Below are 71922 nucleotides of genomic sequence, written 5' to 3'. Positions count from 1 at the left end.
CACCTGTAGCAGACCAGGAGTACAGCCAGCGCTGCAGACAGGGAGTTGCAGCGCTGGCTGAGCTTTGTAAGTGTGGACACCGAGTAAATTGCAGCGCTGTAACCCCCTCACCAGTGCTGCAACTTGCAAGTGTAGCCAAGCCCTCACTGATTGCTGATTTCTCCCTTGCAATGGACAAAGATTAGATGTCTGCTGACTTTCTCACAAGTCAGCAAACCTGTGCTATAAGCAACATAGCCCTTACTTGAGTCATTTTGTTCTTTCCTCTCCAAATGTCAAAGCCTGTTCCCATTGAGCTCGATAGAAAAACTCCTTTTGATCTTCATGGGAACAGGATTTGGCCCCAAGAGATCAGAGAATTTGATTTTGATCAATTGCTTATCTGTCCAGAGACAGCTCTCATGCATGTTCTGCCAGGCTGATTTTGATTGACCGTCCTGTATGTCATGCTGAAGAAAATAATAAAACAACATGGCACACACAGTTCTGTGCCTCTTTTCCATCAAACCCAGATGGCGCAGCATCTTTCCTTTCTTAGTGCCTGGCAGAGAGCGATATTTAGGCCTTGTCTACGCTACCACTTTACAGTGCTGAAACTTTCTCACTCAGCCGTATAGACAGTACACCAGTGCTAGGAGCCATGTTCTCAGCACTGGGAGCTACTCCACTCATGGGAGTGGATTTTTTTATAGCACTAGGAGAGCTATCCCCCAGTTCTGGTGCCACGACGACACAGAAGCGCTTTAACGTTGATAGTGAACATACCCTTAGATAAAGGCAAGCTGGCAGACACTTAGTTTGGACATAAGGGAGGCGCTAATAGTGTGTTAAGGGAAAGTGGGGTGATTGTCCTTCCTATCCTTCTTTCATTTAAGAAGTTTTCAATTTGGGGTCCTGCTGGATCCTCAGTGATACCTGGAAGTACAGATGGCACCAGGTGCCGAAAGCATCATTTTACAACTTGTTGAACCGATGCAGTTGTAAAATTTTAGACAGGTAAGGGGGGGTGTCGGAAGGGACAGAGTGAGTGTGGGGACCCCAGGCTGGGGGTGGAGAGGGGAGGAGTCACATGGCGGGTCACGTGGGAAGGTCACGTGTCCCCCCTTGTGTCCCTCCATGAGTGCAGTACCAGCAAGAAATGATTTCTACTTGCACCACTGCTTGCCAGACCAGCTTTCATCATTCATTGATAACAGCTGGAGAGCAGAGTCTTTAAGGTAGAGTCCTTGCGCTGGCTTTGAAAAAATAATCTACTCAATGTAAAGCATTTCATGGGTGTTTGTTGCGTGATTAAGGGCAAAATTCTGCTCTTGGATCTGCACTGCAGAGCTCTGTTGCATATTCCCCCTTGATTCCCCAGAGCAGAAGCCCCATGAAATCAGCAGGAATTCCTCATGCAGAACAAGGGCAGAATATTTAATGGAGTTTGGAAGAATGGATGTGAATTTTAACAAAAAAATCAGAGGAGAATTATGTCCTGAATCAGTCCTGGCCCCTCTCTCCTCATCTCCTGAACTGACATCTCCAGGTCACCATATAATTTTAATAGGACAGGATGAATCATTCAGAAAAAAGTGTGAGCCCAACTCAAACCAGCCCTTTTTGACTTGGCCAGACTTAAATCTGAACATCTCAGGTTTGAGTTTAATGGACTCAAATGTGTGACATCATGCCTTGATATAACAACACTTAAATCGCAGCACTGCCATCTTTGGTAGGATCTAGGGTTTTGAATTTGCAGCTAAACCTCATACCTGTTTGGGTTCAGCCACCCCAAATGAATAATTATCCTAAAATGAACTGCTCATCAACCAGCAAACAAGATCACCAGCAGGCATAGGCTGGCTCAAGGAACAGGTAATGATACATGGAATCTTCCTCTTCTAGGCCACCACTTCAAATCCAGCCCAAGGGGTCAATGGCCAAAAGTTGTTACCATCTGATGGTTATTAGCTGGCCTATGTGAGATGAGTTTGAGTCTCTGTCCCATTCCCAGTGGCTATATGTCCACCTCCCAAAACCTGCCACTGCAACTAGAGCCCTTGTTGGTGAGTTCAGTTAACAGTTTATACCTTCCAGTGAGCTCCTCCAGGTCAGGCTGGAGGCACGTTGGCAGACAGAGCAGTGTGGAGTATCTTTCACTGCTGCTGTTGCCAGTGCTATACTTGGTCTAGGGCTAACAGGAAGACATCAGTCTGCAAAGCTATCAATCCAGAGCCTTTCCACAGCACTAAATTCAAGGAAAACATGGCTTTGGTGAATCATATCATTGTCACTTGACTCACAAACCACTAATGATGTGGTAACTGTCAGAAACAAATCTCATTTCATTCAATATATAGGCATTTCTATGGCACTCATCAACAAAGTATCTGATAGGGGTTTATTAAACACAATACTAAACCGCGTCTTGCCGCCTGAAGTTTAGGGGACTCATGACACAAGATACAGCTTTTCTGAGTTTGGATGTTGGCAAGGGAGAGCTTTGGAAGCTACGCAGACACACTGGGGAGACCAGTTATAAAGCGTGGAAGCTTTGACCTGCTCTCAGTTACACCAATATAAATCTTGCATTTCCACGGAAGCCAATGGACCAGAGCAAAACTGCTGGAAGTGAGATCAGATGTGGCATCTGATCATGGGCTTTAAGCAGATACTGCAGCTGACTGTGAACCATGCCTTTCAAAATATCAACAGCCCCTGAGCATGAATAATATTTGATCATTTTTAAACTGAAATGCCAGTGTTTGTTGTTTAATCTTTATATGCCCCAAAACTCAGATGTATTATTTTTATCAACAGCCTCTTTTTTTTTTTTTTTTTTTTTTTAAAAAATTTTTTCTCCTTAAGTGTCCTGTTTCTATGGTGGTTTGTAGCAGGGCTATAACTAATCTGTGTATGGTTCCATATGTGAAGCCCTTATAATTGTCTTTGCTAACAGACTTTGAAGCATTGTTCAAACAGAGTTAATTTTAAAGATTAATGGGAAAAAATCAATGTAAAGAAAATCAAATGTGACTTTCAATTATTCATATGTCAGACAGCTGTGCACAAGCACTGTTTATAGCCAGAGCTAAAGACTTATGTTGAAAAGTGGAGTACAAATGAAGAGGCAAAAGTTTGGGTTTCACGTCATTGCACTGGAGAGAGAGCAGACAAGATCCTATTTAGGTTTCAGAGGATGTTGCATGTCTGTGTGCTAAAGCTCATTTATTAAATGTTTTAGAATAAAGTGGAGAGAAACATGCACACCAACGAAAGAAATTAATTTCAGAGGGCGTGCATGGCGGTCTGGGAGGTATTTTCATTTTTTTTTTTTTTAAAGATTTTTAAGCCCTGAAAAAAACATTAAGATGATCAAGTCTGACCTCCTGCATAACACAGGAATTTGCTTGAGATCCTTATTTGTGAATACAAGTCACTTAGTTTGGGGCCTCAAGGACACTTTGGAACCCTTTCTAATCTGGGAGCATTGGACACCCTTTCCCCTCCATCCCTATCTCCTTGCTCTTTTTGTATTGCTTTCAGTGTTCCTTAGTTAGGGCCAGGGTGACTCAGTCCTTTCCTCTTGCCCTTGTCACTTCCAGATGCCAAAATCAGCTGACAGCACCTCCTGTTTCTCATTGACAAGTGGTGCTGTTTCTGGCCAAATGGCTCCTGTCCACATCTTTTTATTTCCTTCTGTTTCAGTCTCTCCTCTCCTGCTTTCTGCCGGTCTCTCTCTGCGCTCCTCTTCTGCCTTTACTATCTCTGTCATTGTCTCTCACCTCCTTTTTTTCTCCACCTCAGTACATTCCAGTTTTTCCTCCTCCATTCCCACCTCCCTCTCTCCCCAGCTTTTAGACAGTAAGCTCTTTGGGGCAGAGACTGTCACCTGTAGATGATTGTACAGTGCCTAGCCCAATGTATGATCTCTCTTGGGGCCTCCTGGTGTTACTGCAGTACAATAATAAAGAATAACAATTGTCTCCTCTTTTCTTCTCAGCCCTGTTGTCTCTCTTCTCCTTGCTTGTCTCATCCTGCCAGCGCACTAGCTGCTGAAATGAGTCAGCTGATAAAATACATCCTGCCAAGGGGAAGTCCTGCATCTGGGCTTAACCCATGGCCTCCTGACACTGACTGACTTGAGCTACGCCATCCAGCTGAGTCCCTTCAGCAGGACACATCAGCAGAACAAAGCAGATGGACCAGTACAAGCTACAGGGGGCATAAAATGTTCACTCCAGTTTCTAAGATAGCAAAGGTTTCAGAGATATTGCCTAGAATACCTCTGTAGATATAGAAGAAGCCTGGCCCAGAGGCTAGGGCACTAAATTAAAGATTGGGATTCTAGTTCCTGCTATACCACAGACTTCTAAGTCACTTAGAGGTTTTGTGCCTCAGTTTCCCACCTGTAAAAAGGGGATAATAGCAATTCCTTACCTCACTGGGGTGCTGTGAGGATAAATATATTAAAAACTGAGAAGCTTTCAGATGCTGTGATAATGGAGGCTATATAAGTACCTGAGAGAGATGGATTCCCTATTCTTATCCACTAACATCAGTAATATCTCTAAAACCACAAACAACTTTTAAAGCACACCCACTGCAAAAAGTGTTTGGTGGATTATAAGGCTCCTGGAAGCTTTACCATATGTGCACCAATCAACCATGTCTGCTCACATCAGGAATAACTCAAAGGAAAGGAAGCAAGTAGTACACTACAGCCTTATCTATAGTAAGGTTCTGTCTTCTAAAATTTTCCATCAGTGCTATTCGCAGTCCAGCTCCACTGATGGCAGCAACCGTGGGAGTGCTAGTGTATGCAGGGCATCACCAACCACTGTCATTTTAACCTCCATGTAATGGACACCTGCTCTGAGAAAGGTCAGATAACACGATAGTTAACACACCAGCCAACAGCACCAAAACTTTAGCAGCATCCCCGCTGTTACTATGCTGTAGGGTGGTAGCTGTGGTGTAAATGATGCAGCCAGAAATACTGAAAAGCTGGAAATAGGCCCCAATTCTCATTATATCTGCTGATATGAAAAATCAGCAAAAAAATCATTAACTATGATTGTTTCTAGTAAAAGGCCGGAAGCAGCATTCAGCGGCAGAGGATAGATGAAAATGTGGCCAAACTCTTTTGCAGCAAAATAAGCAAGCATTATAATAAGTACAGAATTGTATGCAGAGTGACTTTGTCATACAGTTCATCATTAAGTGGCACTCATTTTCCAGTTTTGTACCTGTATGAGGTCATGTGTCCCAGATTGGTGAGACACCCCGAAGACTTTCCACCACCTTTGTGTAAATTTCAGGCACTGAAAGCTGAAGAGTTTGCTGAATCTTAAACAATGAACACACTGGATGTCTAAAGCGTTCAGGATCTTGGCATCTGACGAGCAAAACTTTCATGTAAAACTGAATGCCAGGAAATCTGCCTTCTAGCTTTAAACTGATTATTCAAGGGTGCACTATGAGATGATCTAATAAAGCTCAAAAATATTTCAGAAGCCTAATGATCCAACACCATATCCATTAGTGGGCATTCTAAACTTATAAATGGGGTGACGGGTACTCTTTACAAGCTATTCGGAGTCAGAGGTTGTGCCATATATAATTTGAAAGGTGATTTCCTCTAGATTTCAGCACAAAGTTTCAGATTTTACTAGAGATAAAAATCTAGTACCAGTTCTACCATTGCATAACCTTGGGCAAATCACTTCACCTTTCTCCTTGGGAAAGAGGTTCTCTCTCTTACTATGGGTATGTACATGACCTAACAGAATGATGTCAGTAGAGCATCTCAAGCCTCCAATTTCCTGTCTTCTGCAGTTGGCCTGGTGACATAAGGAAGATGGATCTGGATGGTCACACTGTTTAGCAGTGCTTAATATAAACAATGTCATAGATACCAGGATGGTAGCTGACAACAGAATTCCAGATCCCCACTTTCTGTGTGTGCACTGGCAGCACAGGTCAATGTGAAGGGAAAGAAAAATCTGACTTGGTGATCCTGTGGTCACGTAGTTCGAGAAATTTCTGTGTAAGTTCAGCAGGCTCTTCCAGTCCATGGGCTTGTGACCCCCTGTAAGCTCAGTCAGTCAGTTGTACCAACAAATTCAACACATGATGCTTTTTGGTATGCTAGGGTTTGGCATCTTTTGGCACTGCTGAGTGTAGTTATTACTGTACATTCACTTACTGAGCCACTACCTGCTTTCTTTAGTCTATCAAATTATTTGAAGAAACTTGCAATATCTTGTTTAAAGAACACACCTGGGAGACTGGATGGAACAGAGGCCTGGTAATGAAATGTAGAGTCTTATACCTCTAGCCCTAGTATGAAACCAGCCCAAGTTGGTAGTGACTGAAAATTGCTACTCTCTGCTGGGTATTCAATGGTCTGTGTGAAGTGAGTTTGATCATCTCATGCCACAAGTGTCCACAGCACAAAATTCATCACTTCTGTTGACACTAATTGGACCCTGGGTAGCAGTCTCACCAGTGAGGCTAAGAATCGACTGAACCATTGGACACTGAGCAGCTCTTTCATACCTAGATGTGGTCTCTGCTGCGAGAGCAGGCACATTGACTAGACACAACTTACACTGCTGTAGCACATGCTGTACCTTGTCTGTGGGTAGATAGAAGACGCCCATCTCTTAGAACACAGTTCTTACCATCCTAACGGATCTAGCGTTGCTATATATTCTATATGAAGGCTCTGCATATTTTTTTCAGTACATAATGTATATACATTTTCTTCCCTCATGGTGCAAGATTTAAGCCCCCGATACCAGACATCAGTCTTTGGCGTGAATGTTCATTTCCAGTTAACTGTAATGTTAATCACAGCTACAGTTTCTTCCTTTGCACCCTAAAACAATGTGCACAAAGGGCAAATTCCGCCCTTCCTATGTGACTTGAGTAGACCCAATAGAGTGCACAAAGGCTGCTCTGCATGTGCTCCTTGCACAGTGGCACAAACACACAGACAAAAAGCAGAGAGACAAAGATGGGCTGAGGGAGAGGTGGGGAGGAAGAGGGGCATTGGATACACTGCTGCATTGATCATCCCAACCACAGGGAGAGAGGTGGGCTTTGTAAAGACTTGCCTAGGCTAATTTAGCTATTGTGCATCAGTCTTATTGTTTTATTTATTTCATTTTCCTGAGCAATGCATCAGATATTTAGTTTCCTCTTACAAAGTTAATTCTAAAACAGAAAGGAAAACATCATCATGTCAAAGTGTCATCATGTCATGATGCAAAATCTCCACCTGAGATTGCCTCATAAGCCCCAGAAGATACCCAACAACATCTACAAGCAATGCTTTCAGGCTGTGGGATCACCTTCTTAAGATAAGAACAATCCCAGAAATAATGGAACTGGTGGCAGTCCTAGTTCACATCTCTCTTGAGTGACTCCATCTGGCCAATTGTTTCTGAAGGATTATTAAGACAGCTACTCCTTATTATAAATCATAAGAATGGCCATACTGGGTCAGACCAATAGTCCATCTAGACCAGTAGCCTGTCTTCGGACAATGGCCAGTACCAGATGTTTCAGAGGGAATGAATAGAATAGGGCATTTAAAGTGATCCACTCTCTGTGGTCTAGACCCAGCTTTTGGCAGTCAAAGGTTTGGGGATGCCTTAAGAATGGGGTTGCATCTTGGACCATCTTGGCTAATACTCATTGATGCACTTATCCTCCATGACCTTATCTAATTCTGTTTGGAATCCTGTTATGGTTTTGTCCTTCACAACATCTCCTAGCAATGAGTTCCACAGGTCAACTCTGTGTTGTGTGAAGAAATAGTTCTGTTTGTTTTAAATATACTGCCTGTTAATTTCATTGGGTGACCCCTGATTTGCATGTTGTGTAGGGGTAAATAACACTTCCCCATTCACTTTCTCCACACCAGTCAAGATTTTATGGACCTCTATCCTATTCCACTTTAGTCATCTCTTTTCTAAGTTGAACAGTCCCGTCTTTTTAATCTCTCCTCATATGGAAGGTGTTCCGCACCGCTAGTCATTTTTGTTGCCCTTCTCTGTACCTTTTCCAATTTTAACATATCTTTTTTTAAATGGAGCAACCAGAACTGCATGCAGTATGCAAGGCGTGAGCATACCATGGATTTATGTAATGGCATTATGATATTTTCTGTTTTATTATCTATCCTCTCTCTCTCTCTCTCTCTCTCTCTCTCTCCCTCTCAGTTTTGGCTGGTGGTGGGTCTACTTCCAATGCAAAGATTTTAGCAAGTGCAGATACACACAGATATTCAATGACATTTTAAAACCCTGCACTGTCACTTTTGGCAATGTACGGCAATGGAAAGTTACAAAACCACCTTGGTCCAAATTCTCCACTGGCATAAGCAGGTGCAACACTATTGACTCCAACTGAGCTGTGCCTGCTTATGCCAACAGTGAATTTGGCCTACAAATTTCATCAGGAAATCAGTCCCAGGTGCTCAGCAGCTGCTGATTCTAATGGCTTGGCTGCCCACAAGACACAGGGGATGAAAGAGTGCAGCAAAATCCCTGCAAAACCATGCCAGACACCAATACATCTTCTAATAGTCCAGTGTATGAGTCTTATGAGTGTGGACAATATCAGAGATCTGTTGTGGCCCCTCATTATGTGAGGGTTGCTGGCATTGTCTCCTTCATTACTCTGCTGTATTTGGCTATTTTAGTTTAGTGCTATTTTGCTCCCCTCATTTGTATCCAAAGTTACGGCTGCCCAGAATGGCATCAACTTGTTCTTTGTTAAGTATGATGATGACAGTGATATTCCAGCTGTTCTGGTGATGGTCCAAAAGGCTCTTTGTGAATGAGTCCACTATCTTGCTAGTGATCATGCCCCATTTGAGCAGCGTGTCTGGTATTTGTGCAGAATTTGTGCATAGCTAACTTTTGAGGTTTTCTTGACAAGGGTTTAAAGCCTTCTTGTATTAGAGATGGAACCTGAGCTCCTAAATTTGACTCTGGAATCAAACTATTTCACATTTTCATGGGGGGTTGGTACAGTGGTATGTCTGGGGCGGGGGGGAATCAAACATACCTACCGGACTTTCCTATAGACTTTCAGTAAACTCAGGCTCCTATGTGTCCTGCTTTTGCAAAATTTACCCCTCATCAATACTGAATCACATAAAGAATTACACACGTGTAGCTGAGAAAATAGATAATCTTTTTGGATTTATTTATTTGTATACATTTCTTTAGATTAAAAATAATAAAGATGCCTTTCCAGCGTGCTAGGCATCCTAACTTAATTAATTTACACTAATACAATTAAATGACATCTCCGCAGTATTAAAATGAGTGGAACTCTGACAACCAGCCACCAACCTCCCTTCATCGGCCAGCCAGCACACCCTCCCCCTCCCTGTACCCATCCTCCACACACACACACTTGTGTTATTTTCACTTGCTTGATAGCATAGCTAGATAGAGCTGGCTTTATCTATTAGGTAGGTTTGTCTTTCATCTCCACCTGGGAAACCTAGAGGAAACACCCTACATCCTTTTGTTAATCATCCCTTCAGCATAATTCAGTCTGATTTTCTCAGCTACAAAATGCGCAGACAACACAAAACTAAGCGGGTCTGCCCATACAACCTGACTGTAGGACAGAGCTGCTTTCTGGGGGCAAACAAACCCGTTGGACGAGTGCCCGCTTCTTTTGCTCTTAATAATTTCAGCCAGCTGCACCCTACACGCAATGTCCAGAACCCCCTAACTAGGTTAATCCTGCTGCCCAGCGAGCATTCCTTGCTCTGCATTGGCTCTCGCAGTGGTTGCAGTCGCTGGAGCAAGGCTGCACTCGCGAGCCGCCTAATAATCCCGAATCTGAGAGTGGGACAAGGTCAGAGAAAGGCTCTGCGCTGCGGGGTGCAGCCCCCGCAGAAACAGCCACGAGGGGAGGATTGCTGGGTGCTCCACCAAGCAGGATCACCAGCCCCGGGCTTTGCGGGAAGCGAGGTCCGCACCATCCAGGGCATTGCTGCTTCCCCGTTACCAGCAAACGGCACCAGCATCATAAATTCAACTGCCGCAAACTGCCTCCGAGCATGTCAAAGGAAAGTTGCGCTCGCGGGTCAGAAGGATCCAGTCCCCTGTAGCCAGGGTTAACAAATGCAAGGAGCAGCACATCGCATATCTAACGTGCCAAATTTTGGCAGCATGCACTGGCGGGGCGGAGGAGGGCGGGGTCGCTCTGTGTTTTGGTGGTGATACTGGAGAAGGAAAACGAGAACGACGGGTCACCCAGTCATTATTTAGGGACAGTTTGTGAGCATCTTGCTCACACTGGCTAGCAGTTACTCACATCCGAGTAGTTCCACTGGTTTCGCGTGTGTGTGTTTATACACGCACGTACACTCGGCTTCTTAATTCCGTTTCCTTAAATCATGCTTATACAGACGATTCCTTCTCCTTTAGCTCATCAGTGTAATAGATTTTCGTGCACACACGTAGTGATGAGTTGTACTGGTCCAGCCATGGGAAAGGCACTTTATAGCCCCCACTATGGTCAGAGAGCGAATGTGATTGAAGGAAAGGGACCGTGAGGATGAAGCTCTCTGTTGTGTTAGCCTTTAAACGAAAAAGCCCATTTTTGGCACTGATTTTATATCCTGCGGTATCTGGCTACGGATTTCCCTTGATTAAGAGTCCCTCTTTTCAGCTGTGAACACCGAAGGGTAGTTGATGATGGGGGCTGCGATTTGGGGAAGGAGTAAAGGTTTGGAACTGCTGTGGCATCTGGCATGAAAAAATGTCCCGGGAAGCTGTTACATTAAATTGTAAATCGATTTATTGAATGGCAGGTGTGAGCTACAAACAGATGGAGAACATAAAAGCATAAGTAGGCATTTGTATGGAAAAGAAGCCATCGATTTGGAGCCAAAGCTTCAATGGTAATCGTTATACCATTTAATAGAAATGTTCTTATTTTATGGGTCAAGCTCTGAACAACAATAGGTGAATTGACACACCCACGTGTTGTAACTAAACCCAGCCCGAGTTATACCCCGTGGCAAGAGAGAGCTGTTTCAATTGTTAGAATTTTCTTGCCGGGTTTATATCTAGACAGGTCGCTTTCTTCCAGGGGGCACTTTGGTGGGGGGGGGTGCTACTTGTACCTATCACGCTATCAGCTAGAGTAAAAGGCAACAGGGCTCGAGTCCTGATAAGCGGATCGAGCCCTAGGTCTGCAGGTGCGAGGTAGGGGAAGCGACAGCCGGTGAAATGCAGTCTAAACTTCCCATTCAAAGGCTGGTCACATCCTCCGTCCGTGCGATATTTACATCCCTTGCTTGCTGTTAAACAGACACAGATCGGAATAAAAAACACAGCAACTCAAGCTGGGATGGCTTTAAAGGGGATAAGTGGCAAGTGTTAAAGGAAAGCTGGCTCCTCTTCTAAGGTTTGCTGTGCTCCCTGCAGCTGCCGGATCTGCAGGTGCCCTTTGTGCCTCGTTCCCTTGCTGCTGCTGCCTGGTGTCTGCATGCCAGGCTGGGCTGGGCCTTGTTGTCCCAGTTGGCACGTGGCGTGCTTGGCTGGCTCGTGGCAGCTCCCCTGGAGCAGATGAGGCACGCGCCGTCCTCATTACAATGAGAATGGACAGAATGGAGGAGCCATGTGGTAGCAACAGTTTGCAAATCTCCCCTCCTTCTGTGCAAATCAGGAAACATTTCCAAACATTTGTACCCCAAATCGACCACATTAACACCCCTCGGAGCTGCTCTCCCCGGAGAGATGCTGTGTGCTATGGACATTTAGACAGAAACAAAACAAGCCAGTGGGACTTTTCCCCCCGTCCCTCGGTGTATGTCAGCACGGAATAGATGTGCAACTTTTTAACTAAGGGGTTTAAAAGCCATCAGGGAATCCAGCTCACAAAGTGAATCTGTGCACATGGAACTTGGTGTGTGAGCACTGAATAGATGGGCAACTTTCTAACTAAGGGTTTAAAAAGAGATGAGGAGAGCCAAACCACAAAATGAATCCATGCATAGGAGAAAGAGGGACTGGTACCAATAAAAACATTCAAGGTACACGACAAAATCTAATCTTCATAGGGAGCGGGTGCTCTATTAGATCATTGTGACTAATTTGATTAACCACTGCTGAAAGAGGCTGCTTGGAATTAGTTTATTCCTTCAGATGTCTCAGAAACCTACAAATGTAAACCTACAAAAAATGGTATTTACAGAAGTTATTAGAAAAGTATATTCTATGCACCTGTTTACATCATTTACCTGTATAAGCTTAAAAGTCGGTCTGCCTCACTGCTTACTCACTAATGGACCTGCCTCTAATTACCCACGTGGAACAGAAACAAATTATTATAGGAAAGAAACGTTTAGTAGATTTATAAATTTCCAAAAAATACATATTTTTAAATGTTACGGTTACATGGAAAGATTTTACAACTCTGGCAGGAGACCAGCATGTGCTATTTATCTATTATTTAGATAAAATGTTGTACCAGTTTAGACAGAAAAAAATTAAATGTAGGCAAGGAAATCTATGTATTAGTGGGATTCTGACTTTTTCCATGGATAACCCCCACTTTCTTTGGGAAGAGATTAAAAATACTAATGATTTGTTCATTTCTGTACGGTCTGGTGCTTTGGGTTAGCATTTTTCACCTTTGGAGAGCTAGGTTCAGAAGGCTAGTAGGAGTGAAAATGCGTTTGATCTACAACTAGTCCCAGACTGAGCACATCAGAAATCGACACATAATTTTTGTATAGTCTCTGCTCAGGAGATTCGGAGGATTGACGGAGCATCAATATTGCAAATCAGATATGTAATGCAATGCCAGAGTTTGCCTTCGGTTACACCTGTGCATCTTCTTTTGCAACAGCTGGGTCTGGCTCTCGTCAGAGACTGGATATTGAACCAGATAGACCACTGATCTGGGATGGCAATCCCTATGTTCCTATAGGGAACTTCAGTAAAGTCCATGAGGTTGCGGAGGGGCAACCAAGGGCAGAATGCGTCCCTGGGAACATTTTCCAACCACGTTCTGCTAGGGTTAACCACTCCCTTTCCCCCATGCAATCCCACTGAGCCCAATGATGTACAGATGGGCAGTACAACAGGGCAGAACGTGGTTCTAGGTAAAGACGTTTGCTTGCTACTAGGCAGGTTCCTGGATCGAGACAGTGGTTTTAGTCCTGCACTTTCATAAACATTAAATCTGCTCAAACATGGTTAAAAATGTGGAAAGCTGATTGTGCACAATCTTGCACAGGAAAATAATGTGAAATATGAGGGCATAGTTTTCCCATCTTCAGAGTCTCTGATCTATAAAACTTGAAAAGGACTCTGCATCCAGCGAGCTAGCAAAGGAGAACACTTTATTTACTCCCCGAAATCTAACAGAAACCTCTGTAAGTACCGATTGGAACTAATAGAGCCCTGTGCTCTCCTTCTATGGAAACCCTGAGGAAGGGAAACAGTGACCAAAATATTCTGCTTTATGTTATAGAGAAAGCTCTGTGCTCTCCCCTCTTGTGAGTGAGATTAGCGGGAGAACCGAAGAAATGTGTCAAATCCTGCTAGGTCCATTTAGGAACGAAGGTCTATTGACTTCACTGAGACTATAGCTTCCCTTTTAACCACCTGGAGCTGGAGCCTGAAGCTCTGCGTTGAAAAACTAGTCCCAGCCACGTTACTTATTATCTGCATTAGAGCAGTGCCTGCAAGCCCCATTGAGTGTTGGGGGCCCATGTGCAGGTGACTGTAAAAACACTGAGTGGAAAACGAGCCTTGCTTTAGCGGCTTTTGGAATAACTACACCTGGCAGCTCTCCTAAGTGCTGCTTCCCAGCACACCCACGCGTTGGAAGCAATGGTGAATTCAGATGCTGTGCTGCCCCTGGCTTCCCTCCACCCCAGGTCTCTCTTTGTGTCCTTTAGCAATCCTATAAGACACTTCCAGAGGGAGAAAAGTATCCCGACCCAGGGAGTGACCTGATTTACCCTTTCTTGCCATTCTTTTCATTGCCCTCTGAATTACAATAATGCCTGGTTTAAAAGATATGGGCCCCACATGTTCCTATTCAGGTTATTCCCATGTAGATCTGGGGGACTCCGTGGGCCCGATTCCCTTTCTGCAGGATACAAGTAACCTCCATGCAAGGAAGAGAAGGCTCCATGAGTTTGTTCTCATGGTGTTTCCTCTCCAGTCTTCTTCTGGGCAAGGGTAGGGGGGAGAGAAAGGGGGTTGCCTTGCCTGCTTGCCACCACCAATGGAGATAACTGGGGGCTCAGCGTTTGGCGGATCCTCTAGCGGCCAGAGCCGTTTGTGCAGACCCCTGCGCGGCCTCCTGACCTTTCAGTCCCCTTGGCAGCATGAAAACGGAACGAGTAACGCTAGCTCCCAATCGCTCGGGAATGATTCAGAGCGCGGTGGGGAAACCTGCACATGGCATCAGAGTTACCTTGTGCTGCTTTGCCCCACAGGTTTGGAAAGGGATGTGTCTGTCCCCCGGCCCTTCTGACCTGTGGATCTCGATCCCTACAGAAAGGCTTCACTGTGGTTAAGATTGAGCTACCTCTTCCTCCTTCCCAACTCCTTCCCCCAGCCGACATCCCTGGCGTACAATGAAGTGGAGCAGTTGGACCTCTGGATACAGTTGTGTCGTTTTTCAGTGTGTTGTACCATAGAGTATCAAGTTTTAAGCATGTTAAGCAGCATGTTGTTTATTTCTGTCGGGAATATTGGTCAATATTGTTGACACAGTCAAAGTCCCATTGAGATTCCAGCAGCCCACTTGAGATATGACGGAATTAATCTAAAAATTTAGTAGTCCAGTATATATAATAAAGAAGATTATGGCAACACAATACTAATTTTGGTGGCCCACATAATCTTCAGTGAGTGTCTTGGGGGAATGAAGGTTAGTAACCAGTGCCCGGTCTAATACTGCTCTTACTCTCCACGTTTTATGTCATTTTCCTACTTCTTTTTCAGTCTCTCTCTCTCCCCCCCCCCCGTTTTGTCTGGCCCTCTCCTTTTCTTTTTCCTCAAGGATTTCCAGGCTAATCATAGAATATCAAGGTTGGAAGGGACCTCAGGAGGTCATCTAGTCCAACCCCCTGCCTCACCAACAGGACTAATCCCCAGACAGATTTTTACCCCAGTGTTCCCTAAATGGCCCCCTCAAGAGTTGAACTCGCAACCCTGGGTTTGACAGGCTAATGCTCAAACCACTGAGCTATCCCTCCCCTAGTCCAGTAGATGAAGAGGAGACAATGCTCATGAAACTAACTTGGATACTCATAACATTCAATATAGTTATACCTGTTTCTTTGAAAATTAGCAAAGGAAAAATGCAGCCTTGGAATTCGAATTGTCTCTCCAGCGCATGCCAGAAACAAATTCTGATGGGCCATGCATGCTAGAAAAGCAAAGACAAAACAAGCTCTTATCATGGCTAACCTAACCCAACCGTACCTGGTTATCATAGTATACATGTTGGTGATGTCACAAATTCGTCGGGTTTTGTTTTTCAAAGTAATAAAAGGCCTTGCTACATATTAATTATTGTCTTGGCAACTTTGGCTTAGAGGTTAAAAAAATTCACCCGAAACCCCGAGATAAGTATATAGCCAAAAACAAATAATACTGACTGGGTAATTCAGAATACTGTTACTGAGAAACATCATTTCTCACATCTAGGGCACTGGTGTGATTCTGCTGAGTGATCACAATGAAGAGGTCAGTAGTAACCAGTGCCCAAATAGTGACCAGAAGCTGATTTTTTAATGGTTATGCACTGACCTATGTGAAATAAGTTGCTGAGCACTCCACATTACATAACACACCGAATCCGTTTACATCAATGTCAGCGTCAGCACAACACCTCTGTATTACTGAAATGCCATTTAAACCCTCAACATAGGGCTTAACCTGGACTTAAATGATGCACAGGCCTTATGCTTCCCTCAAAACAGAGGTGAATTTCACCCAGAGAGGAGGAGGAGATTGAAACTGAACACAAAGATCCTTGGGGATGAGAAGGGCAGCCTGGGTAAATTTACATTATTTTTCTTTCCCACTGCTATGATTACTTGCTCTGTGAATAGAAAACCTGAGAAGTCTGGTACCTTTCACCAGTAGTAGATTAATTAAAAGAACAATTATTGTTTTGTAGGGTAAATGCATTTGGCCTGGCAACTAATATGCCAAGTTTGAACTTCATCTGATATAAAATGGCAGCTACTAAACTAAAAGTCTAACATTGGTGAACAGTGCTCTAAAACTGTGAATGGCTGAACATGCTGGATGCTGGAGATTGGTTACTCCCCTGAGCTTTAAAAATAATTAATTGTTATACTTTAACAGTTTTGTATATAGCGCGTCACCCAAGGATCTATAAACGATAAATGTAATCCGATTGGCTCCACTGGAATTTAATAGTTTACAAAACATTATATCCTTACGTAAACTTCTACCCATGTATTGTGTAAATAACAAGCCAATTATGAAAATTAGTAAAAATGTGCATAATGTAACTAGTTTCCTATATGCATTGTAGCTATTCAGCAAAGTAAACATATCTGTAATTTCAAAGCGCTTTCTCCTCACCATATTAATTGACTCCAATTTCTTTACATAAAAACACTTTCTGCAAAAATCATTTTTTAAAAACAAATTAAGGCCACGAGCCTACAAACACTTACCACATAATTAACTTCAGTGGGACTTCTGCTTAAAGTTAAGCATGAGTGTAAACCTTGGAGGGATAGGAACCGAACTGATTTTTTTTTAAAAAAAAATACATTTGGGAGATAAAAAGAAATCCAAAATCCTTTCTTATCCATTTTCCTAGTCTCGAGCTTTACAAGGGCTTGAGCAGTAGATTGGAGAAAGTGGAGGAGGAATAAGCCACCTGAGATGAAAAATGGCATTCAACGACCAAGTTATAAACCTCTGAAATCAGAGTTTCTAAAATGCGGAGACCAACCTATAAGGGTGCTACGAAAGCTACCGTATAATGCACTCTAAAATGACCTAAGAATGCGTGTTAATAGGTATGTAGAAAACAAACAATTAGATAAAACTCTGCTTCTCACCTGCACTCTGTAAACTTTTAGACCCAGCTGCTTGATACTATTAATGCAGCTTTTTTATCTAAAATTTTTTGTCAACATGCAGCAGGTGGTCTGTTATATTTCGTATTTATTATTTTATTACAACCTCGTTTATGGCTGCAATCACAATAATCCCTGGCGTTTAGGGAGGATTTTACATCTGTTTTGTACCAACAGGATTCCCGGAAATATTTATTTTGTGGGGACACTGGGGAAATATGAGCAATTCCAGTTTCTGGCAGTTGGGGAGAAATAAGGGAAAGGTTTGAAACTAAAAATAGTGGCGCGCTAAGTAGGTAAAGACAGACCAGTTACATTTCAGGGAACTGGAAAGTGCACTCCCATCACAATATTTTGATCAATGCAGGGAAGCTGATGCCTAAAGCATTCAGATTCAATGTGAAATTCTATCTGCAAAGGTGCACGTTGGGAGGATTTCAGGGAGCTTTGACGGAGCTGTGAAAAGAAGAGATCAGCTTGTCTTGCTTTAACCTACATTAGCTCGGAAGAATAGACCGAGTCCATATGGTAGATGCTGCCTGTGGATCTTCAGCACCAATGCGATGCCCTGTTCCTGCACGCCGTCCTGCTTGTGCCAGATGGTGCCTGGGCCAAGTGGCCATGCGTGGGGTGGCTCTGGTTAGCCTAATAAACCTCTAATACAAGTCAAAAATCAAAACACACACATACTAACATCTGCTAAAGCCTGCAGTACCCAGCTAGCCTTTCAATAGTGAATTAAAGAGCCCCACAGCCCTTCTGTTCCCCCAAGTTAGGCACTCATTACCATTTATCAAGCACTGATGTTATCTGGCCTCTCATTTTATTTAGTACCGAAGCTATTAGCATCAGATTTGATTTTGACAGTTGAAGCTGCTGCTGGCGAAGCTGAGCGCTGCTGGTCAGATCGCTGCAGAATTCCGCCTTCATCAGGCGCTGGCACATTCCTCCTTCCGAGTTGTTTACTAGGCAATTTCATCTGGAGAGACAAAGGCTTGTCCTCTTGCAGCCCCTCTTATGCGCCTATGCAAGATACCTGATATATCTCTCATCACAAAGACGTTCTCCCTTTGCTTTGAGGTGCCTGATCAAACATCCTCCTGTAATCCCTGCACCGTGCCATAGCCAGAGAGTCCTCAGAGGACTAGAGTGTACCCAAGGGACACTCAAGGACAAAAAAAGAGGAGAAAGCCGGTCTATAGTTCACTGGTGCAGTAGGAGAAAGCAGCTGCTGGACCACGCTCGACTGAGGACAAGAAAAGAACAACAGTCATAGGTGCTACAGGTGCGGTGTAGAGCGGCTCCACTCCTGGGAGTGTTTGTGCCGAATCATTCCGGCCTCAATTCAAGAGTAAACGCCACGGTTCGAATTTCAGCGAGTCTTTATTTTCAGTAGCTGACTCTAAACGCAGCAGAAGTTAACGCCAGTTTTTGAGGCGAGCATTTTTTCAGCACCCTCCTGGGATGCCGGAATTATAGTTCTGTCCATTCCAGGCATTTCAGCAACTCTCGGTTGCACCAGGGCATGTCTAAATTGACGATTTGCTCCCTAGAGCATTTCAGATTTGTAATGTAGCCGTGATATTTCTTCACAACAGTTCTGTCCCCTCCTTGCCCTCCGCCTTTCGCTGTTCCAAGTTCTAAAGCTCTTCTAAAAACAAGTGAGGATGAAAATCTAAAAATGAGACTAAATAACAATCTCAGTTTAGATCGTATTCCGACATCTATTTATCGGTTTCCTCCGATCAAAATAAGCGAGGTTCCGGGCTTTTGAGAGAGAGTGGATTTGGGAGTTCGAATTGTATTGAAACACCTTTGTATAAAAGTGTATCACCAATTGATAGGACATTTTCCAAATGATTGGACCAACTGGTTGTTATACAGGTGATCTGCAGCAGAAAGGGTTATAGCCTTACGCTAGGCCGTGGTGTAAAGGTGGCAAGACCTCATTATCATACAGCTGAAGGTTTATCTTCCCCCAACCCCCTCCTTTTAACAAGCTGAAATAAAAAGCCACATGAAAGGCCTTCTCTGTGCTTGGCTTTAATGAGGGACACGCGACCCAACAATAAGCACACATTGCAATCAGGCGGCTTTACTGGCACACGCCAGCCTTGCAACTAGCAGGGTACACTCTTAGTCCAAAAATAGCTACTAAAAATCTGTTTTACAAACTTTGCAGTGATGCTAGGTTTGTCCCCAAAATAATCCAAGTTGATCTTACATGTTCCCAGTTCCAATTTGATTTAACTTTCCCTGAAGGTCACCCTCACCTGAGTTTATCTTGTCAACGTGAATGTGGCCGCGGGCAAACGGATTCCAGGCTTTTGAAGCAAAATGGCTTGCTTGATTTTGTAACCGATTTGCCAGCATTGTGACCTGTTACAGGACCCTCCTTTAAACGGTTAGGCAGAAATTAAAGACATAATCAAATTGAGCTTGAGAGAGCAAAAGAGAATGTGGATGGAGGTTTGTGGTTGGTTGTTTTTTCTGCTCCCTCTCTTGACTGCCTGGTGAATTTCCTTAATTGTGATTAAAAATAACTAAAAGAGCGAATTCAGATGCCCAGAGGCCTTCCGCACATGTACCTCAAGATTAACATGTATGATCCAGGACGGGGAAGGCAACATTGCAGGGGTTTATAGCAGTGACAAAACTTACAGTGTTTCAATTTTTTATAAGCACGATTTTACTTTTACTTTCTAGCTGCTATCACCACAAGTAGGCAAGGCAGGTAACTTCGTCACTAAAGGGCTGTACTACTTGGTGCAATGTTTGTCTTTAGCGATCATTTGTCTGGAAGGAATTTGAAGCTGAATGGCGATAGCGTAAAATAAAAAAACATATTTTTCATATTTTAGCCTCTATTGTTTGGCTACTTTGGAAGGTTCTCTCCTTGGACAAGCGTCTGCTTTTCGATGGAACTCTCCCAGTGTGAGTGCTGTAAATATCTCAACAGATGCTTGGCTTGTTAATAATCAGCGCGACTCCTTGGTGGTCAGTGCAGCAGCAGCAGCAGGGTATTAATTCTGGATATGAGGGCTCCCACAACATTTGGTTCTTTCTCCAGAAAGGAAAGATGAAAAAGGGGGAGGGATCGCCTGTGAGTCTGACTGACAGTTTACATAATGAGCTTGCGAGGACAAGAGGCAACTATATAAACAGCTCGAAGGGAAGCAAGTTTTCCATTTACTGAGCGCTGTTAGCTCCGGTGAACGAGGAGCGGTTCAACACTAAACACTCCCCCTGTGCGTCTCTCACTAAATCCATTCGGTTTTGGAGTTTATAAAGGCGACTAAAGCAATCAGAGTTTGGTCGTTGGCTGCAGGATTAATTCCCAGAGGGGGATGGTTTAAACACCTGGATTATACCTTCCATTTTCTGCTGGTGCTTGGGGAATAATTGGAAGGACAGGGTGTTCTGGCTGAATTGTCGTGACGACTTTTTGTCTCAAGGAAGAAGCATTTACTTGGACCAATTGAGGAATATCGGAGGAAAATTAAACCCAATTCCCACTAAAAGTGTGAAGCTTTGAATAACAGGAGGATGGCAGCTTTGCGCATCTTTGGCTTGACGTTTCTGTTAATGATTTTGCAGCAGGTAATCGCTCATTGAAAAAAAAGGGGGTTCACTGAATGAGTGGTCCTAAATGTAATTGGGTGATGGAAGCCAGTTGTATGGCAAAACCTGGGGTAAGCGCTGATGTGGCTCTTTTGTATGTCTCCTCTTTGTGCAGAGCGTATCCGGCTCTGGCGTCTTCCAACTGGAGCTGCACGAGTTTGCGAATAGCCAGGGGTCCCTGGCTAGCGGAAAACCGTGTTCGCCCCACTGTAGGACCTTCTTTCGCGTCTGTCTGAAGCATTTTCAGGCAGTGGTCTCTCCGGGTTCCTGTACTTTCGGAAGCATCGTCACCCCAGTTCTGGGAGTAAACTCCTTCAGCGTTAAAGAAACGGAGAGATTTGGAAGCCCCATTAAGTTACCCTTCAACTTCACGTGGCCGGTGAGATCCCACCTTAAACATGATTTAAATTGTGTGGAGGGGGGATAAAGGGTTAAACAGAGTGTGCTGTTAATCTATAGCGAAAACAAACTACTTTCGTCCTTAGACTTATTTCCATAACTTCCTTGTAAAGAAAAAAGAGATGGAATATTGCATCCAGTCTATAAGCATAAATGTCGGTATTACGTGAAGAGAGATGTAAATATATCGAAGCTGGGAAAATTTGCATTCAACAAAACGTGTGTGGGTGCGGGAGGCGCGGGGCAAGGGGGTTGAGAGAAACCTTCTAACCATCAAAGGAGAAATAAAATGCCCTTGTCAGTGAAAGACAAGAGAAACGTTTCCCCAAGAGATTAAAACAACCCTAAGGAAGCTCCGTTTCATTGACTCGGACAAAGTAATGCTATCTGCAATTAGATTAATTAAAATGTGTATCTCCGACCTGGCAGCACTACGGTTTCCTTGTTTCACCCAATTGTTTCAGCTGCAAGGAAGACTCTGTGACAGACCAAAACCTTTTTTGATCAATCTAATTCAAGATCTCGCTTGTCTTAAATTCTGTATCTTCCTCTCACTTATGTTTTGTTTCCATTTGCAGGGAACTTTCTCACTGATCATTGAAGCCTGGCATGCTCCTGCAAATTACCTTCCAGAAGGTGAATATGACACTGCACTTAGCAATCACGAGGGGGCGACCGTTTCCTAAAATTCGATACTTGTCTGTAAACTAATCCGAAATAGTTAACCTGTGAACGTCACTAGACAAGTTTTAAAGTAAACTAAATTGACCTCATTGAATTCCGATGTTTATACTATAATCTCGGTGCTAGCTTTATCCTACAATCGGGAGCTATTCCCTAAATGATATCCATCAGGTTTGCTTTGATTTTGTCCCCTACCTAATCTCCAACACAATTGCGTTTCCTCCAGTTTATTTTTGGCGTGGGAAAGAAAGGAGCTCTTTGGTGAGAAAACTACAAGGCTGCCAAAAAGTCATGACTGCCTTTTCCTGTATTTTACACCTTTTTCAAATTCCGCCCTTTGGAAAAGAAATAATGGCTTTGGGATGTTTTTCTGACATAGAGGAAAAGGATATTTCAACAGCACAACTGTTCTCACTTTGAAAAGCTTTCTGCAAAGCCTCTTAGATTCATGATTAATAATCATTGATACTAGAGACAATAGCTGAAGTGCTGTTCCTGAACTCCACACTGGTGTGCTTTGCATTAGCACATGGTATGTGCCTTTTTTCCCCATATCGCATGCAAACAAATGGCAGAATGCACCGTGCTTCTTTGAAATTGTCCTTCCAGTTATTATCCCTTTATCTGACGTAAACCATACAGTGATGTTTACGTGTTGCTATGAATAATGCACTGTTTCCGGGCCCGACCTTGGTCCTTTTTTCATTTAAACGGAAAAATAGTAATGCTATCACTGGGATCAGGATCGGTGCCATTGCATCGATAAAGTACCGTGCATTGTCTAGTTTTTAGAACTCTTTAACATTTTGATCTTTAGCCGAAGTGGTGTCACTAGTTGCGCTGAGCAGTTGTGGGTGGCATTGGTTGGGGAGGTGCCACTGTGGATTTAGCATAGAGTCAGGGCACATCACTGGGAGGGCAATGAGATGCACGGTGGGGTGGCACTGGCTCTGGGTTGCAGTACGGGGGAGCTGGAGGGGGCTGTGTCTCGCAGCAGCACTGAGCCCGAGCTGTGTGCGTGCCGCAGGTTCCCGGGCGCCGGCCAAGGAGTGGCTGATCAGTCAGGTGGCGATCCAGCGGCCGCTGGCGGTGGGCGAGAACTGGTCCCAGGACGTGCAGAGCAGCTCGCAGACCCAGCTGCGCTTCTCCTACCGGGTGATCTGCAGCGAGCACTACTACGGGGACAACTGCTCCCGCCTCTGCAAGCGCCGCGACGACCCCTTCGGCCACTACGTGTGCGAGGCGGACGGCAGCCTGGCCTGCCTGCCGGGCTGGACCGGCGAGTACTGCACCGAGCGTAAGTGACACCGCCCGCCGCTAGCCCCCGGGGCAGGGGGATCCTGCCACGCCCCTCCCCCGCACTTCCACAGCGCTCCCTTCCAGGAGTCCTATCGGCCGCACCCGAGGGGCGGAGCTGTCGCGCGGGCAGCCGCTGCCGCCTCGCGCCTGTTGACGGGCTGCCCATAGGTGGTAAAGCTGCGAGCGGCGCGTGCCAGCGCCTGGGGGCGGGGAAGGCGGTTAGCCCTAGTCCTCCAGCGCAGCTGCGGAGGCTGCAGGCAGCAAAGGGCGCGCGCTGGAGCCAACAGGCTGCGAGCTCGGAGCGCGTGGCTCTGCGGTGTGCTGGCGCCACAGGGAGTAGTGGCGGGGCGGGGGCGAGCCCCTGCAGCCTCTTCCCAGCCGCGAACCCTTTGGGGCCGGTGATTCGCCTCCCAGGGCGGCCACAGCGCGCCCTCCCCCGTGCTGAGCGGCTTTGCCAATGCCTCCTCCTCAGCCAGCCCCGCACACTGGGGAAATCCGCGGGGCGACTGCAGGCTCCTGCGGCTGTTAGCGCCTCTTTCCTGCGGCCAGCCCGCCCCTACAGGGGGTACTGACTGTGGAAAGAGGGTGATCCTGCCAAGCCTCCCTAGCCCCCCATAACAGAGTCCAGGGAGAGGCTAGTGAAGACAAGTGTAGTTCGCACACGTGCTAGCAGGGCTAGGAGCTAAAGAGAGTTTCTCTCAGGCACTGCCTTGTCTTCACTGGGAGTTAACCCCTGGCCCTGCCTTAGCCCTAGCAGTTGATGAGAACAAACCCTTTTTTTTTCCTAGCTGTAGCCAAGACCTAACAAACAGGTCCTGTCCCCAACCCCCTTTACACAGTTAAATAATAGAGCTACACGGAGCCCAGCCTCACACTGACCCCTAGGCTCACAGCACTGGAAAGAAAAAGACATTGTGCCCAGTGAGGCCTTGCCTACAGTGGCTTCCCTCCTCCCCCTCAAAACTTTCAGCTTCTTGGTACTTCTGGTGCAATTCCACAGGTGGCAGCAATGGTGAGAGCTAGGGTAGACAGGACAGCAACGTTTTAACCACTGTTTTAACCATCTATAACCACTGTTTTAACCATCTATATTCTGAGTTCAAATGACAGCCGCTTGCCCATGCTCTTTCTTTCACCACTGCTACCCCCAGAGGAGATGCATCAGTGGTAGTGCAATAGTGAGACGACAGGCTACCTCTTCTTATTTTTTTCTCAAGCTTAAAGAAGCAGGTGGCCATGTTTGTTGTGTAAACAGAAAAACTAAAAGACACCTGTGTTCACAGCAAATGCTGGCATTCTCTTGTTCACTTCTTCCTGCCTATGATCTGAATTTTTAAATGAAAGTTTTAAAGTATGTTGTAGGTTTCAATATATTTATTAAAAAGTGATTTTTTTAAAGTGTAAACTATATTGCCAAATGTTTTTAAATCTGCTTTTTGTGTGTTTTTTTTAATATAGCCATCTGTCTGTCTGGTTGTACTGAGCAAAATGGATATTGCAACAAGCCAGGAGAGTGCATGTGAGTAGATGATGATCTCAAACTGAACTTGACAGCATCTTTAACCTTTTATTGTAATTAACATTTTAAAAATTTTTTCTAGCTGTCGTCCTGGCTGGCAAGGCCGTTATTGTGATGAGTGCATTCCTCATATAGGCTGTCGCCATGGGACTTGTAAAACACAATGGCAGTGCATATGTGATGAAGGCTGGGGTGGCCTCTTCTGTGACCAAGGTTAGTTTGTGTATTTGATGGTACTGAGCTAAGAAATGTTAAGGCTTGTCTACACAAACATTTAATTCGCTGCAAGCTGGGGTGTGAATCTACCTCCCTGCCCCCACTAGCCTGCTTGTAGACTGCTCTAATCCTTTGAAAAAATTAGAGTGCTCTAACCAATTGTTAATGTGTCTCAGCAGGGTGCTTACGGACAGTTACTCCACAGCAGGTTAGTTAGTGCAGGATAGATTCACACTAGCTTGCCTTGAACTAATTGTTTGTGTAGACAAGCCCTAACGCAGAGCATCTGGAATAAATCTCTTCCAGTGAAATGCCAATAGGCAACAATTTGTTGAAAGTCTCCATCATACTAACTCTATTAATAATATACATGAAAACACAAATTAACATTTTTAACTGTGGCTTTTTCTTTAAAAACTGGTTGAAATGCTGAATATGCAGTCTTTTTGCTTGTTCAAACAAGAACTGTAAGTTCAGCTATTTATTAGTAGAAATAAAGCAGTTTACTAACTCCAACAGAAGTAAACATGGCCATTTGAGCCTTCCTTATTTCTACACATGAGGAAGTAAACTCATGATGAGTCTGGAGTGGGTGAGAAAACTCATAGAGCAAGATTGAAAAGCAGAGGTTCTGTTTTGAGGGATACCAGACCACTTTACTTGCTCACCCATTGAATTGCTGAACTTTACCCAGCTGAATGTGTCCTCAAGGCTATAGTTATATTGTTGAAACTGAGATCATAAACTACGGTTGTGAAACAATGTAAATAGCTGCAAAAATGGTTGTGATATGGTTAGGTTGTTAAGTGTGAATAAGGCAAGGCTTATTGTTAAGTTTGTCAAGGCAAAGGCATGTGTTGTCTTTCACAGGATGTACACTTTTCAACTTGATAAGTGCACATCTAAATCCCATTAAGGCTAATGGGTTTATACATACACAAAGGAGAGTATACTACGGCACTTATATAGTTAAAGGTTTGCCAGGTCTTCCATGTTTCGGAGCTTAGATATACTGTGATGGGAGAAATAACAGATTTATTGGTTATTTGGAGAGTTAAATAATCTGTATTCATTCTGCTGACAACAAAATGAAAACTCTCTTAGCTGAAACTATATTTTTTTTGCTATCTAAAATGTTTGTTTTCACTTTTTGTGCTGTCATATTTTGACAAATGAGTGGGTTCTATTAGGTTGTCAAAATCTCTAACATTTGTCTTTGCAGATCTCAACTACTGCACCCACCACAAACCATGCAAAAATGGAGCCACTTGTCTGAACACTGGCCAAGGCAGTTACACATGTTCATGCAAACCTGGTTTCACCGGTGTTGACTGTGAACATGAAATCAGCGAGTGTGACAGCAACCCCTGTAGGAATGGTGGTAGTTGCACGGTAAGAGCTAATTTTAAATGTGAAGCCAGTCTGAAACAGACACAAGTATATCTTTTAAAATATGGCTTGGTAACAACACACTGGGAATTTGATAGTTGACAGGTCCATTGCTAACACTCTCAGATAACATACTGAACCCTTTCCTGGAAGTGTCAGGGGAGGAAGTTTATTATAGGAAGAGATGTATTGCCTAGATCAAAACTAGTCAACTGAGCCTTGCTGGGGAGGCCATTATGAAATCCATGCAAGATGCTGGCCTAGTAAGAGAATAAATATCAAAAATAAACTTCCTCAAACCAAAATGCACACAGAAATGTACTAAAACCTTTTTAGCCATCAATAAAGGAGTAAACCTGCATTACACTAGAGGAGTATAATATCATACAATATGAAGCTGATCTATTAAAACTTCTGTACAAGCTTATGCATTTTAGAGCATTCTGCTGTCTAGTGTTTCAATATATTTGCAGAACCATTCAGTCATTAATTTTACCTGTTGAAAAAGAACAATAGATCATGGATATCAAATGTGCTCTGTATATTCTGCCTGAAGCCAGTGCATTAAGCCCCGCTGTTCACCCCCAAGGGCTCACAAGGATCACACTCAGAAATAGCAGAGGGTTTCATTACGGTTTACAGGTGGGTCTCTTCACAGAGTAGCAAAATGGGCTACCGTGCAGAGGATGAATGGGCAGCTTGCAACTGTGTTATCAGATAACCCACACAGTGCAGGCCTAAGAGGGCCCTGGGGATCCTATTAAATAGATAGTGGTAAAGTTAGTAGTGTCTTTATTTAGCTGGCCATTTGGATCCCACAGTTGCACCTGCTCAGCGTGACTAATTCAGTGAGTACCCCTACTCTGAACGTGTCTGTCTAGCAGGGTGGATAAAAATCAATTATTTTAAAAAAACTTTTCTAAAAATTGGATTTTTTATTTAAATGTGATTTTTTTTTTTTTTTTTAGTGAAATGCTTTTTGAGGGAAAAAAACTTCTAAAGATAGTTTTAATTAAGATACATTATAGCTCAAAGGTATCTCATCATGGAATAGGGATTATAAATTCTAATTCTATAGTATGAGACAATATATTCATGTAATGTTTAAGAAAAGTTTTGTAAAGGAGTTCCAATACTTCATGGATTAGGGACCCAATTTTATGGGGTTCCAGGGGCTTCTGTACATTATTTAGGTTAATCTTTCTATCTACCCAATGGCACTCAGTGCTCAGTCTAGAACAGGGGCAGACAAACTTTTTGGCCTGAGGGCTGCATCTGGTTTCAAAAATTATATGGAGGGCCTGTTAGGGGAGGCTATGCCTCCCCAAACAGCCAGGCGTGGCCCAGCCCCTGCCCCTTATCTAACCTCGTCCCCCCTCGCTTCTCACCACCTGATGGCCCCTCTACCCCATTCAACCCCCTGCTGTCTGTTCCCTGACCACCCCCGGACCACTCCCCCTAACTGCCCCCTGTCGCCCCATCCAACCCCCCTCCTTCCTGACTGTCCCCCTGGGACCCCTGCCCCATCCAACCACCCCTTCACCCTGTCCCCTGACCTCCCCCGAAACTCTTGCCCCTGACTGCCCCCCACCACCCCATGCCCAATCCAACCAACCCTTCTCCCTGACCGCTCTCGGAACCCCCGCCCCACATTCAACCCCCCAGTTCCCCACCCCATCCACACCCGCAGCCCCTGACCACCCCCTTGCCCTCTATCCAACCCCCCTCCACCTTTCCCTACCCCCTTACTGCTCTGCCTGGAGCACCGGTGGTTGGTGGTGCGGGCTGTACCAGGACAGGCAGCCATGCTGCCTGGCTGGAGCCAGCCATGCACCATGCAGAACACAGCACCAGGTCAGGCCGGGCTCTGCAGTGGCAGTGCCCCAGGAGCTCGCAGCCCTGCTGCCCAGAGCATTGCGCTCGCAGCACAGTGAGCTGAGGCTGCAGGGGAAGGGGAACAGCAGGGGAGGGGCTGGGGGCTAACGTCCCTGGCCAGGAGCTCGGGGGCCAGGCAGAACGGTCCCATGGGCCAGATGTGGCCCACGGGCCATAGTTTTCCATCTCTGGTCTTGAAGATACCATCAGAGATGCTTAGTTTTGCAGTTCTCAAACTGTGGATTTGTGTCTCCAGAGATAACATGCTTGTTAACAGCAAAAATGTTTTTAAACAAATAAATAAATAATATAGAGAGGTGAGAAATAACAGACCTCAACAAATTTGTCCCTCTGCAAATCTGTGTACACAGAGTCAATCCCTTTCCTCTCTCTAGAAGTGCAGACTTTCAAAAAGTTCAATGAATAGAAGATTGTTGGGGCAGAATAGATCTGGATAAGGAGGAGAAGTCTGAAGATAAATGTGAGAAGGGAGGGACAGGCAGTAGAAACAAAAGTGAAACTGTTTGAGCAGCATATGCCAGAAGTCTTGAGGTCTTTCTCATTGATTTGAGATCTACCAAACCATTCTCTCATTAGAAGGGAAAACCTATAATGGCAGCAGGCCGTAAAAGAGACCCAGTTTGGGAATAAGAACCATTCAAGAAATATATGTTTGCTGATGATGATTTAAAGAAAGTCGCACCAGTGAACTGGTGGAAGTCACTTAAGCACTTGGATTCAAAGACTGTTAAAAGTGAGATTATCACTTCAACAGCAGTAGCGTCTTCTGCCGGTGTAGAAGGAGTATTTTTTTCCTTTGGACTAATTCATTCCAAACTGAGAAATCGTTTGGGACCTGAAAAAGCAGGAAAGCTTGTTTTTCTTTTCCAGATTATGAACAAACAGGAAAATGAAGGTGAAGACAACTGAGTTAGCTGCAGAAGCCAATATTTTAAGTTTCTTATGTTGACCTGGCTGACATAGACGATATAATTTTTTTTAATTAATTAAAGTATTTTAGTTAAAAACAATTTTAACAAAATAAACCTGATTTTAAAAAACTTGTATGTTTAACTAAATTCAAAAATTCATATGCTTGTTTTGTTAAAATATATGTTTGCTGTTGAAAAAAATCCAGAATACATAAAGTTGTTGTTGTTTAGTTAAATAAAACAATGTAAATGTCTGTCTGGTGATGTTCTCCTCCTAATACAGCATGGCAAGAAAATCCTCCAAATATTAATGATTAACCTATTGAATTGGAGATAGTTCACCTCCCAATGATTTCATACATATCTGCTTCAATTACTGTTGGTAAATGAAATAACCAAACAATCATTCATTTTCTGATATAGCTGTAAAATTAACCTGAAAAGTTTTCAAAATAAATCATTTAAAAAATGTATAGTGTGTACCTTCTAAAAATGAAACCTACATCTATTTCTGAGTTGTGAAGAATATGTATTAAGGTTATAACAACCAACAAGAATGCGCTTTTGTGTAGAAATCCATGATTAAATAGCCTTCCTGACTGGTGATTTAAATCAAATCCACCCTCCTGTCTAGTGACTTAATCCTTCTGAGTCCCAGCTGCATTTTTTTCTCTAAATACTTCACTGGCTGCAGAGAACAATATATTCCCATCAGGTAGATGAGGAGGGATGGAAGAAAGTTTGCTGTTGATCAACAGAGGCTACATGAGAGTAACTGCCGTTGAATAGAGTCAAATAGCAAAAGTCCAATGTTAAGTTTTTAATTTTGCAGGATATGGAGAATAGCTACCATTGCCTATGTCCCCCTGGATACTATGGTGCTCACTGTGAGCATAGTGCCTTGACTTGTGTTGACTCACCTTGTTTTAATGGTGGCACATGCTTGGAAAAGGACCAAGGAGCCAGCTACACTTGCCGTTGCCCTCTCGGCTTTACAGGATCTAACTGTGAAAAGAAAGTGGATAGATGTACAAGCAACCCTTGTGCAAATGGTAAGTCTTCCCATGAGGAGATCGTGTGTATCTCTTGATCCTTCACACTTTCAGTGCAAAAGTGATAGACATCTTTAATTTGATCTCTAGCCCTTCCTCTGTGTTATCAGCCTACCTCTCCGGTTATATATTCACTTCCTATCCTGGCCGCACAAAGGAACTAACACTGTTTTATTGTATGTAAATTACCAGTGCATTAGAGATTGCAGGAGATTTATCAAGGGAAGGAGGAAAGGGGAGAAGTGTGCAGACTAAATTAAACTACCTATATATTAAAGGGACAAGGTGGGTGAGGTAATATCTTGTATTGGACCAACTTCTTTTGGTGAGAGAGATTTCGTCACCCACCTTATTTCTCTATTATCCTGGGACCAACATGGCTACATTGCATACATTATATTAAAAGGACGTGATTATAAATCACAATAGCATGATTAGGCAACTTGTAGAGCTTTGCATGTTGTGTTTATGTAAAACTATTTCCCGCCTGTTGCAGTAATATGAATTGCTTACCGAGGAAGTGACTTAGTGTTCAGGATGACGTCCATTGCTGACTAAACTTTTTATTGTATTTTTTTCCAGGTGGTCATTGCTTTGATTTGGGTCAACTCCGTGTGTGTCGTTGCCGTGCTGGTTTCTCTGGTCAGAAGTGTGAGATAAATATCAACGAGTGTGCTAGGAATCCATGTTCCAATGGGGGCTCTTGTCATGACCTGATCAATGACTATACCTGCACCTGCTTGCCAGGCTACACTGGCAGGAACTGTGACGTTAAAACCAGAGATGAATGTGCCTCTGGGCCATGCCAGAATGGGGCCACGTGCTATGGTGAACATTATAAAGCTAACTTTCTTTGTAGCTGTCCTTATGGCTTCATGGGCAGCCGTTGTGAGTTCCCGGTTTATACAGTGCCCGTTCCATATCCTCCTAAACCTATTCACTGGATAGCTATATCCATGGGTGTGGGACTGGTGGCTTTGCTTGTATTATTCTCCATGATAGCTATGGTCCTCAGACAGATGCGGAGGCACCCAGAGCAGGACTTGGAGACAATGAACAATCTATCTGATTTCCAGAGGGACAACCTTATTCCAGCTTCCCAACTCAAAAACACCAATAAAAATAAAGACCTAGAGGTGGACTGTGGGCTGGAAAAATCAAACTACAAACCTAAGAACCATATATTGGACTATAACCTGGTAAAGGATCTGCCAAGCAGAGGGACACAGGAAGATAAATATTACAAAAGTGAAAAGTGTTTAGGAGAGAAGCCTCCCCTCCGATTATACAGGTAAGAGTGCAGTTTTCCCCGGTAATTGTTAAGCCACATCTGTCCAAGGTGCATATGAGAGAAAAGGCAGTTTTTCATTCAGGGAGCAGAAGTGTGTGGGGGGAGGGGAAACAGATAATAGGTAGGGTGGGGACTCTTCAGATTGGAGCATGAGTGCCTGTCAATTAAACTCTGTTTCTACCCAGGATGTGGCCAGCATGGGTAATGGAGGGGACTGGCAGTCAGTCCACTCATGAAAATAAGTAGAGTCTTTCCTTCCCAACTAGATGATGGAGGGACAAGAACAGATCTATACTGAGATTAAAAATAATTATTTCAGATCTTAATAATGTAAAGATTAGGACAGCCTTCCCAAGAACATCCTGGTTTGTGGGAGTGGGAGGGTTAGAATAAGAGCCATATTCCAGCCAAAGAGAGAAAAAGATGGGTTTCCATTGGTTCATTCTTTTGATATATGTACAAATCTCTCACTTGGATTTCACATATGGTTTAAATGCTGCATTGTAATGCTGACATTGCAGGAAATGAAAAGGGACAGGAGATGGAGTGGAGTAGTAAATTATTAGATAGGGCACGGTGGAAGTGTAGCAGGACGGAATCCTCTTTTCAGTTGTAACCTCTGCTCATTGTAGAGAACACCTGAAACAAAGATTGTTACTTGATTCAGGGTATTACCTCATCTTTTTACCCATTTTCCCCTTCCCATTCATCCTCTACCTTCCCATTTCTCCTATGGATATTTCTAGAAGACCTTTATAAGGGATTTTATTATCTTCAGAGTCCTTATATTTTTACTTTGTCTCTGTGTCTCCCTTAGTGAAAAGCCAGAATGTAGGATATCAGCAATATGCTCTCCAAGGGATTCTATGTACCAGTCTGTCTTCGTGATAACAGAGGAGCGGAACGAGTGCGTCATAGCCACAGAGGTAAGTGCACAGTTCCCTAAGACTCTACCAAGGCAGTCATTGATTCAGAGTGACCGGGCAAGTCATCTTTCAAAACTGAAGTCTGAGAGGGTGGCAGTTGTATTGCAGGGATTTCAAGCACCCTCTGGTTTTCATCTATACTATGATCAAAGGCTATGATTGGCAGACCATCAGTGGTACATGAAACTCTTTCTGGTGACCCACAGGAGCACCAGAACAAACAGAAAATCCAGAGGGGAGATATGGGAAGTAGTCTAGCTTATTTCTTTCAGCGGTGCTAAGCTCAGAAGTGAAGTCAATGGGAGCGGAGGGTGCCCAGCACTACTGAAAATCAGATCATAAAAGTTTAATGAGTGGAGGCAGTGGTAAATAAGATTACTTTCTTATATACATGGTCCACAAAATGAAAAAGTGATAGATCCTAGGCCATAGACATAAAGCTAGGAGAGTCCCCCCAACAGCAAGAGGACATAAGAGAATAATCCATGGGTGGTATCTGTTCTATGGGAACACAGATATAGCCATGGAGTTCCATCAATAGATGTAAGATAGCTGAATAAGCACCAGGAAGAGTACTGTGAGGCCTGGTCTACACTACTGCTTAAGTCAATGTAAGTCATGTCACTCAGGGGTGTGCAAAAAGCACCCCCCCCCGAGCAACGTAGCTTACATCGATTTAAAGCGCTGTCCACACTGCACTATGTTGACGGGAAGACGCTCTCCCACTGATTTACTTACCTTCCACTTCTCGAGGAGGTGGAGGACAGCCATCAACTTATCGCATCTTCACAAGACGTGCTAAATCGATGCTACTGCATCAATGGCAGCAGTGCCGATTTTGTGTGCTAGGTGTAGACAAGTAAGGGAAGGGCACTTAAATCCCTTGCCACACGGGATCCCGTTACTTGTGTAGATTTTGATGTGTTATCTGAGAGGCCAGGGGACAATACAGAAACAGACCTTTACAGGAAGAGTTCAGCGTGGGGTAGGGTTGAGAATTTAAACAAAAGCTGTTAAAGAACTGAATATTTACTGAGGGACTAATAATCATTTGGAAAAAGGCCCAATGAGAAGTTAAGGGTAATTTAATGCCAACTGTTGGCTTTCTTATCTGAAGAAATACCTTGAACTGAGTTTGCTCTATTTCTACTTTTCTGCTTATTTGTCCAGTTTGGTACTGTAGTTTCAGAGGAGGAGAAACCTACTGTGGCATTAACACTCAGTACAACAGAATTCTAGCTCCTCTAAGATTCCTACTTAAAAGGCAAGCTGAAAAATAGTGGGAATACAAATCAGATAAAATAGAAAGCTTATGGCTAATGGAAAGATTTTCAAAGGTGCACATGGCAGTTAGGTGCCTAATTCCTACTAACAATCAATGGGAGTTAGGCCCTACTTGCTATATGTGCCTTTGAAAATCTCCCCTAATGTTTTCAAACCTGGCTGCCTAAAATTAAGCTCCTAAATCCATATTTGGCATTTAAATAAAAGTGGTTTGGTTTTCAAGAGTGCTGCCTGATGATTCTTAGCATTTTCGAAAGTCAGGCAAATTTGGGTTTGGAAACCTGACTTTAGGCAGCTGGATTTGAAAATCTAGGTCAAAATTAACTTGCATTCAAACCTGCTAATTCACTTGTAGAAAGTGAGGCTACTTGAAATAGGGCAGAGCTGTTACCTAGTGATTCTCTGACCTGTGGGAGTCAGTGAGATAGCCTCATCCCCTCGGTACTGATTATTAAGCTGCAGAAAGCTCTGGCTTAAATTAGTTTGATTTGGATGTACTTGGTTTATTGATTTGCTTGTTTTATTTTAAATCTACAATATTCTACACATGTTGCCTTCTTCTCAATCCTTTTTAAAATTATTTTATTTCCTGACAGGTATAAGACTGAAGGGTCAGTTTGTATGCACCTCAGATTTGGTGATGCCAGGAGATGGACATTTGTTGCATTGTTTACAATTCAGAACTGGATTGGATTTTTTTTAATTATATGCAACTTGCTGCTCTCAGGAGGAGGCTGGAACTGGGTGAACTGGACAGACTGTGAATTTACCGAAAGATGCAATACACCTTTTTGTTTTTAGTGTCCTTGTTTGACATTTGATACAAGGAATTTAATTGGCTATAAAAGAGGGAGGGGGCAGAGGAGAGAAGAATGAAAAATATGTTGTTTTGACTAGCTTTTTAAATGATATTGAGGCCAGTTCCTCGGGACAGGCCTGTGGCTTTCCAAACTCTAACTCTGAGAGATTCCAGCTGGACCAGAAGGCACTTGACTATCACTTATACATGCAGATGTTGCCGTGGAAAACACACATGAAGAAAAAGATATCTGCATAGCAATGTATTGGATACAGAATAAATAAGACCCCAATTTCTTTCCTAGGTTTAAAAGTGCCTAGAGCGTGTCAGAATCTAGGGAGCCCAAACAGAGACTTGACTGCCTTCTTTTGCAGTACCTGACCAGTATTGGGCAGGGGTCGTTGACACTTCCTGCTGCTCATTTATTTACATCTTCTTGGCTCCAGCTGCATTTATTTCAGGCAATTTAACGGGTATGGGGAAGAGGGATACTGAATTTATGTTTCTGTCATTTGGTGTTGCTTTTGAGAACTTTGGACTTGAGCAGTAATTTGGGACACAGTTCCATCCCTGAAATGATAGCGGACTTTTCCACATCTAAACTGTTGAGAAGGGGTTTGTGTAATGAATGTTTGTTGCCTCTTTCCCCTCGGTATGAGGAGAAACATAATACCAGCCCTAACTGAAAGCCTTACAAATGCGTTTCAACTCAATCACCTACTGGAACCTACACATGCTGAGCTATCTCAGCTCTTTTTATGCCCTTTGCACTACCAATGATTGTGAATAGAAGTGAAGTTTTTCTTCTGACAACTTTTTTTTTTTTTTTTTGGCAAGGACTTGGGCTTTTGTGTTTTGATTCTGAATCAGGTGCCACCTTCAACTGCAAATAGTCTCAAAGTCCTAGCTGTTACTTTTCAAAGGAGAGGGCGGGGTTTATTTCCCTATCCTTTACTTCCCTATTGTAGAAACCACCTCTTCTCTCCTACACACAGTCCTTTCACCCCTGTTGCAAATGCCCAACAGACAAGCAGCATCTGAGAGGCCCTCTTTAAGGACAGACTCAGAATATAATTTGAAGGCTCTAGGCTTGTCCTCTTTGTTTCACTCCTGCCCACAGCAACAGGGAAATGGAGAAGCTACTCCTTGAATGCAGAGGTGCAGTTCTGAACTGGTAGGTTCAGTGCACATAGACTATCTTATATATACATTTACAGCAATAATATTTGACAGCCAAGTGGAAAGTGCTGTGACATACTGTAGTGATAAGAAAACTGCGAGGTGGGGCGGAATGGGGAGGGAGGAAACAAGATCCCATACAAGGAAGCCTGGGACTATGCTATCTACTACTGTTCCTGACCTTGTAAATCCTAGTATTGGACTAAACCATCTGCTGCCTTGAACTGTTCAGGCAAGGTCCCGTCCTAATGTCCACTACTGATCTTCTGCTCTGACCACAGAGATCATTTTGAAGATGACCTTCAGAAATCAATAATATGGATTTTAGTTTGTCTGTTTGTAGTTTATTTTGAAGTCTAGTATTTCAGTAATTTAAAAAATCAGAAGCACTGAACTTTCTACATTTTATAACATTATTTTGTATATAATGTATATTTATAATCAAACCAGAAGTGTAAATATGTTTACTTCTCATGTAATGTTTTTAATGTGATAAAGTTTGAATTTTATTTTTTTTTTCAAACACTGAAAATACCTTTCTGCTACTATGAAGTTTATGTGGTTTGTCTTTTTACCCTCAGATTTCATGATCCTATGATATACTGCAGGTGTAGGCAATCTAGGGCATGCATCCCGAAGGCGGCACGCAAGCTGATTTTCAGTGGCACTCTCACTGCCTGGGTCCTGGACACCGGTCTGGGGGGCTCCGCATTTTAATTTAATTTTAAATGAAGCTTCTTAAACATTTTAAAAATCTTCTGTACTTTACATACAACAATATTTTAGTTATATATTATAGACTTATAGAAAGAGACCTTCTAAAAACATTAAAATATGTTACTGGGATGCAAAACCTTAAAGTAGAGTGAATAAACAAAGACTTGGCACAGCACTTCTGAAAGGTTGCTGACCCCGATATACAGGGTAACTCCTTGTCCCAGAAGCAAGTTTGACTGGTCAGCTCTCCACATCCACCCCAAATTTACATCTTAAGCAGACTTGCTGTTAACCCACTTTGACTATTAACTGACATCAGAGAGGTTGTAGTATGGAACTGAGCTGACAGAAAAGTTGCTATTGTGCATTTACTCTAAACTTTTACATCCCTATACAAACTTCTTGCAGATTTTATGTGCTTATAAATTGGCAAAATTAACTCCTTAGTAAGGTTTGCAGTGCACTTACAGGTAAGAATTAATCACAGTAGATCAGTAATACATTTCTTTCAGAAACTCCTTGAGTAAGGACCAAATCTTGTCCTCTGCAGTTTATTCTTGCATAGCATCCACAAATTTGGACTTATAGAATTTATTCCTGCAAGTTTAATTGGGAGTAGGTTTGTCCCTCCCCTGTAGAGTTTCATGCCCTCTTCTCCCAACAACATCACAGATCTCTTGGGAGCTGCATGGTGGGCCTCTGCTTCCAGGTGGTATATTTCCCAGATCCTTCTGCTCCAACAGCATCACTATCCTCTTAGGATATCCAAAGCCCTCGCAGAGGAAGCTTCTGCAAGCAGTGGAGGGAACTTGTGTGAGATAATGCTGACATGGTTAAAGACCTTTGGACATATATATTATTTACATGTAGGCAACTGAATCTCTTACTGCAGCATACAAGTCTGGCAGTAGTGCATCTATACTATGTGCATAAACAAATTGTAACAACAGGAACAGGAAAAGGTTGCTCCTCTCTTAGTTACAAGTGCCAAAAAGCATGTTAAATTTTATTCCAAATGACTGTTTAAAAACTTTTAAAATATATATGTATGTTTTTAAACTACAATGTCCATTATCACAAAATTTTTACCATTACTAAACCACTGCAAGTAACTCTTGATAAAACAAATACAGAAAGATCCGTAATGTATAGCAATGCTATTATTGAGTGGTTTGATTTGTGTCTCTTACTAAGCAAGGAACTGAAGAGCAAAAGTAGCTTTTAAATACTAATCAATTTCCTTGGCTACCACTTAAAAACATTCAAGATGGAAAACAGAAATAAAAAGCTCTCTCCTATCCCCAAACAAACATTCACCTTGTAGAGCAAATTATGAAAAACAAGCCATTGACAAAAAGCTGAGCAGCTGCTCTCGGCTTGCAGCCCTTCCTTGGCAATGAGAAATAAACCCAACAGATGCCTCTCTTAATTGAACACACGGATTACATACACACATGCACTCTGTCCTGCTTAAAACAAAACACACACAAAATCAAACAGGAAAATAGCCAGAGAGCTCTTCCTACAGCACTAGGCAAGCAGCAATGCAAAGACCAACAAGACCTAGTTTTGCCTGCTCAAAATGAAACAGGAAATAACATCTGTAGGCTGGAGGGAGCTGAAGCCATTAAAACCCATGGAACAGATTATGTAGCTCCAAGTGGTAAAATAGGCACAGCACATGCTTTTGGGCATACCCACACAGGAAAGACGAAAAAGACATGCATCAGCTCAAAAGGAAAATTGTATGTACATGTCCCAGAGTCGCTCACAGATCCTACACAGGTGAGACAAGTGTGGTGCATGCATCTACAATGGACACGAAGGAAAAAAATACATATGAATTCATGCACATGTACACATCCCAGAGACATTACCAAATAAATTGAAAACGTGTGGCCTGAATACACACTATGACCAGGATTTAACCTGATGTCTTTGGCCAAAAATTCCTCACCCCTTCCGTAGAGAGTGCTGTGCCCAGGCTGTTTACTCCAGTCCCTAAGATATGGCTACATCATGGTTGTATTGCATGTAGTTTTGAGGCACTTTGAGATGTTTCAGGATGAAAATGCTATATCAGGGGTTCTCAAACTTCATTGTGCCATGACCCCATTCTGATAATAAAAATTACTATATGACCTCAGGTTGAGGGACCGAAGCCTGAGCTTGCCTGAGCCCTGCCATCTTGGGGGGAGGGAGGAGCTAAAGCCAAAGTCGAAGGGCTTCAGCTCCAGGCAGGGGGCCTGTAACATGAGCCCTATCACTCAGGGCTAAAGCCCCAGGCTTCAGCTTTGGCTCTGGGCCCTAGAAAGTCTAACACCAGCCCTGCAGACCCCATGAAAACGGGGTTGTGACCCACTTTGACATCCCGACCCACAGTTTGAGAACCACTGCTCTATATGAATATAAAATATTCTCAAGAGCACAGAAGAAGCACCAGTACCATAGGTGCAGTGATGTAACTAGTTTTAGGTTTGTCTGATTCATGTGGTGTAACTTCATTAAACAAATGTATATTTTTCAAACTAAATTTAATAGCCCTATGGACTATGGTATTACTCCAGGATCACCAACTACGGTGGAGTTGTGGATTTGTCCCAAGGCCTATATCTAAACTTGTCAGTTTCTAGTTTAAAAGACTGCACGTATACAGAGAAAACAATATTTTAAAAACATAAGAACAGCATATAGTAGAGTCCTTTTGGTACGAAAAAGAACCTTTAGACATCGTCAGGCCAATTGACTTCATTGGGGCTCCACACAGTGTAGGAATCTGCCTGAATGGATCCAGTTTCAGGATCTGGCCTTACTTCTGAAAATAGCTAGTATGCAAGGGAAAGAAAGGCCAGGATATCTCTCTTAATTACAGCAGTGCTAATGGTACTGTTACAATATGCAGCAGCACTGCATTTATTCAAATGGCATGCAGGACATGAATTTACTGAATGTGTCAAGGAGGGGAGGACACACAAAAATGATGCATGTTGCAGGATGTACCTAAAAGTGGCTAAAGGGGATTTTTGGAGAAGAAGCGTCTATGGGATGCAATGTATGGAAGTAATAAAATGTAACCGTGTGCCTCAAAGTGCTATTGTGAGAGAGGGATGACTATCGAGCAACTGCCACAATCTAACAAATGAACACAGCACTGTAAAAAAAATCACTTCTCAAATGCTATTGTTATTGCTTAATGTATTTTTGTTTGCATGGTTGTTAAGGGAGACATGGAAAATGACTAATGATACCCACACCATAAGGGTTATACTGAAAGCTGGCAAAGAGTATATGTTCATTGGCCTGTCAGATTCCTATCCTTATCTGGTCTGATCAATAAATACGTATTAGTTTTACATAAAAGATAAGACACTTCCAATTATTTTGCTCAGAATCCAAATCCCAGATGTGATGTGACATAACTCAGTGGCCCTTTGCCATGTTCTCTGTTTTCACAGCCTGAATTTTTATAACTTGTCCAGTGTCAAAAGTAAAATGGACACAATTGTAAATAAAGATTTTCCCCCTTCCTCCCTGTCTCAGTTTCAGTTTCACTTACCAACAGCTAACAAAAAGTGTTCAAAAGGTCTAGAGACCCTGAGGGCAGGTTGCTGCCTGGAGTACTGAGCTCCGCCTCTGATCAGTTTTGTGCCCCCGCTGATGTTGTTCCCCAGGCTTGGGGAAGCATCCCACCTTTTGTCTAGGCATCACCCATCTTCACATCCATAAAACCACTTCTAGTAATCCTCCTAATATTGTCCCTTCCTTTCCCCACCTATGCTGTTGCCCTGTAGTTTTTTGTCTGTTACACTGTAAGCACTGCAGGGCAGAGACCTTGCCTCATTAGTTTTGTAAAGCACCCTGTACGTTTACGGTGATGTAGAATTAATGCCACACACTCAATTTGGTTAAGGTTATCAGAATGTCCGTTCCTTCCTAGCCCCCTTCTTCTCTGACAGTCACTGTCAACCCTGGGGAGGGGTTTTACTCGAGGTGGAAAGCTCAGACCTCCCTACTTCTTTGTCAGACAGCTCTTGGGAAATGTGATGAATGAGAAGGACATAGAGCTGCTGTGTTTAGGAGGATCATTCAAGTTATTCTGGCAAGGTGAAATTCACCTATTGGCAGAGGGCCACTTCAAGGCTATGCACCTATTAAGCATTATTTTGAAGACTTACATGGCATTTAGGCCTTGTATAGACTGTCTGCACAGGACTGAATTTTACCTATCGGCAAGAGGAATCCAAACAAACTAGAAATATGGCTGCAAAAAAAAAAAAATAGTGCTTGAAAATAAATCCCGACTCTTGTATCTCAGTCCCATTTTCCTCTCTGCACCTCTGATTGGGCCTAAATAATATGTCAGCATCACTCCTGGTGAAAGAGGAAAGAGCAGGAGACTGGAGGCAAGTACAGTGGCCCACACCCCAAGAAAATATAACTGAGACACAGAAAGAATTTCTGGACAACTTTATCTGACCACGTGCACCAGACCTGACAGCACTTAATTACCTCCTGCACCTGCTCACTGCAGTTTTAATAGCTTTAACAGATCAGAGCTGATTTAGCCTATACTCCCAATAGCCTGACGACTTCATGCCAGTCCTAAACTGAGCCCCAAATGACAGCACAATGGAACCAAGGCCATGCTAATTGTCAAATGATACCTGCTTTCAATTTAGCTGGGAAGATTATTATTATTTTTTAAAACTTCAAATGATTCTGTCCAACACATTTTAGATTGGTTTTCCTCTCCAACAAAAGCTTTCTCCTTTACGTGATGTAACGGAAAGAAGGTTGTAAGAGCTAGATCCTGATTTTATTCCCATTGAAAACAATTGGGAAGCTCCTGTCACTTTAATGGGGAGTGGGATGGACTTTTATTCTGGAATTGCTGCATTACTCAGAAGTAGCAAACCCTCAGTGCTATACTGAGATAAAGCAATTTTTCCTTCTGAAAACAATATGTGCACATGATTCTTCTCCTCAACAGCTCCAATCACCATTAGTGGAATCTGCCTGATGAAGGCACACTGGGTGCCCAGCAAATGAAGCACCACCATCAGATAAAGAGGCAAACAAGGAGTAAGGAGGACATATTTCGAGAAGTGCTGCAATCGCCCGATCATGCAGCTAGCGATCACAGAGCATGGAGAGAGACAATAAACGAAAAACTGAAAATGGAGAGCCAGGAGAGGAGATAGGGGCAAGAGCAGATGGTGAAGCTCATGGAGGACCAAACAGAGATGCTCAGGCCCTTGACTGCACTGCAATTGGAACACATCCATGTTCATCTCCTTTTGCAGCCCATACAGAACTGTGTTCCCCACCTTCCCCAAGGAGTGTTGTGTTAACATGCACAAGTGATGTAATTAAAGTGGTTTATGATAGTTGACATAACTTAACTTAACTCTGTAGTGTAGACATGGCCTAAGAGTGTCAGAAGTAAATACAAGGTCGAACAGATAGGTTAGCATAAGTACTGTAATTAGGACATATTCCAAGGGACCATACAAGGTGAAGTGGCCCATTAATACCCCTGTAGTCATAGAACTAAGATATGTCAGGGGCGGGGGATTAGTGGTTTACAGATTGTCATAATAAACCATAAATCCAGTGTCTCTCTTCAGTCCATTATTTTTAGTATCTAGCAGAGTCATTAATTTAAGCTCCCAGGCTCATCTTTTGAAAGCATTGTGCAGGTTTCCTTTGAGGAAGAGGACCAAGAGGTCAGATATAGAATGATCACTTTGTGAGAAAAGTGTTCACCCACAAGCAATGTGGTGTTTTTGTCTTGTATCATTTTTCTGCGTGAGTTTATTCCAGAGCATAGTGATTATCTGCTTTCACCCACATAGTTGTTAGTGGGGTATTTAGTGCACTAGATGAGATATACCATGTGATGGGTCTTGAAAAGTGAACTGTGGTGGGGGAGGGTGATGATCATTGTAGCAGAGGGGATAGGTCTGCAGGTTTTGCAGCTGTTGTTCTGGCAGAGTCTGGTGCCGCTTTGAGTTGGTGTGTCCTGGTCTGTGGGGAGCTTGACTCTGGTGATGAGCTTAGAGTGCCTGGGGTGTTGTTTGAAAGTCAGAAAAAGAGGTTCCAGAAAGATTTCTTTCGGGATGGGGTCTCCATTGAGTATGGGTTTTAGTGGCTTGATTATACCATGTGTGGGTTCCAATGTGGGGTGGTATGTGACGGGATGTGTAATCAGAGGAGGTTTTGTTTCTGCTTTGAAGCATGTTCTTTCCAGGTATTTGGGTGGTCCATTCCATGCTGCAGTCTACTTCTCTGGTGGAGCGTCCTTGTCTGGTGAGGGCAGTTTTGAATGTGTTTTGGTGTACATCACAGAATTTCTCCTCTGAGCATATTCTATGATATCCGAGTTCCTAGCTGTAGATAACAGATTTCTTAGTGTGTTTGGGGTGGTTGTTGAAGTTATGGTGGAAATCCATGAGGAAGTTTAAGTCATCTATACAGAGGATGAAAATATCATTGATGTATCTCAGGTATATCATTGGTTTCATGGTGCATTTGTCCAGAAATTCTTCTTTAAGGTGGCCCATGAAGAGGTTGGCATATTGGGGAACTAACTTACCACCCCTGGCTGTTTCCATGGTTTGGACAAAATTCAAAGATCCATGAGTCCTACACATGGTTATCACAACATGTGATGTACCCCATCCAGTGCACTAAATGCCCCAACAATAATTATATGGGTGAAACCAGACAATCACAAAGCTCTCAAATAAACTCATACAGAAAAATTATACAAGACAAAAACACCATATCACTTGTAGTTGAACACTTTTCACAAAGTGATCACTCTATATCTGAGTTATCAGTCCTCAGCCTCAAAGGAAACCTGCTTAAATTCATAACTTTGCTAGACACTAAAAATCACAGTCTTAATAAAGACAGTGGATTGATGGCTTATTCCAACAATCTGTAACTCACTAACCCCCTCTTTTTGTCCTATGATTACAAGGGTGTTAACTGGCCACTTGAATGGTCCCTTAAAATGTGAGCTACTTATGCTAAACTGTTTGACCTTGTATTTAGCTGTGACACTTGGAGTACATTTCCCAGTCCTGAAGAAGCGCACTGTGTAGTTCAAAAGCTTGTCTCTCTCACCAACAGAAGTTGGTCCAATAAAGGATATTACCTCACCCTCTTGTCTCTCTAATATTCTGGGACAGACACAGCTACAACATCACTGCATACTGCGTTGGCAAACATTCCTGCCAATAAACTCATATGCTAGTTGGAAGATTCACAGAAAGTGAACACAAGAGGGGCCAAAGCAAATTTCTTTATAAATCCAAACAAATATTTGTGATAATTTTGAAAGTATTGCCCCAGTTCTAATCTTTCCTTTCATCTCATCCCTCTCACTCCCCGTGTTCCACCACATCCTCTTCTCTAATTGTCCCCTCCCACTCTTAGCTTCTTTCAAGCAGTGGCCTAGGCTTGGATCAGCCTCCACCTCTCAGGTACTATACAACCTCTCTTGCTTCCTTCAGACCTGCTCCTTTCATTGAATCTTGCTAAACTGATCTTCACACTGGCAGTTGTATTTGCTTGAGTTTTTTCATGAGCACTTTCAGGTGGAGACTGTCTTTTTTCAAGTTCTCTGAAGCACTGTGTACACTTATGCCTCTGTGTAAAGGATAAACAACAATAATACAGGGCAGCATGCTAGACAGAGGGTGCCCCTATACCCAGGAAGAGGTATATAAGCTCTTGTACTCCTAGTCATGGAACGTTGGGCAGGAGACTCAGAATGGCCCTGCTCATCTTTCACTGAGATGGTTAACATGACTCAGGAGGCCATCATACGCCTTCTCCTTACAAATTCCTGAGAGAAAGAATTGCCTAGTGGTTATATTATGGCAGTTCGAGGATCTACTCTCAGTTCTGCAATTGACTTGCTCTGTTAATTGGGATAAGTCACTCAGGAGTTGTATTTTCAAATGGGCCTAACGGAATTAGATGCTCAACTTCCATTGAAAGATAGTTGGAGTTGGGTGCCTAAATCCCATTTGTGCCTTTGAAAAAAATCTCCTTTAATCACTCTCTGTCCGTTTCTCCACCTGTAAAATTGAAGTAATAATAGCAGGGGCGGCTCTAGGGATTTTGCTGCCTCAAGCATGGCAGCCAGGCTGCCTCCAGCAGTTTGCCTGCAGGAGGTCCACCGAAGCCGTGGGACCAGCGGACCTCCGCAGGCAAACCACCAAAGGCAGCCTGCCTGCCACCCTCGCGGTGCTGGCAGAGCGCCCCCTGCAGCTTGCCGCCCCAAGCACGTGCTTGGCGTGCTGGGGCCTGGAGCCACCCCTGAATAATAGTTATCTACTTCAGAGGGGAATTTTGAGGATTGGTGGTTTAATATTTGTAAAGTTCTTTCAGATTCTCTGGTGAAAGATGCTAGAGAAGTGCAAATTATTTACTGTCATCTTATTGTTTAAATAATTGTTCAGGGTAAATAGTATCTGGGGAAATAAAACACTAGAGTTGAAGTACTTTGAGACACAATTGTTCCCTCCTCCTCAGTTCATGGTGGGAGAGAATTTTCCTTAAGTTTCAGCCCAAAGCAAGGAGATCTCATTGTGTTATAATCGTTGCTTCCTGTTTGTTACCTAATGACATCATTTCCTGTTTCCTGTCTGATTATAACCCTGCCAACTGTTTTTCTCAAGCTTTAACCAACTTCCCATAGCCCCCCTTTCTTTTTAAACAAAAATACCATAATAAATATCACTGTAACCGGAGGCCCTGACAGAACACTGCTCTACCAATTAACCTTTCCACTGCTAGAATGCCCGGCATCATCACTACTCAGCCAACTATAACCCTAGAGAATCAAACCAACACTGAATGACAATCATTTTATTTAGGGATTGGTGCTTAGTGGATCTTAAGCTTCAAATGATTTATTATCAATTATTAATTATTAGTTGTATATTTCTCTGTGTGCACAGCACCACAGCATTTGCACAACTCACAAGAAGACAGGCTCCTTATTAAAGAGTTAACCATCTCACTCTGGCAAATAAGCTCAAAAAACATTACCTCCAGAGTGAGGAGGTGCAGGGGCATTGAGAATTCAAGCACTAACACTTTGCAAAAAAAGTGGCCTTTACACCCTGATTCTACAAACATGCATGTGAGTAATTTCACACATCTGAATAACCTTACTGGGATCTCTTGCATGCATCTGATGAAGTGGATATATCCTATGAAAGCTTATGCCCAAATAAATTTGCTAGTCTCTAAGGTGCCACAAGGACTCTTCGTTGTTTTTGCATGCAAAAAGTTACACATGCACATTGGTGTTTGCAAGATCAGGTCTTGCAAGAGGAATTTGAAGGAGGAGAGAGAAGAAAACTTGGTGCAAGGGAAGAGGGAAGCTGATCCCAGTTTGCAACCTCAGTGTCTAAAAATGCATTCTCCCGCCCCCCTCCCCTCTTGACAGCCAGACCTTGGAGCACTAATGACTCCACCCAACCATGCTCCAAAAATCTGTCTTACCCTGACATAAGGGAAATGGGCTTAAGGTAAAGTAAAAAGAGGTGCAGATTCTCAGGACTCCATCTGGAGGTGCAACAGTAGAGTTTTCCTTCCAGATTAAAGCTGTGTTAGGAGCTAAAAAAGTGTCCCATATATTTTTTTCAACCAAAGTAAACATTCAGTAAGGAATTAACTTCTTGATAAGCACAGCCAGCAAACACAGACTCCTGTGAGATTGCTAGTGTCCACGCTGCCATGCCAACAGACCCATACCAAGCAGCAGTTTGAAGTTCACAGTTTCTGAAAAGTCCCCTAGCATACAGGGAGCATGGATACTTCTGAATTCCCAGCCATCCCAGATGATCAGCATCTGGCTGAGAAACTGCAGCCCAGATGTTAACAAGAAAAAAGGACTTAGACTTTGCTACTACTAATAATAAATAGTATAATTGTGCTACCTTTGTTCATTATTTTATATCAATATATTATATTTGTTCATTTGCATATAAGCATTATTTGTTTACTCAAAAAACAATTTTATATTAAAAAGGTTTATTTGGTGCACAGCTTGGTAGAGCCGCAGCACACATTCTTATTTCTTATTGATTCTGATTCTAAGTTACAACAAGAGCACATAGTGAAACTGGCAGCCCCATCAGGGTTTGTGGTAAAGTGAGTTTCCTCTGCAAACATACACCAATAGAGGGCGCCACTGGAACACATATGAAATGCCAGCACATACCCAGCTTTGGGCATTCCTAGCTAATTGCCTTGAGGAGAACTAAGAGTGCTCTAAGCATCTACTTTCAGCTGGATGAGCTGCTCTTACACAACTTCCCCAATGCCTTCCTATCAGCCATACTCAGTCCATTCTACAGAGAAAAACTTCTTCAGCATGTTTTTTTGCCACAGCCCCAGAACACGTACAAATCATGGGCCAGACCCTGTGTTCCAAGTACACCACTTTTCTCTGACTTTAATGGAAATGAGATTCACAGTACTGCCAACCCCAACAGTTCAAAAATCATGAGTTAGACCCCTCAAAATCAGGAGATTGGCCTAAAAATCATGAGATTCTTATAAAAGATTAAATCATGATTTTTTTTAGTCTACCTTCTGGTTTTGATCTGCCCTTGCCTTCTCCCAGTGTATGCATGACTAGAACAGTACACCTACTCTTGCATATTTATTGAAAAGAAGAGGATTTTGGCTCCTGCTGAAGAGCTCTCACAATAATGCAAAGAGGAACATCATGCATGGAGCTGCACAAAACTTTACCTCCCCCCAAAAAGGTAAATGAATGCCCCAGACCTTTTGTGGTCCTACTATTGCCTCATATCCTGCTGTTCTCCTACAGGAAACCCTCACTCAGGATTGGGGAGATGCAGAGGAAGATGATGGAACCTTAACTCTGCCTTGCTCCTGGTCAGAAGCAGCAGTAGGGCCCAGCACAGGAAGGAAAACCCTGGGGAAATGAGGAGGAGGTGCTGGTGGAAGCTGAGCAATCAGGGCAGTACTGCTCCAAGCAGTGGCCGGGGGAGGCAATGTACAGCAATGGCAAAGGTGATGTATTGAAGTGGCTCCCCAAAACAGTGTGCCCCCCTCGAGAGTGGGAAGAGATGAAGGATGGAGGGCTGAGCCAGGACTGTGGGGTGAGATGGGAAGAGGCAGAGAAGCTTACCTGACAGTGGGAGGTCTGGCCACCCGGAACTGACAGCAATTTCTAAGTAAAATTAAGCCTGGCATGATCTCAGGATAGAACTCTCAAACGTCAGCTGGAAAAAAAATCTAGACTTTTGAGAGTTCTATCATGAGATCCAGGGTCAGGCTTAACTGTACTTAGAAACTGGATGTCTTGCGGTTAATGCACAAGAGTTGGCATGTCTGGGTTCACAAGGATTGTGGGATTACACTTTTGAGGACTAATCTTCACAACTAGTTAATAAGCATTATACATAAATGGGGGGCCGGGGAGAGAGAGAAGATATCAGGCCAAATTCTCTGAACTGACTCTTCTGCACCCAGTGCAGCTTGGACTGTATGAGCAAAAATAATAATTTGTGTTGCCAATCTATTTATTAGACAGCCATCATCAGTGTTCTAGGCAGCTGTTACACAGAGAGAGGGAGCACAGTTTTCATACCTGAGTGTCTTAATTTAGCATCCTAAGCCATATTTAAGTAGCTACATATAAGTAGCCTGATTTCCAGAAGTTCTCAGTGTGACAGATATGGCAATTGTCTGCAATATCCTGGACAAACCTTATTGAATTAAGTTAAATCTTACTGTATGAAGATTCTATATGCCTGTGGGCCAGGGATGGTATGTAATTCTGTGGGGGCGGGGAACCACAGCCCTCCAAGAACTAAGAATAGTGAGGGGTAGTTAGGCAAATTCACTCAAGTTGTAACAGCTCCCAAGAGGCAGCACTACTTGGAGAAACCTACGTATAATGGCTCAAACTGGATTCTCCAGAGACCAGCAGACAAAGAAAGGACTTTAGGATAAATAGCGTGAGTTTAAACTGTCTCAAGGTATTTGTTCTGATCCAGCAAATCGACAGGCCCTTCTGTCCAAGGGGAAGGGGTGGAAAGACGGACACCAACCAGAACCCTTGTGGAGCTTGTGGGGCTGATCCTTGGTAAGCTTATTAACATGCGTGTGGGTTCTCTTATTCTTTTTAATGTTTTCTCTTGTAAGAAATACATGTGCTTGCTTAGAAAGGGCTGTGTGGTAACATCACTGGGGCTAATTACACTGTTTATATCCTCTAAAGCAGAGGTTCGCAAACTGGGGGTTGGGACCCCTCTGGGGGTCGTGAAGTTATTACACGAGGGGTCATGAGCTATCAGCCTCCACCCCAAACACCCCCTTTGCCTCCACCATTTATAAAGGTTTTAAACATATATAAAAACTGTTTTTAATTATAAGGGAGGGGTTGCACTCAGAGGTTTTCTATGTGAAAGGGGTGACCAGTACAAAAGTTTGAGAACCAGTGTTTTAAGGAGAAAGCAGAGCAGGCCCTCTCAGCCACTCTGACTGCTGGGGAAACTCACAGTGTGGGCAGGGAACTGTGCAGCCTGGAAATACCCGAGTCAGGAGGGAGGGCAGAGAGAGAGACTGGTGTCTGCCCCAGAAAGATGATGACTGGGGAGCTGGAAGCCTATGCATGGGTGCCCTTGCTGGGCCACAAAGGAGGAATACAGGCACAGTTGCACTGAACTGCGACGAGGGCCAGCTCTGGCTTTTTTGCCACCCCAAGCAAAAAAAAAAGGGGGGGGGTGGTCACAGCGGCAAAGCAGGGAAAAAAAGAAAAAGAAAAAAAACCTGCGGCACGGCCAGAGTGGCAAAGCGGGGGGGTGGGGGGGGAAATATGGCGTGGCCAGAGTGGCAAAGCAGGGGGGGAAACAAACAAAAAAATGGCGCAGCTGAGGGGCAAAGTGGGGGGGGGGCAAGAGACGGTACAGCTGGCAAAGCAGGGAAAAAAACACAACAAAAAAACCCTATAGGGCGGCCGGAGCCAGGGTGCAGGGGGACTCCCTGTGCTGCAGAGTGCATGCCCGGTCTAATGGGGGGGAGGGAGAGGGAGCAGGGGGAAGAGAGAGAAGAGGGGCGGCAAGGGCTTCAGCGGGGCACTCACCCGTGGCCCCGACTGCGGCACTGCCTGCCGGAAGGGCTCTGCGCCACTCTGGTTGGCTGGGAGGGAAGGATGTGGGCTGCCCTGCTGAGTTTGCTGCAGGGCGCTCCCCTCCTCCGTCCGCTACACAGCGGCCAGATCAGGGAACCAAAAAAAAAAAAAACGGTGGCTGTGCCGCCCTAGGATTGGACGGAATGCTGCCCCGTAGAATCTGCCGCCCCAACCATGAGCTTGCTTGGCTGATGCCTGGAGCTGGCCCTGACTGTGACACTCAGCACTCACAAATCTCACTGGAGGTCAAAGGCTGGATGCTCAGCATCTTTGAAAATCAGGCTATTTGGTGTAAATCTAGGAGCTCAAGTTCAGGCACAGTGTTTTTAAAATATCTTTATTTTTCTGTGGCCAACGTTTTTAATCCAATTAATGCACCATGCTGAAGGGCTTCCTCAATGCAGAGTTGAAATTAGTGAGTAGGACTGGCCAAGAAATGTTTTGATGGAAAACTGAGGTATTGACAAAACTAACATTTTTGTGGAAAGTTCTTTTCTCAAATAGTTTTGATTTTTTTATCAGAAAACCAAAAAATCCTATTTTCTCTTTCAAAGTTTCTAATGGAATGCCCAATTTTGACCAGCTCTACTAATGACAGGTAAACTCGTCTCATTTAATGTCCATCCCACTTGAATGATGTGGGCTTGACAGCATGACTCAAACATTGTTCATGTTCTGCTTAGGTGAAAGGACAAAACAGGAGCAAACAGAGTGGGGAGAAAATCCAGTGGAAAAAATACAGCAAAAAATTGAAGTGAGAGCAAGAGAGAGAAAGATACCTCCTGAGAGAAAAATCCCAAAAACACAATAAACACAAAAACACAGTTTATGGCCCTGATTCAGAAAGGTATTTAAGCACAGGGATCATTTTAAACAAATGAGTCGTTTCATTAACTTCAATGAGACTACTCCCAAGTTTAAAATAAGACATTTGTTTTAGTACATTGTTGACTATCATACACTCACTGCTTAGCTTCTGTCCTTAACATGTAGCACAGGCTTCCCTTCAAAGAGCTAATTATGAGGTTGGGCTGGGCTCGCTAATCAACTCTTTTTAAATTTCAGGAAGAATGTTTGATGAACTTTGTCATACTCTCTAGAGTGGCTCACAACTCAGGTCGGACTGTGCCAATGTCAGGTCAGATGGTCAGAAAACAGGGCAGACACCTCAAACTGGTGGTGTCCCCTGTAATTAGATTTCACCAAGCCAGTAACAATTGCGCACTCTTGAATCACCATACCAGTCTTTCCATGGAGTCACAGATAGCCCCCTTAGGCACTCCAGCCTATCCTGCCACCCAGACAAAGTGGAGTTAGTGACAATGGTCACATAGACCAAAAAAATCACACCACATCAGGTTACTCCCAATCCCAAAGGACCAGTCACTTACACCAGATCAATTGGTACTTTGGATCTCATACCAAAGAGAATGCTGACAGCCAATTATCTAGTAAACTAACTAAAGATTTATTAGCTAAGAAAAGAAATGAGTTATTGAGAGGTTAAAGCAGATAAATACATTAACAGGTGAGTAAAAGTTTGTAAATCCAAAATGGTAGCAGAGATGATGTAATCTATTACCTTTCCCAATAGTCTTTTCATGGAACCCACATTTTTGGTGTCTTTTCTTACAAATTCCAAAACCAGTGGGAAATATCTGCAAGCCCCTCAGCCCTTACCCATTCCTCCTTTAAATCTGATTTTAAAAGAACTAATTTTGTCATTTTCCTAAAGCCAAGGGGAAGCACATTCAACAGTGGTGCCAACTCTCATGATTTTATCATGAGTCTTATAATACTTGATGTTTTTCTTAAAGCCCAAGCTCCTGGAGTCAGGCAAATACATAAAAATCTCAACTTCATCTAGGAAACAGAACATTTCTAGCCCTCATGGTTGCAGAGGAAAACCATGGAAATGTGACTGCCTAGAGCTCAAAAACCAGAAGGCAAATCAAAATAACCAAAATGTATTTTAAAAAAATCTTGTGATTTTCCCCAGACTCATGATTTTTAAATGTTTGGGGTTGGTAATGCTGATCCACAAACTCAGGACTGCAGAGGCAGTCACAAAAACACCACCACCTCTACTGTCTCTGCAAACGTAAGGCTCCAGCAGCCCACAGTCTAACCAACTCTTGGATCTGGGCTTGGGATAATGCATAGGGAATAAGAAGCTCAGTAAGCATCTTGGACTGTATCTAAAATAAAGATGATTATCAAAGGGTGAAATTCACCTGTGGGAGTACCAATGCCATACCTTCTGCAGCACTTCAGCCCTGTACTGGGGCTGCCATAGGGTGCCACAAGAGATATTGCTTCCTATGCAGTTACTGCCAGGGCACAAGAGAGGTTCCTTCCTAGGCCTGCACAGACAGCAGCAATTAAAGTCAAGCAGGAGGGGGCCTCCAGGATCCCTGTCACAGTTGCATAAACAATCAGGATCCAGAACCACCAAAGGAATAAAATGGGACCTGAACACCAAAGAATATGCTATTGAATCAACGGATTGTATGCAATGATATTGTGTGCGTCTTTTATGAAAGCTTGTAATGTTCTAAACTGAGTAATCATTATGAATAAGGCTCCCTGTCTGTCACAATGATCACGGAAACCATGACTTCTGCAGCAGCTGGTGCAGCTGGCTCCAGGGCTGCCCAAGCTGATCAGGCAGTCCCTGGGCCAGTTGCACCAGCCACTGCTGGGGTATTTTGGGTGTGGGAGGGGGTTGGGTGTTGGGGTATGGGGCAGCTTGGGGGGACCTTCCCAAAAGCAGCTGGCATGTCCCTCTAGCAACTAGGCGGATGAGACAAGGAGCTCTGTGCACTGCCCTTGCCTGCCTGGAGGCACCGCCCCCACAGCTCCCATTGACTGTAGTTCCCAGCCAATGGGAACTGCGCAGCCAGAGCTTGTGGTGGGGGTGCAGAGCTCGTGGTGGGGGCACAGAGACCCTCTGGCCTTCTGTCCCTCAGGAGCTGCAGGGACACACAGAGCTGGGTAGGGAGCCTGCCAGCCCCACCAACCCTTCCCCCCCAGCACCAGCGGGAGTCACGGACCGCATGGCCACTGCCGGCCCCCTACCCCCAAGCACCCAGGGTGCTCCCTGACTGCCCTTCCCAGATCACCCCTGGCCCAAGTTTTAGTCAGGGGTATAGTACAAATCATGGACAGGTCAGGGGCTGTGAATTTGTGTTTACTGCCTTGACCTGGCCATGACTTTTACTAAAAATACCCATGACTAAAATGTAGCTTAATTATGAGTAATATATATACAGGCTATGGTCATGAGTGTGTATGTTCATAAAAAGTTTCACCTGCAGTCAGGCAGAGAGTGGCTGCCTTCCCAACCAGATGTGACTAGCTCCAAACACCTAGCGTTGTACAACCCAGGAAAGACAAAGAATAGCCCATTAGGGTTAACAGGAAGACCTACAGGATCCATCTACACCACAGTTAAAGATCCAAGGCAGCAAGTCTCAGAGCCCAGGTCAACTGACTTGGGCTTGTGCGGCTAAAAATTGCAGTGTAGACATTCTCGCTTGGGCAGAAGCCCGAGCTCTGAAAGTCAGCAAGAGGGGAAGGCCTCAGACCCCGGGGCTCCAACCCAAGCCCAAATATCTACACTGCTATTTTTAGCCCCACAGCCCAAGCTCCATGAGCCCTAGTCAGTTGACCCAGGCTCTGAGACTCACTGTTGCTGCAGGTTTTTTATTGCAGCGTAGACATACCCTGAGACATCCTACCTAGCATTTGCTTTCTGTTACTATTTCAGGTTTGAATCGGTGGGTTTTCTGTTAAACAAACCCTTCGTTTATTTTTACTCCAAGCACATCTCTGGTGTGCAAACTATGCGGAGCGTGTGTGCAAAAGTGAACTGATAACAGGAGGTGAGGGGGCTGGTTTCATACCCTCAGGGGTGGTGGTGGGGTTACAAACCAGGGGGAGAAAAAGTCCAAGTACCTGGTGCTTAAGTACTCGGGGTGGATGGATTTAGGGATACACAGGAGTGGAAGGGCTGCTTGTGGAAGGAATAACTAGGCTGGTGAATGCCGGGATTCTGAACTAGCTACTGGTGTGAGTGCTCTGAGCCATAGCAGCACAGCATTAGAACACCCCAGGTTACATGGAAGGCAGCACTGCTCTAGGCGATCCCCAGAACATCACAGCAACATTCTCATAAGCAAACTAGGGAAGTACGGTCTAGATGAAATGACTATAAATTGAGTGGGTGCATAACTGGCTGAAAGACCATTTTAAAAGAGTAGGTACCCATGTTAAACTGGAAGGACATATCCAGTGGGATCCCACAAGAGTTTGTCCTGGGTCCAGCATCACTCAATATTTTCACCAACCAATGGATGAAGGAGTAGTGAATATGCTTATAAAATTTTCAGATAGCACCAAGCTATGAGGGTTTGTAAGCATCTTGGTAAACTGGAGAACTGGTCTGACATCAACAAGATGAAATTTAGTAAATACAAGTGCAAAGTATTACACTTAGGAAGGCAAAATCAAATGCACAAATACAAAATGGGAAATAATATAATTGGCTATGCAGCAGTTCTGCTGAAAAAGATCTGGGGGTTCTAGTGAATCACAAATTGAATATGAGTCAACAGTAAAAGCGTGTTTCCAAAAAGGCAAACATCCTTCTGGAATGTAACAGGAGTGTCCTATGTAAGACACGGCAGGTAATTGTTCCACACTACTCAGTACCAGTGAAGCCTCAGCTGGGGTACTGTATCTAGTTTTGGGCACCACACTTTAAGAAAGTTGTTAACAAGCTGGAGAGTCCAGATGAGAACAAAAATGATAAGAGGTTTAGAAAGAATGATCCACGAGGAAAGGTTGAAAGCATTGTGCATCTTTAGTCTACAGAAGAGAAGGCGGAGGGGGCACTGGATAGCAGTCTTCAAATAAGTTAGCGCTGTTACAAAGAGAACAGGTGATCAATTGCTCTCACTGTCCACCAAGGGTAGGAAGAACTAATCATCTTAATTTGCAGCAAGGAAGATTTGGAGTAGATATTAGTAGACTTTCTAACCATAAGGATAGCTAAGTATTGAAACAGGTTACCTAAGGAGATGGTGGCATACCTGTTGGAAGTTTTTAAGAACAGGTTAGATAAATACTTGTCAGAGATGGTCTAGATTTACTTAATCCTGCCTCATCATGGGAGGTGGAGGGTGGAACTAGATGACCTCTTCAGGCCCCATCCAGTCTTAGATTTTGTGTTCATAAAAATGGGTTAATAAAAACAATAGGTCACGTGAAGCTAACTGGAGGGGTTTTTTTAAATAAACTGAGTGACACATGAAATGCTGTGGGTTTCAATAGGGTATTAAACATGGTAATTTCAAAGTGGGGTTGTAACAATCTTGGAAGAGAATGTTGTGGGTTGGAAGTCTAACTGGCAAGCTAAGTAGACTCTACTTCTGCCCCTGCAGGCTCACATCTACCTTTGTTTGGTCTTTTATAAATGAATCTGTAAAATGTTCCATAGTCTGCATCTGCAAGAAGAGCATTAAAAGCCAACAGTGATCTTGGTGGTTTAGGACTCATGGAACTCAAGAGCCATGGCTGGTCTTAGGTCACGTGGAGCCCTATGTATATCACTACAGGAGCCCTAAAATTGTCTGGCCATTAAGGCACAGGGCTGGGACTCAGGGAAGCTGGGTTCAAGTCCTAGCCCCACTGCAGTGTAATGGGCAAGTCACTTAATCTCCTTGCCCCACCTCTACAAATGAAACGATAGTACATCTGTTCTCTCACCCTTTGGCTGACTTGTCCATTTACATTGCAAACTAGCCTGGATAGGGACTGGCTCTGCCAGTTTAGTATTGGTTGTCTTTGGGAATATAATTGTCTCATTGTCTGCATGTGGTCATTGGGACACACTACATTGTGCACTTAGGGGGTATATGTAGTCATTCTGAATGCAGGGCCTTTGCTGCAGTCGCCAGAGCTGTATCCTGTCATTGAGCGGACAGCTGCATGGTGTATTTTAAATTGAATGTAACTCCCCCAGAGTCTGCTAGAGCTGGAGAGATTTACTGCCTCAGACCGCAGCTGAGCAGAAGGATTTGTTTTCCCAGAGCCTATCAGATATGTGAAAATCTATAACCCAGTCTGCCAGGGTTGTCATTAGAAGTACAGCTCTGTTGTGCAGAAGTTTTCTGTTGTGGTACTGTTGTCTATTTAGGGATTGTGTCCTACTCAGGTGTGGCACTAGGTGAGAGGCACTACCAAACTTTGTGTTATCAACTACAACCACCAAAAAGGAAGCCAAGGGCATCTATTGCCTTTCGACTATGCAGCACCCTGTCTCATTTCTCCCACCTTCACCCTCAGCTCAAAATCGAATGAGAACCCCCAGGGCCAGCTGTGCTGCCGGTCTCTGCCCTCTGAGATCCCACCTACAGACCCAGGAACTAGCCTCCAGCCTACTCCACCCCAGTACATGCACACACGGTTCTCTCCTTCATAGTAGCTAGCTTGATGTATCAGTGCTTTCCTTGCAAACCCTGCCCCACAAAGGATGAGGTGTGGGCAGTGCAGGGCTTTATAAAAGTTGCATAAATGAAAGTTCACCATGTTTAAACACAGGACTGGAATTACACATCTGACTCCATTAGTGTCCACAAATTGGGTAGTGGAGAGCAATCCCCATAGGGGGAGGTTGTGTGCATGTTGCTTAACAGTATATAAAGATACCTGATGCTTTAGAGGAATTCCACACAGGTCCAAGGTACATTTGTCTAACAGCAATATACAAGGGGAATATTTCCTTCCTGATCCTCACAGAAGATCAGCCTAGGCCCAGAAGCATGATGGCTGAGGTTTTTGGTACTCACTGCTGCTGCAGATTTTTTATGACCTAGTTATTCATAGTCATATAACCATCTAATTCTTTTTAATCCTGCTAAGCTATTTGTCCTAGTGAAATGCTATGGCAATGAATTCCATAGACTTGCTATGACAGCATAAGGAATCATTTCCTTTGATCTGCTAATGTTGCTGCCTTTCATTTCAATAGACTGGTCTTAGTTTTGTTATGAAACTGCCGAAATAGGTGTCCCATATTTATTTTAAATAAACTCTGCTGTATTTTATACACAGCTCTCATGTCTCTCTCTTACTCTCCTCCTTCCTATGTACAAAACATGTAACAGTCCTCACTGCACAGGATCCCTGCGTGCCACACACCCAAAACTGGATATACAGTACACAGGAAGCATGGGCTAATGGTTAGAGCAAAGGGCAGGGGGTCAAGAGACCTGGGTCTCTACTCTGGTCTCTCACGCTAGTTTGACGCTAGTGTAACTCCAGTAGCTTCGATGGAGTTCCTCCTTATCACACCAGTGTAAGTGAATGCAGTCAGGTGCCTTCCCTCCTTCTCCCCATTCCTGGCTCTGTATGGTCTCTCTGTGTGACTCTGGCTAAGTCGCTCCCCCTTTCTGTACCTCAGCTTTTCCATTTGTAGAACTAGGATACCAGCACCTACTTCACATAGGATTAAAAAAAATGCTACAGCCAAGGAAGCACGTCTCTATCTTCAGATGTCAGGCTCTGTTTTGCTCACAGGGTGTGTTTGCAGCCATCTAGTAATTTCACAAATAACTAATCCTACTCATGTTTTCCTGACATATTGCCAGAGATCCTCCCTGCAGCACAGAGCGATTGAGCCGGTTCTTCCTTCTTCTGCCCTCCAGCACAGACTGACTGAGCTGGTACATGCTACCTTTGCCAGACAGTTGTGGACCCAGTGGTGAGAGATGTGGAGGGAATGCCAACAGGATCAAACTAGGACAGTTGAATACACAAGAAGTTGAAAAATAATTCATAGAAATCAAGTAGGGCCAAATCCATACTGTGTGCATCGCCACTGACTTCAACAGAATTGTCCAGAGGATCAACTTTTCCAAACATGACCCAAGAGTCTCACACAAGATACACATTTGTATATGCAGCTGCCTCATAGATGAGTATTATGTGCACAGTCATTCACAGGGACTGTGCAAGTGGGAGAAACATATATGCAGCCAAGCCTGAAAATCTGGTCCACTGTCTCCTTTATGGAGAAAGGAGGCTACATTTTTACCAATGTTTATTTTCCAGCGTGGGGCTCCCCAGAGGATAGGATGGAATCCCCTGTTCAGCCCTGTGAAGTTAGTCAAGGAGAGTCTCCTGAATAAGCCCAGGATGAATTTACTCTTCAGCTCATAATGAAGAACTGTATTGTAATATTATAGTAGCATCTTGTGATCCCAATCAAGATCAAGATCCCATGGTGCTGGGCACTGTACAGACACATATACAGTTCCTATCCCAAGGAGCTTATGTTTTATGAATTAGGAGTCACGTATACTAGGAAGCAATGTAGTTTAGTGGATAGAAGACTAGACTGGGTCTGAGGAGACTTGGGTCCTAGTCCCAGCTTTGCTGCTTGGTGACCTTGGGGAAGTCACTTCACTTCTGTACTTTAGGTTCCCCATCTGTAAAATGTGGATAATGATACTGACCTCCTTTGTAAAAGCATTGACCTCTAGCGATGGAAAGTGCTGTGTAAGAGCTTGGGATTATTCATTATTATTCCAGACAAATTCTACTACCCTCACTCATATTGATTAGCACTTTACTCTGCATGATGTCTCATTAAAATCAATGGGACCACTCATGGAATAAGCTTACTATTGAATATAAGGAAGGGTGGCAGAATCTGGCCTTCTGTTTGGAGTGGTTATTTATACAATTCCTTAACTGTGGACGATGCTTTACAGTGTAACTAAAAGACACATCCCTTCTCTAAAAGGCTTACAATTTAGCGTAGATACAGCACATTTAGTGACAAGGCTGGGACAGGTAAAGTAAATGAGGTTTGCAATAGTGAAGGACCCTGACATAAGCTTCTGGTGTGAACACATCATATTAGTTGTTCTTTTCTTTCTAACAATACATATTCCAGGTCAGTAGCTGAAGGAGAAGAGAGGCTTGAGGATGGATAGGTAGGAAGGAGACAGGTAAGGATGCCAGGCTCATAGAATCAAGGAGGCTATTCTGGACATGGGGCCAAGTGACAAAAGGGGCAGAGATGCTAATCAGAGAGAGATCAGGTGAGCCCCCTTTGATCTTTTTTAAACCACTGGCCGGGAAGTCCTAGTACCAACTCATGTCCCACCTCTGTCAGGCTCAGGTAGTTTAGAATGTCCTCATCTTGGGATACACTCACTTACTGAAAGGTGCAGAGAAAGTGATGTGCTTAATTAGATGAGAGACCTTTTCATTCCTGATGGCAGTTAAGTGACACTTCTTTGTGTGTGGGCTGCAAACATAATTGCTCTTCAGTAGAACTGTAGAGGACCCAGTACATCTGCACCAGTGGAATCCCAGCAGAGGACAAGAAGTTGATTTTGTGTTTTAATTATCTTGTCTTTCCTCTAGAAAAGAGGGAAGGAAATGCCAAGCAGGGCTCTGACACAGCCAGTTTAAGTGGCTGGAACCAGACCAACATCCCTTTTCCTTAGGACTTCCCAGGCTGTCTCATTGCCGGTGCACTACAGCCTGATGCAAACCTATTGACATTGCATTAATAGCACTATTTTTCTAATGAGCAATATGACAAGCTACCATGATCTTTCCATTCAGGTGCTACACATCCATTTCTCAGTCAATGTGTTAAATATTGTATATATCACATATAACTCAGAGTATTGCACTCATCTGACTCCACTGGGAACAGTATAGTTTCTTCTGATTCCCTTGGCTTTTAACACCCTTCATAACAGTCATCATCCAGTACATTAGTAGCCACAATACATTCAACACTGTTCAAAATAAAAACAATTTCCTTCATGGAAAAATGGCTGAAGTTTCATGGAAGTTTTACTTCCCAGAGTGAGGGCTGCACAGAGGTCAAGAGAGGTGTGGCCTAGTGGCTGGAGCAAGGGTCTGAAAGCGAAGAACTCAACCATTTTAACTGCAGCTCTGACACTAATGCCCACTGTAGCCTTTGGGCATGTCACTTAACCTCTGTTTCCCCATCTTTAAAATGGGAATAACACTCACCTATTTCTCAGGGATGTTGTCAAGGCTAATTCCCGACTCTGGCACTTCAAGTGCAGAAGGTCAAGGCCCACAAGGATTCTAAAAATTAATACTGGCCACTCCAGGCTTGTAGTAAACTCCCAAGGTTACAGCTTTTCTCTTTACAATGAAAGGTTGGTCTAAGTCTGGGGCTCTTAGTACAGGGTATACGTAAAGGCTGCCTTAAGCTGGTTAAAGGCCTTCTGACACTTCTCAGTCCACTGAACTGCATTTGGTTGTTTTTTCCTGGCTAGGTTGGTCAGTGGGGTGGCAATTTGGCTGTGGTGTGGTACAAATCATTGGTAATACCCAGCCAAGCCCAAGAAGGATTGGACTTGCTTCTTTGACTTAGGGACAGGCCAATTTTAGATAGCATTTACTTTGGCCTGTAGGGGGTTGATAGTTCCTTGACCCACCTAGTGCCCAAGGTATGTGGGATACTTAAAATTAATGGTTCAACTACTTACATCAAAGGGCACTGAGCTGGTTTCCCCAATCAAGCTGTCTGGAGTGGTTCATGAACGTGAGTACCAGTCTCAAGGGAAACTGTTACAAACCAGGGCACAAACCCCAAATTGGTTGTGTGGTCTATACTTAGATTTCACCAACTAAGCAACAAGTGTGAACTCCACAAGCACTATAAACAGCCTTGACATGGAGTCATAGGCAGTCCTCTTCAGTACTCCTCTATCTTGCCACCCAGGCAAGCCTGCCTTTGTGATAAATGGTCCATTACACCAAAAGTTACAACGATATTCAGATTACTCCCACTCCCAAAGGACCAGTCACTTACCTCAGGTCAATTGCACCTCAGATCCTATGACAAAGATGATGCTTGTAGCCAATCCCATAATAAGTTAAGTAGAGATTTATTAATAAAGAAAAAGAAATGAGTTATTTACAAGGTTAAAGCTGGTAAACGTACACACATGAGTTAGTCTTAGGTTCCCAAATGGTAATACAAGCTGCTGTAGTATGCAAGCTGTGTGTGTCCTTTAGGGTTAACCTAGGCCAAGCACAGGGGAACTCTTGCTTAGAAATCTTCACCCCTCAGTTCAAACAGCATAGAGATCCAGTTTCTTCTTGTCGGAGATTTTGATTACCTTCCTCCAGAATTCAAACTGATGGGACAAGTCCCCCTGCATGTTTTCTCTTCATGGGTGTGGGGAGAACACGCAAAGTCTTTTCTCCTCTGATGCTCCACAATGACTTGTCTAGTGTCTGTGGGCCTTCTTTTGTTGGGCAGATGACATTTCTTGTGGAAAACTAGTATTTTCACTTCTTAATGCTTCTCTCCTGTCTGTGGGGGGTTACAGTTTCAGCACAAATAGTTAAATACTACCTTATAACATGGGATACAGATAATATAAGTGAAATGAATGCAGGCAGCAACTCACTGTAGTAAGATGAGGCTCTGAAACATAAACCCTTGGTATCAGAGGCCCGGTATGAGGCCTAAGGCCTGAACTAAAGTAATGGTCAAGACTTTGCTAACATAAAGCAAAGTTAAACTGTGAGCCACAGGCAAGCCCTGCTCACAGAAGCTGGCAAGGAAAGAGCTGATGTTGCATAAACATATACCTATATAGTGTATTGCACACCGGAAGTGTAAACACGGTACCAGGACACTATGATACTGGAACATTCCACACAGATAACAAGGAACAAGCCGACCCATCCCAACGACAGGGCCAAAAGGGTAATATGATGGATAGAGTTGTTTTGTTCAAACCAACATGTATAAGGTGAGAGGCAGCACCTTGCTACGTAGTGGGGTTGTACCTTGCTACGTAAAGGGGTTGCACCTCAATACGTCAGGAGTGATGTGTAACTTGTTTGTACCTGTGTATATGAATGCATCCCTGGGGCAGTGTCTTGGTCCAGCCTAGGGGGCAATGGAAAGTCCCGCCACTGACAGAGCTGAGTCCATTGCCAGGGGGCACATATTTGTAGTATGTCCTGTAGAGTAAAGTCTAGAGGGAACTATCATTGTGCTTTATTTGACAATAAACCTGGCCGAAGTGCCTTCGTACCTTACTAGAGTCTGTGGTCACTCGGGGTTCTCTCGGGGTCCGCTGTGTCAGCTATCTATGCAGAGCTGGGACAGCACACAGAGGGAACACACACACGCAACCGATTGATATCAACATTGGATAGAGTAGATCTCCACACCAGGAGCATCTGATGACACTCACAAGCATATCAAAGTCTAAACACATTTTTACAAGTCTAATACCTATTTTCCCAATGCTAACACACAGGTGAGCCAGACTGGTTTCCAGCTATGCATTTTTCAACGTTCCGTTAGGCCTAGAGGCCTTGGCATGAGCTGGCACCTGGTCTGCCAGCATCACATCCCCATCTTCGCAACGCTTAATTCAGAAACCTACAAAGAATTTTTCCTGTTTGTTCATTTTTGACTGTCAGACATAGATCTGTCCCAGAATTGTTTCTTGGCTTGCAAGCATTTGTGACTGCTGCAATAATCCTTCCTTGTTAGTCTAGATACCGGATACGTGGCATTTCACTTCCAAGTCCAGTGTATCAGGCAGCGGTGCTAAACTAGGGGTTCTGCCACAACCCCAGCTTGAAGTAATAATAACAAAGACCAAATACATGGTTTCCATCATCAGCATCCCCACTATAAAAATTGTTCCAGCACCCTTGGTATCAAGCATCTATCATACCCTGCAGGAAGGGTGAGGAGTTGAGCTCATATTTGACTTGATCTGATCTTTTCCTGTGAGGGAGGATACACGAACCAGCAAGCTGGCTGAGCCTGCTTGAGTGGCTGGAACTGGTCTAGTTTCTTTCGCCCTGTGACTCCTGGGGCAGTCTTACTGCCACTGCTCTGCAGCCTGATGCAATTCTGTGGCCATGTTTCATAGGCTCATAGATTCTAAGGCCACAATGGACCATTGTGACCATCTAGGCTGACTTTCTGTATAACACAGGCCAGAGAACTTCTCCAAAACAATTCCTAGAGCACATCTTTTAAAAAAGACAGACACCCAAGCTTGAGTTAAAAATTGCCAATGATTAAGAATCTACCACAAACCTCAGTAACTTGTTCCAATGATTAATTATCCTCACTGTTAAAAATGTACACCTTATTTCCAGTCTGAATTTGTCAAGTTTCAACTTCCAGCCATTGGACTGTGTTATGCTTTTCTCCGATAGACTGAAGAACCCATTATCAAACATTTGTTCCCCAGGTCCATACTTTTTAGACTGTAACCAAGTCACCCCTTAACCTTCTTTTTGTTAAGCTGAACAGATTGGGCTCCATGAGTCTATCACTAGAAGGCATGTTCTGTAATCCTTTAATCATTCTCATGACTCTTCTCTGAACCCTCTCCGATTTATCAACATCCTTCTGTATCTGGATATGCTATTCCAGCAGTGGTCCCACCTGTGCCAAGTAGAGAGGGCTGCTCTCTGCTCCTAGCTGAGATTCCCCTTTATGCATCCAAGGATGGCATTAGCTCTTTTGGCTATAGTATCACACTAGGAGTTCATGTTCAACTGATTATCCATGATATCCCCCAAGTCTTTTTCAGAGTCCCCGCTTCACAGGACAGAGACCCCCAGCCTGTAAGTATTGTCTACATTCTTTGTTCCTAGATGTATAACTATAAATTAGTCATATTAGAACTTATATCATTTGCTTGTGTCCCATTTACCAAACAATCCAGATTGCTCTATATCAATATGATCTGTGTTCATTATTTCTCATATCCCAAACTTGCATGTCACCTGCCAGCTTGATCAGTGATGATTTTTATGTTTTCTTCCAGGTCGTTGATAAAAATTGTAAATAGTCTAGGTGCCAAGAACCAATCCTTGGCTAGGGGAGCCCACTTGAAATACATCCATTCAGTGATGATTCCCTGGTTACATTTATGTTTTGAGATCTATCAGTTAGACAGATTTTAATCCATTTAGTGGGTGCCATGTTAATTTATATTGTTCTGGTTTTTTTGTAATTAAAGTGTCATGTGGTACCAAATCAAATGCTTTACAGAAGTCTAAGTATGACAACACTATTACCTTATCTACCAAACTTGTCATCTCGAAAAAAGGCAGATGGGTTTGACAGGTTCTATTTTCCATAAACCCAAGCTGAATGGCATTAATTATATCAACCTCCTTTAGTGCTTTATTAATTGAGTCACTAATATGTCATTACTGCCATGACATGATGACACTTCTCTCCCAGTACATTCCAGCATGAGCATTATGCAATATATCATGGATATTACCTGTTCACATCACGACACCAGTTTTCCATTATAAGCAGTCCAGTTTCTGATTCCCTTGGTTATTAACACTCATCCTCCAATAGTATATCTGTAACCAAAGCTCACTCAAACAGTTCTAAGGTATAGTTTCTTTTATGGGAAAATGGCTGAAAGGTTGCCATGGAATTCAATTATGATGATCTCTGGGAACAAGGCATTTCTGTCTGCAGGATTCCTGGCCACACAAGATCAAGTGGGGCTCAAGCCTGATGGTCTTGAGAACAAGATATAAAACATGCACCTCTTTGATGCTCCTCCTCAGGATCAATGCTTATTTAAAATATATCCTACATACTCAAGGTCACTCTGACCTGAAGGAAAAGAGGAGAGAGAGAGAGAGAGAACACTACCATTTTGCTCAGCATAGTTGCAGCTAGGGTGACCAGACAGCAAGTGTGAAAAATTGGGACAGGGGTGGCGAGTAACAGGAGCCTATATAAGACAAACCCCCAAATATCAGGACTGTCCCTATAAAATTGGAACATCTGGTCATTCTAGTTACAACAGTGATAAGTGCTATATAAAGCCCTAGGGTTAGATGGGCAGATCTAAGTAGGTTCTTATACCATGTCCATCACAACCTTGGTCCATATCATCCAGGGTTTCTCTTTTGCCCTGAAATTTATTCAAACACCTCCTCCTACATGCATTCATCTACCCACCATCACATCCATCCCTTCCCAGCCCACTCTCCCATTGCCAAGCCATTCCCAACAGCTCACAGCTCAGTTATCCACCCTCATCTATTACCCCTCCCAAGTCATCCCGCCCCTGCTCTTACCCACTGCCCTCTTATCCATTCCCTCACCTCACAAAAAATCTAAGGGCCTAATTCCCAGCTCTGCTCTGGATGGTTTGTGCTACTCTGGCAGTACACAGAGGTTGGAAAGTTGGCTTACCTAGCCAATTAAGGGTAAGAAGAACATTTGGTTGATATAGAGCTGGGGTAATGGCTCTATGTAACCTCCTACTGCTAGTGTGAGGGGGCGGGAGGGCACACCAGAAAGAGAAAAAGGGGTTAGCCAGGATGTCCCCTCACCCAGGGATAGGGTTGCCACCTGGCCAGTTTTTGACAGGCTTGGCTGGTTTTCCTAGTACTTTACCACGTGCTGATCAGAAGCAGTAATTTGCCAGGTTTGTTGCTGTGTGGCCACGCACGCAGCTATCTTAATTAGTGTTTGTGCACATCATGGCTGGGAGCGTGCCATGGCTGTCTGGTGGGCACCTGGGTCCACTGTGCATGCAGCATTCCAGGGGCAGATACAGCCGGTGAGAAAACGGCACCCTAGTCCCACCCCCAAACCCTTCCAAGTCTCACAGAACTTTCCAAGAGCTGAGCCTCTCCCCAGGGTTCCCCAAGCTCTAGGATTTTGCTTTACCCACAGACCAGCCCTGCCTCCCCTGGGATCTGCTCCCACCCATCAAACCGGCAGGTTTTTCTGTGCTTCAGAAGTGGCAGCACTATCCAGTGACTTGTGTGAAAGTAGAATGAATTATATTGTGAAAATAGAAAGGATTAAAGAAATGTTGTATGTACCTTTAAGCAGAAATAAGAAATGTTGAAATACAGGTGCCAGGAAAAGAAATATTAGGCATAAACAAGGGTGCTAAGGGCGAAACATTAACAGAAGATCGGTAATAGTTAGGAAATAAGATATGCATGCCTAGCCCAGGTAAACTTATCAGATTCTGCTTCCTTTGTTATCTTGCTAAGTGCTTGCCCTTTTATCTGTATAAATAAGATAGTTTGTGTCTTACATGGTGCTCACATTATCTGAGTGTATTAGCAAAGCGCTGTGCTAATAAAACAGAGTGGTCTGACAAACTGTGAGTCCTGAGTCTAACTTTTGACACTCGTAACTGCTGAAATAGCCCCTGGGGCAACACAGTGAATCTCTGTGCACCCCACCAGTCCAAGGAGTGGGGAAAAGCAGAGGTGGGTTACAGCTGCATGACTTTTACTCCCCCTTACCCTGCTACATCTTGTGTAGCTTATATTGTAGCTGAGGATCTCGCCCAAAATGTCTAAAGTCACAGGTAGTTTTTAATGCTGGACTCAGTGCTTTCCTGACTAGGGATGAGACCCAGACTTATACAGGTATTTAGGCGTTGCTGTCCTCTGTGTTGCAAGTCTAATGGATTTAGGAGCTTACAGGGCTGTCTTCACCTACAGTGCTGCAGCTGCACTGCTGTAATGCTTTGGTGAAGATGCTACTACGTTGATGGGAGAGCTTCTCCCGTCAGTGTAATTAACCCACCTCCCTGAGAGGCAGTAGTGAGGTCAATAGGAGAAGCTCTCCCATTGACACAGCGCTGTCTACGCAGGGGGTTAGCTCAGGATAGGTGTCTCTTGGGTGGGGAGGGGGATTTTTCACACACCTGAATGATGTAGTTATACTGATATAAGTCTGTAGTGTAGACCTGGCCTACTCCTCTTTTTAAAAAGGGATTAGGAGACAAAGCCCCTTTTGAAAGTGAGACATTGGCCTGGTCTCCACTACAGATCTGTACTGTAGATCTACATTGCTCAGGGGGGTGAAAAATCCACACTCCTGAGTGACGCAGTTAAACCATCCTATCCCCTAGGGAAGACATGCTAGTTCGGTGGGAGAATTCTCCCATCAACCTAGTTACTACCACTTGCCAAGGAGGGAAGATTACCTGTGCTGACAGGACACCTCCTGTCAGTGTGGGTAGTGCTTTCTATGAAGTGCTACCGTGGTGCTGCTGCAAAGTTTTAAGTGTAGACAAATCCTTAGGCATTGCAATGCTGAGTAACTGCAACACGTACATACCTTCAAAAACTTGGGCTTTAACCAATCGCTTGACTATAAGCATATGCTTATGTCTGGCTTCAATGGTTTGTCAGTGGGTGCTTAAGTGATGTTCTGAATAGAGACCTTTGACCTCCATGACCCAGCTTTAGTGAAATCTCAGCTGTCGTTTGTTTTTGGGTGGGAGGGGCACCACACTGGGTTTGTCATAACATTCCACAAAACCAACCCACAAGCTGGTGTCACCATCATTCCACAGTCAAAGAAATGCATTTAGAACAGAAACAAAATACTTTAGCCTCAGCCTCCAGCACTAGTCCTAGACTTTAGGGTTAAGGCTCACCAAGGAATTCCCCAGCTAGCACACCTCCAGCCCTCTGCATCCAGCCGTAGCCCCAATACCCCTCACCTCGCCTTCCAAACTAGTTCCCTGCTGAGACCACAATCCTTTTAGCAAGGACAGAGGGCTGTGTGAGCCTACAGTGTAAAAATAGATGAGAACCGTGACCCCTTCAGAAAGGGGCTCGCTGGGAGGTGAGAGCATTCCTATCTGCCATTGACTTCACTGGGCGTAGCTACATTTGTGAGTTTAGAGAGCACCGGGCTGCTTTAATGTGCTCTAACTCACAACGCGTCCACACTGGCAAGGCACGTAAAGCACCCAGACTCCATGGCTAGAGCGCTCCTGGTACTCCACCTCGGTGAGTAGAATAATGTTTGATGCACCCTCTGGTCTGTTACTGTGCTCTGATTGGCCTCCAGAAGTGTCCCACAATGCCTGTTCTAGCCACTTTGGTCATCACTTCGAACTCTACTGCCCTGTCCTCAGGTGACCAACCATCAGACCCACCCTTTAAATTCTCTGGGAATTTTGAAAATCCCCTTCCTGTTTGCTCAGCAAGAAGTGGAGCGCTCTCAGTGAATCTTTCCAGGTGACCATGCCTCCACACGCCAGGCGATCCTCAGCAGGGCCGGTGCAACCATTTAGGCGACCAAGGTGATCACCTAGGATGCTGGTATTTGGTGGGAGCCATTTTGCTCAGCAGCAACCACAGCGACTGGATCTTCAGCCGCCTCGGTCACCACCGGCATTTAGGCGGAAGGAGCTGGGGCAGGGGAGCACAGGGAGGGGCGCCTGCTGCAAGTAAGGGGGGGGCAGCACGCAGGGGTACTCCCCGCCCCAGCTCACCCCTGCCCCACCTCCTCACCGAGCATGCAGTGGCCACTTTATTTCTCCTGCCTCCCAGGCTTGTGGCGCCAAAGCCTGGGAGGCAGGAGCAGTGAAGCGGTCACAGCGTGCATGGGGTGTTCGTGCACGGAGCAGGGATGAGCTGGGACGGGGGGAAGGGTGCCTCAGAGCGGAGGGTGGGGAGCTGCCGCAAGGGTGGCGCCTCAGGGCAGAGGGAGGGAGCTGCTGTGGGGGGGAAGTGTGCCTCAGGGTGGGGGCGTGGCAGGGGAGGGCACAAGGTGGAAGTTTCGCCTAGGGCGTGAAACATCCTTGCACCGGCCCTGATCCTCAGTATGGAGCAACGGTGAGGTGCTGGACCTCATCAGTGTTTGGGGAGATGAAGCTGTCCAGTCCCAGCTGCGGTCCAGCTGTAGGATACCTTTGGGCAGATATAAAGGGACATGATGGAAAGGGGCCATGACCGGGATGCACTGCACTGCATGGTTAAAGTGAAGGAGCTGCAGAATGCCTACCCCAAAGCCCACGAGGCAAACCACTGTTCCGGTGCTGCCCCCGCAACCTGCCGTTTCTACAAAGAGCTGGATGTGATACTTGGTGGCGACCCCACCTCCACTCCGAGTACCACCATGGACACTTCAGAGCCCAGTTCAACAAGGCAGGAAGAGGAGGAGGAGGAGCAAACCAGGAGCAAGGGTGCTGAGGCAGAGGAATACACCCCAGAATCCCTAGATGCATGCAGCCAGGAGCTGTTCTCAAGCCAGGAGGAAGGTAGCCAGTTGCGGCAGCTGGTGACTGGGGAAGGACAAACACCAGAGGAGGTTCCCAGTAAGTGGCTTTTATTTTGGAAAGGAAGTTATTCGGTGCGGGCTCTTGGGTCGAGGAGGCTTAGGGCTACATGCATGCCTAGACGTGGAATAGGGCATTGATGTGCTGTCTCACATCGCAGTAATCGGCCTCAGTGATCTCTTCAAAGGTCTCATCCAGAACATCGGCAATGCACTTGTGCAGGTTTCTTGGGAGAGCCACTGTGGTCCTTGTCCGAGTCAGGCTAACATGTCCGTGCCACTGTCCTGTGAGGGGCGGGGGGACCATTGCTGCACACAGGCAAGCTGCACATGGGCCAGAGCAGAAGCCGCATTGTAGTAGAAGACCCTCCCTTGGTTCCTAGGTCACCCTCAGCAGCGAGATATCTTCCAGGACAAACTCTTGTGGAAAATGTGGGGACAGTGTTCAGTATAGGGGCCTCCTGCAGCTGTTGGCTCTCCCCAGGGCACAGAAACCAGAGACAGTACAGCCATGAAACAATCTTTCCTCCGGACCCTGTGCTTACGCACCATTTTGGGACTCTCGTGGGTTATGTGCACTCACTTTGAGATGGGCAAATTATACTATTGTGTAGACTGTGCTTGCCCTCTTTAAGTACGGGGAAATCATTGCTGTATCTGGTGTGAACAATGCTGCCTCTGTTAAATGGTGCATTTTGCCTTTACAGATGCAACCTTAAGATCTCAGCCATCCATGTTATCACCGGCCAAAAGACTGCAAAGACCCAGGAAGAGGTCACGTAGAAGCAAAGAAGACACGCTGCATGAAGTAATACAGCAGTCACTTAACGAGAAGCTAAAAGCACAGGAGTGGAGGGAGAGTGAAAGGAGGATCCACCAGCAGAATGCAGATCACCGACACAAAAGCACAGAGCTCCGGCAGGAAAGCATGGATCGGCTGATAAGCATCATGGAATGCCAAGTGCACTTGATCCAGGCGCTCATAGCAATACAGGCAGACCACTACTGCGCCCGCCCCCCCCTTCAGCCCTTGTCCCAAAACTCTTTCCCTTGTGCTCCTGCATCACTTCCAACCTACTTTCCCCAATATCCAGATGTGATGTTGCACTCTATATGATTTTATGAAAATATGCTAATGAGTATGAATATAATGTAACTGGAATATGCTTCATGCAAAAGGTCTCTTGTAAGATATCATTGCAAAGCTTATAATCTGAATGTGGGCATCCTATTTGTATAAATGTATCACTTGTCTCTGAAACTAGAAATATGAAATATAACTCTGAGGGCCTCTTGTACTTATGCAAAGTGTGGGCCATTAATGGTGGTTTGGAATCTTGATGGCTCCCATTAACCAGGACAATTGTCTGTAGATGGCTCTGTTTTACTTGCAAGTCTTTCTGTATACGTGTGTTGGCAAAGTGGGTAATGAAGTTTTGCAGCGACATGTGATCATGTCACCTGAACTGGAATCCATCTTTAACCTGGTGCTTTTCCATTGAGAAGGAGGGGTGGTAACCTAGAGAGGGACAAATGATTCCTGCCTTATGCAAAAGATATATAAGTGGGTGGAACAGAACAAAGGGGGCTGCAATAATGAGAAATCCCCTAGCTACCTCCTGAGCTGAAACAAGGGCTGTACCAGGGGAAATAATTGTGCCCAGACTAGGAAGGTGTCCAGTCTGTGAAAGAAACCTACTGAAACATCTCTGAGGGTAATTTTATCTGTATTCAGTTTTATTACTGTATTAGGCTTAGATTTTATTTTATTATACTTGGTAATTCACTTTGTTCTGTCTGTTACTACTTAGAACCACATAAATCCTACTTTCTGTATTTAATAAAATCACTTTTTACTTATTAATTAACCCAGAGTATGTATTAATACCGGGGGGGGGGGCAAACAGCTGTGCATATCTCTCTATCAGTGTTATAGAGGCGAACAATTTATGAGTTTACCCTGTATAAGCTTTATGCAGGGTAAAACAGATTTGAGTTTAGACCCCATTGGGAGTTGGGCATCTGAGTGTTAAAGACAGGAACACTTCTGTTAGCTGCTTTCAGGTAAACCTGCAGCTTTGGGGCAAGTAATTCAGACCTTGGGTCTGCGTTGGAGCAGACAGGTGTGTCTGGCTCAACAAGACAGGGTGCTGGAGTCCCAAGCTGGCAGGGAAAGCAGGGGTAGAAGTAGTCTTGGCACATCAGTTAGCAGCTCCCAAGGGGGTTTCTGTGATTCAACCCGTCACACCAGGTTCTTATAACCACCAGCTGCTTCCAACATCTGTAGCTTCACCACCCAGCTCTGAAAACTATGACCCTTACCCACTGCACTCAACCTCCATCACCATGCAGTATAGCCATCCTGAAGTGCAGCACTCCTTGCACAGCACTCCAGACAGGAAGGCTGAGTATGATAACAGGACATACACAAATCTGTGACTGTACCATTCCTCACTCCACTTCCCTGCCCTTTCTGTTTCCCAAGAAGTTGTGTTTCTTTTCGATAAATGGATTTTTTGGCTTTGAAAACATTCTTTATTATTGCATAAAGTAAAAGATACCTTAGCCCAGGAAAGCAACAGGCACTGCAAATCAGCATAGAGAACACAGATTCCTACTAATATTGGAACAACTGCACTTCACTTCCATGCAGGGCACCAGACATTACTGGTGGCTTTCAGCCTCAAATTCCTCCCTCAAGGCATTCCTAATCCTTGTAGACCCACACTGGGCCCCTCTAATAGCCCTGCTCTCTGGCTGCTCAAATCCAGCCTCCAGGTGTTGAACCTCTGAGGTTCATGCCTGAGTGAAGCTTTCACCCTTCCCTTCACAAATGTTATGGAGGGGACAGCACGCAGATATAACCGCGGGGATGCTGTTATTGGCCAGGTCCAGCTTCCCATACAGAGAGTGCCAGCGGCCCTTTAAACGGCCAGAAGCACACTCCAAAGTCATTCTACACTGGCTCAGCCTGTTGTTGAACCGCTTCCTGCTGCTGTCAAGGCTTCCTGTGTAGGGTTTCATGAGCCACGGCATTAAAGGGTAAGCAGGGTCTCCAAGGATCACAATGGGCATTTCAACTTCACCTCCGGTGATCTTCTGGTCTGGGAAAAAAGTCCCAGGCCAGCATTCCCAAAGATGCATGCGTCATGCACCTTTCTGGGTCAGCCTGCGTTAATGTCAATTAAATGTCCATGGTGATCCACAAGCACCTGGAGAAACATAGAGAAATACCCCTTCCGATTAATGTACTCGGAGACTAGGTGGGCTGAAAGTTCTGCAGCCACTGCTTGTCATCCCAGACTT

The 71922-nt window shown here is 44.2% G+C and overlaps 1 protein-coding gene across 1 annotated transcript; it reads left to right on the top strand.

Moving 5' to 3' along the window:
• The first annotated feature begins 20269 nt into the window (after positions 1-20269).
• DLL4 (delta like canonical Notch ligand 4) lies at positions 20270-36284 on the top strand. The gene is made up of 11 exons (XM_032769059.2): positions 20270-20713; positions 20850-21113; positions 21712-21769; positions 22845-23114; positions 24575-24635; positions 24718-24848; positions 26074-26243; positions 29880-30099; positions 30682-31390; positions 32208-32316; positions 34197-36284. Exons 1-11 carry the CDS (start codon positions 20660-20662, stop codon positions 34200-34202), a joined length of 2052 nt encoding a protein of 683 aa, XP_032624950.1. The 5' UTR covers positions 20270-20659; the 3' UTR covers positions 34203-36284.
• Positions 36285-71922: the final 35638 nt, after the last annotated feature.

The sequence above is a fragment of the Chelonoidis abingdonii genome, chromosome 4, assembly GCF_003597395.2.
Source record: "Chelonoidis abingdonii isolate Lonesome George chromosome 4, CheloAbing_2.0, whole genome shotgun sequence".
NCBI classification, from domain to species: domain Eukaryota; kingdom Metazoa; phylum Chordata; order Testudines; family Testudinidae; genus Chelonoidis; species Chelonoidis abingdonii.
Note: the sequence above shows the minus strand (reverse complement) of the source record. Positions and strands in the feature narration are given on the sequence as shown.

What these genes read in the sequence shown, in the direction of transcription:
- DLL4 (XM_032769059.2), top strand. Translation starts at nt 20,660, where the DNA reads ATGGCAGCTTTGCGCATCTTTGGCTTGACGTTTCTGTTAATGATTTTG. An exon ending in AACAAGCCAGGAGAGTGCAT is followed by an intron (nt 24,636 to 24,717) that starts GTGAGTAGATGA and finishes AATTTTTTCTAG; the next exon opens with CTGTCGTCCTGGCTGGCAAG. An exon ending in AAGCAACCCTTGTGCAAATG is followed by an intron (nt 30,100 to 30,681) that starts GTAAGTCTTCCC and finishes ATTTTTTTCCAG; the next exon opens with GTGGTCATTGCTTTGATTTG.